Raw genomic sequence first — 72,089 nt, forward strand, 5'->3', positions numbered from 1 at the left:
ATGAGAAGTTAAAAGATTGAGCAGTTGTCCATATGGTCAGCTTAGGGGCTTGTAAATGTAGGTCGTTGGTTAGGATTTTTGGGTTATCAATGATTGATTTTGGTTGTGGTTAAAACTGGATGATGAAAAGTTAAAGAAAAAGATGATTTAGATGGTCTTGGATGAGAAGGGAAGAAGAGAGATGAAGTTTTTAGAAAAAATACCTCTTTTGAATAGAAATAAAGAGAGAATGAAGATAATATATGGAAGCCTCGCACCTCCGTTGAATGGGATGAGGAATGGAATCACACCACACCCAAGCTCTAAATCACATGTAGTATTCTTCAAATCACATAAAGAAGAGAAAACATAAAGCCATTAGGGCTTCATGTACCCATTTTCTCATTTATAGTTTCAAAAAAGACCTTTTACAAAAAGGCGCTCCTAGATAAGATTCTCAACATAAAAACGCTTAATAAATTAAAAGTTGTTCCTAACTCTCTAATTTCAATACAAATATAAGGTATAACAAAAATAACGAAGCATGTAAATAATTTAAACAACTAAACTATTTCGTAGCTCATGAGGGTCTACAATCAAGGTGTCCGATGATGATCCAACGGTCCGATCATCGTGTTCACTCAATTCAACGGTCTGATGTGTCCATCAAGCTCTTATATGCAGCCCATGTGCATCATTCCAGGGTGGAGTCTTTAACAATGTACGAATATGTACGTGAGGTCTTCAACATGGTTAGGAATGTGAATTAAGCCAAGTGAGCTTCATGTAATGGTCGTCCAGTCATAATTAGACTGGCTCGGCCCTCTTCCTCTAGTATGGTATTCAGATGTCTTCATTAGTATAACCATGTGTATAAGAGATATACTCTCGCATGCGTGAGTTAAAGTCTTCATGTCTCTAAACCCCCATAATGGAAATTTATTGTGATCTTGATGTTATTTAACTTTAGCATCTGTAAAAAGTTAATTTTGATAAGGTTGTATCATTTAATGCTAGATAGAGATATCTCTTAATAGGATTCTGACATTTAAAGGTGAGAGAGGGAATTGCTTTTCGTAAAGAATACCTTTTTTTTAATTTTAATTTTTTTCCAGAATTTTAACATTTAATGTTCTTTCATGTGCATATTTTTGCTTCATTCTCTTAAAGTTATCTACATTATATATGACATGGTTGTCACATAACATCTTCTGCATCATTGGCTTTCGATACATTAGATCAGGTGTAAACAATGACGCAGGGCATGGGTAAAATTTCACCCATCATTTAGTGCATAATGCCAACACATGGTTGCGTATCATTAGCTCATATAAGTATGCCAAAAATAAGTGTGTGTGCATATATATATATATATATATATATATATATATATATATATATAGAGAGTTATTTTGGATGCAAACGAAAATGAGAAAAAAAAAAAAAAAAGGAGACGAAAAAGCAGTGCCATGAGTTTATCATGACTCGGAGATGTGCTATGTGACCCGAATTGACCGCGATTTGGTCTGAACACGTGGCTCAACACCACGACCACGACTTACCTTGGCTCAGCTCCTTCAGGTTGATTCATCCCTGACTTGAGCTGGTCACGACTTAATTCCAAAACGGCCGAGTTAGTCCGAGTCCCGGAGTCTTTTCAACCATGCATTATGCCTCTTTTCACATGACCCATGTATTACAATCCGAAAATAGACCCATGGTTCAGAATTCTAGAACATTGGTCTGGTTGACTGGCCATGTCCCAAAATTCTCCTCCATGCAACGATATTAACCTTTGAATTCCTGGCATACAAATATACGGTTAAAATGAGAAACACGTCAGCATTCAAATCAAATGGATGGTGCAAAGGATCTTCCAATTTAGAATATCTTTTCTAGAAAATTCCATCGACATTGGGACCAATGCTCCGGATTATTCGAATCATGGCTGCACTTGTCAAAATTGAACGCCCACGTACGAAAACGGATTGCGTGGTGTGACACACGTGTTGACGTCACCAAGTTCTATGGGCTCCACCGTAATATATGTATTATATCCACATCATCCATCCATTTTGAGAGATCATATTAGGGCATGAACCAAAAATTGAGTAAGATTTAAAGTTCAAGTGGACTACACCACAGGAAGCAGTGGGACAATGATGCTCACCGTTGAAACCTTTCTAGGCCCCACCATGATATTTATTTTCCATCCAACCTGTTGATAAGGTCACACGGACCTGGATGAAGGGAAACCACATATATCAGCTTCATCCAGAACTTCCGTAGACCCTAAGAAGTTTTCAATGGTTGGCATTCAATTTCTACTGCTTTACGTGGTGTGGCCCACTTGAGTTTGGATCTTTCATATTTTTGGGAGCTTGCCTTAAAATGATCTATCCAAATGGATGGACGGTTTGGATATAACAATACATTATTGTGGGCTCCACAGAACTTGCTGACGTGTGTGGCGCACCATGCAATCGGCTTCCCCTACGTACACCGTTGAAAGATGACGGCAACGTTTACCATCCAAATCAATTCTTGCTCGTCGGCCATAGAATTTACCCAAAATTGCACTTAGTCAAGAATGGAGGAATTATGTGATCCTCGACCGTTGATTTGCATCTTGCATAGTATCCTCTGGTATTTATTATAAGTGGGGTCCATGGATCATTGATCCAGACCATTTATCTGATGGACCAACCGTTATAGGATTATTATACCTAGAGGTGTACACGAAGAGAACTAGCACGTTTTGACTTGACTTGAAAAAGCTCGGTTCGACATGGCTTGAACCTTGAACTGATTTTTTTAGCTCAAAAATGAGTTGGAGCCAAATACGAGTTGGCCCCTCTCAACTTGACTCTAATCGAACTCAACTTGAATTGAACTCGGTTTGAACCAATTCGGTTACTTGGTTACTTTGATATTAATGCTACTCACTAAGTGTTACGATGAAATGACTCAACGGAGTGTCGTCGGTGGCGAGGAAGGTATGTATGTGAAATCAGTGTCCTTTTTTTCTTGATATTTATGATACTTAGCAGGTGTTTGATAAAATACATGTAAAATCATTGCTTATATTGGGATTTTGAAGGTGCATTTTAGGTATTAGTGAAAATGTTGCACAGGCAAACTTGGCTTAAATGGACCTAAGCTGATGACTGAACTGAGCCGCGCTGGCTAATCAAGCTCAAGGACTAAGCTGAGCCGGGTTCAAGTTGTGGTCAGCTAGTGGCTGCGGTTCGACGCGATGTATACCCCTAAACTTATAACGTAAATTTCTTCCATGGAAGATGTGATGCATAGAAACTTTCGTCCCTTTCGAGTTTAATTTATTGGTAGGGTAGGTTGTCCGTGTATGATGTGGGTCCCACCCAACCAACGGCATGAATCACAAAACGGCATGAATCACAAAAGCATGTGTATCATCGTACGAACTAGGGATCCAGAGGTACATGCTGCCACGGTTCTGTGATCCTGTGCATTGATGGGCCCGATCAGATGGACCTTCCAGATTGGAAGATCATATCCATCCGACTACTTTCAGGCCACCAGATGAAGGGCTGGGATTGTTCCACTATAGAACGTTTCGGGGCATGTGGGTCCACTACGAGGACCATCAAATCAACGGTAAACCATGAATCCAGTAGCACAATCCAAGATGATATATCACTCAATTGGATTGCGTGGTACACGCACGAGATCCAAGCCGTTCATCAGGTGGACCGTGAGTGTCAGCTGAAATCCGGCCAGCCCCACTCATCAGGTGAAACACGTTTGTTCAAAATGGACGCGTAAGAAAAGAATAACCAACGGAGAATTTTATTTATTGGCTAGGATGCCTGCTGAACATCCAGGATCTTTTACACGTGTGCCACTTCAGCACCTTTGGGCGCGTGAGATTGGCGCCTGCAGACTCTGGCTGCGCACGGAGATGATGCTGTAGAGCGGAAAGAACCGGAATGTCGTAGAGCCATCTCCCCATAGTGCCACGTGGCTGAGAGATGTGTCAATCAGGTCCGTCTATCTAGTGAAGCTATCATGGATGACTAGTATTTCAAAAATTAAAACTATTAGGAAATTCTATCCATCAGTTTTCTTCAATTAAATCTGATGAATGGTCGACCGCTAAATGATTTTTATTTCCACCGTTTATTTAAAGTACATATATATAATGTTTATGATTATCCTATCTATGTTTTATTTAATTAAATTTTTCATTAAAATCACTAAAAATTAGATGGACGGATCCGATTTATAAATAAACTTTCCATACTTTATGTGGATGGTTGGCCCCACCACATTCTGGTCCACCGCATCTAACATATTGTCTGCCTGCTGCGAACGCGGATTGCGTGCTGAACCGAACACCAGGGGAGCGGATTTGGTGAGACTCCGGACCACGGAGGTGGGTGGAACCCCTGATGGTAGGGCTCACTGTGATGTATGTGACTACATCCACGCCGTCCATCCGTACTGAAAGATCATATGCTAAAATCATCTTTCAAAATGGTTGGACGTTGTGGATTTAAGACACATACATCACCGTTAGCCCCAGAGCCAAGGATCCTACCCACCTCGGTGGATCAGTGGTCTCACTTAATCGGCTCCCCAACACCATATTGATGGTGTAAGGATTCTGCGGGGCCTAATTATTTTATTTGTTTTATCCACTCCGTCCATCTGTTTTTTCAGATAATTTTATATATTGAGACAAAAAATTAAACATATATAAGCCTCAAGTGGACCACACACAAGAGTAAAAAGTGGGGATTGAATGCGTACAGTTGAAAACTTCTCGGGGGCTACAGGAGTTTCAGATCAAGCTGATATTTGTTTCTTGCCGTCCATGTCTGTATTATCTTATTAACAGGTTGGATGAAAAATAAACATCATTTCAACGGTGGATGTCATTATCCTCACTCTTCCTTATAGTGTGGTCCACTTGAGCTTAGTATCCTTAAATTTTGGGCTCGTGCCATATCATGAACTTTGAAAACATATGGACGGATTGGATAAAACAAATACTTCATGTTGGGTCCCACTCCCTACAATACGTACCCACCTGATGTTGTGTTCACCACGCAGTCCGCGTCTTAATTCCTCGGACACGGATTTCCTGCAAAAGGCTTTTGCAGGAAGTTACGATGCTAGGTGAGGCCCACAGCGATATTTTTGAGAAATCCACACCGTTCATCAGTTTTGGGAGATCATTTTAAGATATTCGGTAAAATATGAGTGGATCTAAAGCTCAGGTGAGCCGGAAGAGAGGGAAAACCGGGGAAAAGTTTCTTACCGTTGAAACCTTCCTTGGATCTACGTTGATATTTACATGCCATCCAAACCGTTTATAAGGTCATTCTCACTCGGATGAAGTGAAAAAAGCACAAACTTCTCCTGATATAAAACTTTGTGGCCATATGAATGTTTCAAACGGTAGTCAATAAATATACTGTTTCCTATTGTACGGACCACTTGAGTTTTAGATACACCTCATTTTTAATAAAATGTCCTAAAATGACCTCCCAAAATGGCTGGACGGTGTGGATTTCTAACAAACAGCATGTTGGGACCCACCTTAGAATCCTAGTGCAGGAACTTCCTTCGAGGGGCTTTTGCAGGAAACCCGTGTCCAAATTCCTCTTCGCACCAAACAGTCAAACACGCACCATTAGGTGCCTGCCTGCCGCGTGTCGAGGCATATACTATAATCCCACACGTACCCTCTCCACACGTACACGTGCGAATCTGGTAGGACATCCGAGTGCTGAATCCCAACATGCAGAAATCTGGCACAAAACTCACACCGTTTTGCTCATCAGGTGGGCCATCTTGTACTGTGCGGCATTAAAAAATTAACCAACGGTGGATAATCAAATCCAACGTGTGGATCTTTGAAAGATTTGATGGAACTAAAATTTCACCATATAATCTTCACGAAGATGCCACACATTATAAACGGTTGAGATTTTACACACAGTAGACAATTTGGCACGTGTGCTGTGTATTTGATAAAGAAGCGTATGGGGCCAGCACAACTCTCCTATATAAACGCTCCCACTGGAGGAAAAATAAAAATAGAAAAAAAAAAAAAGACGATTGGTTTTGTCTTTGGAGGGGTTGTTGTTTTAAGATCTCTTTCTTTCCTTCTCCCCCAAAACAACCCCTCTTTTCATCAAAATAAATAAACAATTCGATTTTTTTAGAATTTTCTTTTGAAAGTATTGGATATGGCAACTACAGGAAACAAGAATATCAATGCGAAATTGGTGAGTTTTTTTTTTTTTTTTTTGGTTTTTTCTATAGAAAATTTTTAAGAGCAATGATCCAACACGAATTTATATGAGGGACCCAAGTGGGGCCCATCTTTGATTTTTTTGAACCGTTGGATAGGCGGGTTTCGCCGTGGACTGCGCATGGCCCCAAAATCACCCTGATTGGATGGTTGCAGCGGCTAGGGTAAAGGGAATACAAAAGGGATGGTAGGACCGTTGATTTGGCGTGCTCTGAATTGTATGGATGTGATAATCTTTTCAGGGTTGGTGTTGGGTCATGTGTAATTTATGGTGTGAATTCCTCATATCGTTGGTGGGCCACTTGGGCATGTATATGAATTTAGGATGTTATAAAGCAAGGGGAATTCTGGATGGATTGTAGGTTGAAATTTTATTGTGGGTTTCTGTTTAATTGTTGATATTGTCGGGTATGAATGTCTTAGTTATTATAGGATTTTGATATGGGCATTTTTTAAGTATTGTTGTGGAAATTTTGATGTGTCTTGCATTTTAGGATTGGAATTTTTCTTTCTTTCTTTTTCTTTTCTTTTTAAAAATTTTTTTTTTTTAAAATTTTTTTAATTGAAATTTCAATGTGTGTTTCTATTTAATTGTTTGAATGCTTAGTTATGACCGTTTTGGCTTTCAATATGATGATGGTTGGATTTATTGTTATTATTATTATTTTTTTGTTTTTTTGTGTACAGAAAAAAAATGATGTGAGTTTTGCTTCAATTGTTGAGATTTTATGCATTTTTTTTGTCCTTTTGGTGATTTTCTTGGTAATTTTAGGAATTTCATATGATCATGTTAGGATTTTGATAGAACCTTAGATTTGATTTGCCTTAAAGGGTGGATATTTTAACGTGGGTTTTGTTTAATTGTTTAAATTCTTAGTTATAGTTTTTTGTATTCTGGTCTGATGATATTTGCATATTCTATATATATATATATATATATATATATATAGGTATGTTTTCATTCAATTGCAAGTGTTTTTTTCTTCTGTCTTCTTCTTCTTCTTTTTTCCCCTTTCCCCCCCTTTTCTGGGCCTTTTCCTTGTGTTATTATTGGTAATTTAAGGAATTTGATATGAGTATGTTGGAATTTAGATGTGCACATCATAGAAGTTCTATGCATTTCCTCCATTATTGTGCTTGTGGCAAATATGTATGGTGATTGGGGCTGTTGATATGGTGGCCGCCTCATCATGGGATCTATTCCAAATCTTAGTCAGTGGACAACTTTGACCTTCCATCCATTTTGTGTTTTTCTTGTTGAATGTGAGTGGACAACTTTGACCTCATCATGGGCTCTATTCCAAATCTTAGTGAGTGGACAACTTTGACCTTCCATCCATTTTGTGTTTTTCTTGTTGAATGTGAGCTTTCACTCTGTATTGAGTGTACCATCCTTCTTCAGCCCATTGGTTTCTGGGATATGCCCCATTTACGCTGCGCATCACTAGGTCAATGATCCTGATCGTTGTACACTAGTGCCATGTGTATAATAGGGTTCTATTGGCACTTGTCATATTAAACGATCGTATCCCGAAAATCCCCCTAAACAAATACTCAGGTGGGCCATGGAACAAGGAACAAGTTCAGAGGGGCGTTGTCATGGCATCACTTCCTTTGAATACGGGCATTGCTTCTCCATATCAGATTCTGAGGCTTAGTTTGGCATCGTGATATCACTTCCTTTATAGATATCATTTCCTTACATAAATAGTTCCCTTTTTGTTAGTTTTTTTAATCCTCTTTACCATGTGTTTCAATTCTTTGGTTTTGTGTATGTATAAAAAGAGTTCTATCATATATTCATATTCATGCGGGTGCAGGTTTTGCTATTGTAAATGAGATTGTGTGGTTTTGTTCTGCTGTTATCTCATTCATTCTCTAGTCTGCACTGTACTCAATTGTGCTACTCTCCAGGTTCTTCTCGGAGATGTGGGAGCTGGAAAGTCTAGCCTAGTTTTGCGTTTTGTAAAAGGCCAGTTTGTAGATTTTCAGGTTGGTTATATATTTTGAATTTTGGGTTTTAGTAGCTCTCTAAGCTTTGATAGATTTGGGATATGTGGGCTGATTTTGTTTGGTGCTGTAGGAATCTACCATAGGTGCTGCCTTTTTCTCACAAACATTGGCTGTCAATGATGTGACCGTGAAGTTTGAGATTTGGGATACGGCAGGGCAGGAGAGGTATCATAGTTTGGCTCCCATGTATTATAGAGGAGCAGCAGCTGCCGTAATTGTTTATGATATAACAAATATGGTATGTAAAAAACATACAGTAATTGTTTGTGTTTTATGCTGTTCGAATTGATGCTTTTGAGTTGGTTTCTGAAAATTGAGTGAGTGCATTCCTGTTCTTGTACAGGATTCAGTTGTAAGATATTTTGAAATATTGAACATATTTGGTAGTAGATCTCTAATAGGTCAACAATAGATTGAATATTGACTGCTATTCTGTGTCTTCATGATATTGATAGGCTACTTGTGCTTTAAATAGGGATTCAGGTGCAAGTTCTGGTTTCGTTTGGAGACTCACTCATTTGGAAAACATGCCAGTGCCATGGATGAAAACCGTGTTAGGTCACTGACTAAGGGCCCATTTGGATGCACTTGCACAATTCGGGGTTTCCACAAAACGGGATATCAAGCTTGCTTTTTCGGTTGACTTAATTGGTTTTTGCCGAATTGGCATTTTATTGCCTATTATGTCGAGTGAGATGGTGAAACAAGGTTTGTAAAGTGCATCCGAATGCACGTCACACACACCCAGTTTGGCCACACATACCTCTTTGGAGGGGGTGTGTCCATGTTGGGAGAAGGATCCCTTCTCGACCACACATACAACAATATCGATCAAAGAAAAAAAGAAAGAGAAAATATCAAAACCACAACACAAATTTATGTAGTTCCCTTATGGTAGAGCTGGGCACAGGATCACTCGACTCGCCTGACTCAACTGGCATGACTAGACTTGCCTAACTTGTTCATACCCGAACCGAATGGGTGAGTCGGTCTGAATCGAGTAGGCTTCGTCCAATCCGAACTCAAACCGAGTCGAGTTCAAGTTACCTAGTAACTTGATCCGAAACTTGATCTAGACTCGACTCAATCCGAAACCCAACTCGACTCGAATTCAGGTATGTATAAAATAAAAAAACCCTAATTTCTAAGTATCTCTAATCCTACCTGCTGCACCCGACCTCAACCTCGACCCCAACTCGATCCCAAACTCTCTCCCTCCCTCCCTCATCCTCCTCTTCCAAGCCCGACAACCACCCACCACCATCACCACCTTCCTCTTTCTCTCTCTCTCCTCTCTACTCTCTCCTCTTCCAAGCTCGACAACCACCCACCACCATCACCAACCTCCTCCTATCTCACTCTCCCCTCGACTTCCTCCCTCCCTCCCTCATCTCTTGATTCGACTCGGTGCCAACTCAACCCGACCCGGTACTTTTGACCGGGTCGGACTCGGTCCGGATTAGTCCAGGCCAGACCCGGACTTGGACCGGGTTAGGCATGCTGGACACGGTACCGAGTCGGGTTGAGTTTGGGTCAGGCCTATTTCAAAAGCAAATTGAATTGGGTTAACCCTAACTCGGTCCGACTTGACTCGACGCCCAGCTCTACCTTACGGTACGTTCACGGATTCACACTGATCCATTATATGCTCGACTTTCATCTCTCTCTCTCTCTCTCTCTCTCTCTCTCTCTTTCTCATGATATAATATATATTATCCCAAAATGAACTAGGGTTTACATAAAACACTCTGTGAAATTACGAAATTGCTCTCTTGGCCAGGGGCTATGCCCCAAACCCCTAAGCAAGGGAGCGTTGCTCCCTCATGACTCCCAGCGAGCTTAGCACGGAGCTCGACCTGCAACAATGCTGGCTGGATGAACAATACATCTTTGATGATCGGGCTCCACAAATCCTAATAGTCCAAAATCCAAAAATTGTCCACCCCATCCCAGTTCTAAAATGTGGGCTTATTTTTATTTTTATTTTATTTATTTTTTGCTTCTCCTGAAAAAATTCCTGCTTATAGGAACTAGGAGGAGCCCCTTGCTAGACGACAACCAATCGTCGAGTTGTCATCTACAAGGTGTGCATGTTTTTGGAGCAAATGTTTTGGAATGGAAATGGAACTTTTTATATTGGAAGATAAAATAGAACTTGTCTCAAAGAAGCCCAACAAATTACTTAAAACTATTCTAATTCCATCTTCCATGGCGTACCATTAAAAGGCAATGGTTGCCATTTCTAGCTACTATCAATTTGTAAGTAAATTGGTTAACTAAATTATTTGGAGACGGTGAGTTATGTCTAAATTTTGCATGCATAGCTTTTACACTTGGATGCCGAGATTATCTTATGGGATGTGATTTTGATGCAATCGTATTTCTAGGACATGATAACATTTCAAGTTGTCAAATTCTGGCACCTTTCATGTAGTGTTTTTGTATTTGTTGTTCCCATTTTGGTTTTGTTGTCAAATTCTGGCACCTTTCGTGTAGTGTTTTTGTATTTGCTGTTCCCATTTTGGTTTTCTTAGGTTTTTCTTGAACTACATGACGTTTAATGTAGGTAATAAAAAAGTGTGGCATTTAAAGGTCACATTCTTTATCAGTATCTGCTATACTGTGTAGAGTTTTTAGTTGGTAGGACGTCGATATATAAATGGCATGTGCATCTCTCTCTCTCTCTCTCTCTCTCTCTCTCTCTCTCTCTATATATATATATATATATATATATATATATATACACATATAAATATAAGTGGAGGCATTTTCTTACATTCAGATGCATGCTTACCTTAAAAGACTTCACCCCATCTTCACATACGCACTCTTTTGAGACCTGATTTCTTAGGATTGCCTGATTTCTTTTAGTTTCTAGGATTGACCATTGTCCCCAATGCTTCAATGGTTGCCTTTCGTTTGCTTATTTGTCTGTGGTGTTTGGGTTTTGGCGAACCATAGGTTTGGAATATGCTGCACTGAAGTCCCCCTTCCCAATTCAATGGGTGGTTATGCTTATTGCTCACCCCTATTCGTCTGTTTCCGTCCCATATCATTCATTTTTGGTCCCGTTTCAGTCTATCTTGGTCTTGTTTTGGGCATCTGACTTGTTTTGTTGTGAACTAAAGATGGTATGCCTCGGATGAAACATACTGCCGGATGAAATTTTAAATAACGATCTTATCCCCTATTCTTGTGTACCGAGGGCATTTATTCCGTCTCTTCTCAGTCGTTTTGAGCATTATATTCTTTACTTTACCAACTAGCATTTTGGTCATTTGGTCCTGTGGTCATTCTTTCACTCTTTGGCTTTAGGTATATGGGTTCAACATATTAGTGCATGCTATCGATGAGGAACACATAATTAAATACTGACTTTCCCAGTTCCAATTTGCTTCAACTTACGCTGGATAATAATACACAAAAGCAAAGTAATAAAATCAGGGTTTTTTAATGTTTCGTTGGGTGCATGTCTGGTGTAAGATTTGTGGTGGTTGGTTTTTCGGGCTTTTGGAGTAAATTTTAGGCATGGATGACCTTTTATAGTTTTCAAGGAAAATTAGATGCTGCATTTCATACCCATTATAATAATGGATCTTCAAGGAAAATATATTGCGCACACATTATAATAACGGATCTTCAAGGAAAATATAGTGCAACCTACTCTCTCTCTCTCTCTCTCTCTCTCTCTCCAAAATTGGAGATTATATTAGTGATGTGCGGGAGTCAAATTAGTGGTCCATGATCTACGAAAGGTTTCCATATAGGTCTTATGGTTAGAAACTAACAATGAATGCGTGAATTGTTTGGTTACTTGCAGTTTGTTGAAGTTAGTTTCTATGTTAGCTTGGTCAGCAGGTTACTGTAGTTTAGAGTCCTTAGTTTCTTTTGGCAAAAGTTGTTTTAGTTTTTCTTCAATTTGGATTGGGTTGGTTTTAATAAAGTTTGAATATATAAAATTGCCTTTTAGAGTTGTTAGGTGGTTATAAATCTGGGAATAAGGGGACTTGTCTTTTGAAAAAAAAAAACAGAATTAAGGGTTTGGATTTTTGGAACATTTTTCTTTTTCTTTTTTTTTTTGGGGGGGGAACAACCAACAAAACACTAATTTAAATTAAAACAGGGACCTAGTGTCCAAAGACTGAATTTCGGAATATGATATTTGATTATTGGTGTTTTCTTGTTTTCTCTGTTTCTTTTTTTGAGTTCTTTCTCCTTCAACTATTGTCCTCTCCTTTGATTAGTGTGGTTGTTTGTGGGGATTGTGGAATCCTTTTAGAGGATTAGTCGCCTCTTTCCCCACACCATTCTTACTTGTGTCCTTTGAGGGGCTACTAATGAGATTATGAATTCTTTGACAAAGGAAAGGGTAGACTGTCAAAAAATTTATCATGGGAAAGATCAGAGATGAAGCAAAAGCAAACCACAACACGTGGCACCACTCTCTTTCTTGAGCACATCTGCCACAATGTTAGCCTCTTCAGAAACATGTTAATGAAAGATATAACCAACAAGAGAGGCCACACATTTCATAAAAAAATTACATGACTTGCCGAGGTTCCAATTTCACTTTTTTTGGCCCACCAGAACTGTTCCTCGCACTGCCTTCACCAATGATTTGGGTCAAGAGGTTTTAAATCTCATCATCGGCATCCCCAATTACCATTACTATACGGGCTGATACAGCTGATACAGCAGCCATTTATCAGCTTATATCCCACATTGTCGATATGGACCCATATCGACCATGTCTTAGCCCCCCTGTATTGTGTATTGGGGTGGGTCGATATTGGTATCATACGGTAAAAAGAAAAGAAAAGACAATTGTTTAGTTGGACTATCACATAATTATATACTTCATTCAGTAGTTGCTTGGTTGGATGAATTCTTGAAATTGAGTACCGTCCGTCGTGTATCCATTTTCAGGGGAATGCTAATATCACAATGCAATTTGCCACATGCACCAACACAGGACACATTGCCCATCACACAATCTCGACCTTGAATCTGGTAGTCTCCATCACAAATGGGGGTCATTGCACAGAAATCATGCCAGTGAAGTGATCCCTGCCACTCAATGCAACCGTCAGTACACATTAAATGGACTGTAGTCCCATGGAGGCAAGCACTTATGACTCCCATCATGAGTTTTGGGCTACAACCAATCCATGATCGGCACCACCTGATGAGCTGTTCCCTGCATTCTCACGGAGATGTGTGTGACAATTCCATGTGACATTCTGAATGCAATATTAGGACACCTCTTATTTTTATGGTTGATCTGCAAGTCACTACAAAATCTTTAAAATTTCCTTTCCTACCTCTTTGCATTGAGGATAGCGTTGTTTGTTTTCTAGGCCTCATTCACTCGGGCAAAGAAATGGATTCAAGAACTTCATGCGCAAGGTAGTTTCTTAACTTCACTTCTATCAACATCTTCCTTGTCTGTGTTGTTATACTATTAAGCTCTTTCAGATGGTGCTCCCAGATCCTACTTTCTTCTATTTATCTAAGGACAGCAAAGGCGGGCCTGAAAAGGCATAAGGCCTGAATTTTGAACTGGGCTTGTCATGTTGCATGGGTCTATTCAAAATTTGGGTAGCACTCACTTGCTCAGCCATTGCCTGGCCCATTGCCTGCCCTATATACATCTCTATCATGTACGGAATCTGCAGATTAAACCATCTGGAGGTTTTAATTTTAGGATTTGTTTTCTTGGGACTAATCCCCTACAACCAACTGTAGGTTATAGCCTACAAACATTTCTTTCTTCTTTTTCTTTTTTCTTTTCTTTATTTTAAAAAAAATTGCTCTTGTGGGTATGTTTTACATATTGGTTTCGATATTATATATTTACGTGTGGCCATATACAGCACAATTGCCTTCATTTTCCTTGAATATTTGGTTTTTCTTTAAGGTAATTCAAACATGGTTATGGCACTTGCTGGGAACAAAGCTGATTTGTTGGATGAGAGGAAGGTGACAACAGAGGCAAGTTTTAACTGTTTATTTCTTTCCATGCTGTTTGCTGGATGAATCCTACCTGCAGTTGCTGAACCTAGACACAATGGCAGCCATTTGCCCCACCATCAATGTGCCTTTTTACCTGAAAGGTGGGAAAGTCCTATCATCATGTGGGTGAAATCCATACATGTCCAAATTCATTGAACAATGGTTGCCCACGGCCTGATTTTTATTTTATTTTATTTTTTGGGCTGAGGCACTTCAACACTAGGCCCACATTGATGAATGTCTGGGATCTCACTTGGGAGTGGCCACACTATCACTTGTGGCGTGTTTGGGCTTGGCAACTGCAGATGTGCGACAGCGAGTAGTATTCCTTGGCTAGCTTTGTAGTATGCTTGACATAATTTTATTTGGTGGAAAATCCCTCTTGTAGAAAACAATAAATCCCAATAGAAGGCACTATGAGACTCTTGACATTGAACTCTTTAGTTGAAATGAATGCATGCCACTGGCTGCATGGTAATTGGTAACTTGCATACAACCTTATCTGTTCTGCCAACATGTCAAACTTGCCTAGGACATCCTACCCATTCAAACAGTTGGCCTACTTTTTCAACAGGTCTGATGCACAGGTGTGCATTCTTATGTTAGAATGCAACCAGCTGTAGGTGACTGATTCTCATTAAAATTCTAAGCATCTTCTGACATTTGGTGCTGATGTTGCTTCTGTTGCTGTTGTTGTAGGAAGCACAAATGTATGCTCATGATAATGGCCTTCTCTTCAAGGAAACGTCTGCAAAGACTGCAATCAATGTCAATGACATGTTCTACGAAATTGGTAATGTTCCTATTAGGATGATGCAAAAAGATATATTAGTTGATTGCATGTATATATTTGGGATCTTGCATACAAGGATTAAAAATTGTCCACCATTGATACAGGTTTGTATCACCTTGTATTGGGCTGTTCTGGGCTGATACAGCCGTAATTGTTCATGGACAGATTGCGATACATACTGGTTTGAACCATTTGCTTGCACATGTGCACTTGCATTCACACATGGGCTGTGGTGTATAGACCCTGTCTTGATGAATAAACAATATCTACCCCCAACTGGTGATCATCCTCATTGAACTCAGCCATTAAATCGATGAGTTTACCTCCTGGATGGGCCATGTAAATGATGTTGGATCCCAGCCATCCGATCAATGAACATTTGGTTGACCAACTGCCATAGCTTTCCATGACATCCCAAAAGTACAGGTTACTGATTAGATGTGTAATTTTTGGCAATGGCATGTGAACTGCACGTCAGTGGAGATTGTCTACACACCTAATTTCAGTTTATAGTTTATACAAGGCCATTACACTAGGGCTGTTTAGGTGCAAGCAAAGTTGGGTTCTGGACAGACCCTTAGGGTCATCACGTCTTGGATAGGATATCTAGGTTATGCCGTCTTGGACTAGCTATTCTGTTTGCTCTTTGTCAAACACCCTTGAACAGGGAGTTGGAGTGGATGTGGTGAGCTTAAGATGGATAGTGGAGCCCTTGTGGCACGCTTGTGCACATGGACACAAGTGACACATGTAGGGCACTTGAAGATTGATGGTGGCACATGTGGCATGTGTGGGGTGCTTAGACATGGACAGCTACAAATGGGGCACGTTTTCACACATTGGATGCATGTTCATGGAAAATCTTGTCCTTGTACACCTCGAATTAGGAATAAGCCTTCCTCATATTTATTTCACCTTCATGATATCCTTGCTTCATTCCGACATATGGGATAGACTACATTTCTTTGTTAAGGGTGGCAATGGGCTGTGTAGCCCACCGACCTTGCTTTGGGCCAGATTTGGGCCTAAAGTGTCGAGTCAGGCATTGGCCTACCGTAGCCCAAACCCAGCCCATTGCCACTCCTATGGGTTAGACCAACCATGGGGGCATCTTATCTTGTCTGTGGCCGATAGTCTATGCAGGACAACTTATCTTGCAGGCAAGGGGTCCCTATGCATGCATGGTCATCATCATTGTTCTGAGCCTTATCTCAACCAAATGGGGTTGGCTGCATGAATCCTGTGCCATCAGTCCACTCTACCAAGGACCATATTCCATGGTTTTTAGATCTGGACAACTCTGACGTGACTTGTCCAAGTCCACTGCGACTCGATCGGACCCATTCTGGTTTGAGTCACCCCTACTTGGATGAGTCTTGACTCAACTCAGTGCTGAATGGGTCGGGTTGAGTCCCGAATCTTTTATCCATGTGGTATCCTCAGGTAAACCATAGTCGTCCATATCTTTTCTCATCTCTATTGACATTCACGCATGCATGGTATGCATTCTTATGGGAAAATCTAAAACTTGGGTCTTCTTTCTGATACAGCGAAGAGGCTGCCTCAAGTTCAACCTGCGCAAAACCCTCAAGGAATGGTTCTGACGGGTAGACCAGCGGAGAGGACAATGAATGCATCTTGTTGCTCTTAAAAGCTTTCATGGGATTCTTCTACTCAGCCGACTTGTATTTATCACATTCACCTCAGTCTCTTCATCCTAGCTACAGGGGTGGGTCCATCTCCTAGCTTCAAGGTGGGCCAGCCCTGTTCGTCTGATATTCAACTGATTTTCAACTGTTTATTCTTTCGTCAGAAGCTGTAAATGAATTTTACACAGGTGTTTTGGTGTAAATCTCCCACGAGTTGGAATGCTTTCCTGTTGCTGCTTTGCTTATTTCTATTGTATTCTTTAGGGTCCATTTGAATGATTTTGACCTTAACAAGGGATAAATTTCATTCTTCAAACCGTTTATATGATGGGCCTCTCAGTGTTGATGGGCGATATCGAGGAAAAACTCTTGTTAGATTAGAATATTAGAATATTTTGAACAGGGGCTGTCTGCTTAATTCTGTTACTTTGAACGGGGGCTGTCTGCTTAACTTCGATGGGCCATCTATTTGAAAGTTTTTTTACACAGCTAGAGTCAGATGTGACACCCATCATATAAACGGTTCGGATCATAGATCATGCCTTCCGGTCTTATGATCAGGGTAACACCAAGTTCTCTAATGTGGTACCATTTTATTGGCCCACCAGACTCTTGTCAAAAAGGGATGCATTAACTTTCAAAAGATTGTCGGTTTGAATACATACTCACCGTGTCTAGCTGTCTAACAAAAAATGGTATCACGCCATGGCCTGACTGAATCAGTTCTCCTATGCTTTGCAATCAAAACCATTCATCCGACTGTGGTAGTTGGTAGTTGGTGCCTCATGATGCGGGAATTGCTATTCAAGTTTAAGTTCTAAGGCTCTATTTGGTTGCTGCTTAAAAGTTAACTATTAACTTAAATGAGATGATTTTTTTAAATTATTATTTTAATTATTTTTTTAAATATTATTATTATTTTTAAAAGTACAGCCAAACAGGCCTAAGCTTACATTCAAATGCAAGGTTCATGAGCACACACTCTTGAGTAAGCTCGATACGGGTTTTCGAAAACTTTGAACTAGCCCCAGTCCATTCTTTTGATTGATATGGTGTTTCAGGTGTGGCCCATATTAGTCATGAGTGGGCCCGTGTTTGATCTTCTATAGAGGTTCTTTTTTGCGTAAGGAACCACCTGATGAACGGATGAAATATGGAAAGGCCAGCCCATGCCTTATTATAATAAGATTAACCTTATTTTGGATGGTTTATTTTGACTTAGTTATATGGTTATTATTTTATGCTCTGGTATATAATGATGCTTGATTCGCAGACATTCGGATATTATTTTCTTTAACTGAAATTAAGGGAGCAGATTAAGTGTCGCCCTGGCTTCACTCATGGTGGTGTGGCCCTTACTGTGGGGCCCACCTTGATGCATGTATTTAATGTCCATGCTGTTCATCTGTTTTACTAAATTATTTTAGAGCATGAGCCAAAAAATAAAATAGATCTAATTTTCGGGTGGACCATACCAATGGAAATAGTGGTGATTGGCCATTAATGGGCCACAGGTTCTGAATCAAGCTGATATTTGTTTTTTCCCTTCATCTGGGTTTATGTATATGTTTTTCATGGCACGGCATTCTATCACCACTGTTTCCTATAGTATGGTCCACTGAGAATTGGATCCTCATCATTTTTGGGCTCCTGCCTAAAATGATTTGGCAAAATGGATGGATGGTGTGTATATAGAATACATGCATAAAGGTGGGCCCCACAGTAAGGCCCACACCTAATCCGCTCACTGAAGTTAAAGTAACCACTGTTTCATTGATACTTGTTAAAATATGATCATTAGATATTTTTCAATTTTAATGGTCCAATAAATGTCCATCCAGGTGGGCCAAACGCGAGGTGGGCCAAACGCCAAAGAAGGAAAAAATAAATCTCACGTATTGGGCAATCTTAGTGGCTTGCGTTTGACCTAAAAGCAATGGTCTATAAATAGAAAAAAGTTAAATAATGCGGGTTTGAAGTATTGGGTTTCATTAGGATAGTGAGGCCTATCTTGTAAACGGTTTGGATCACTGAACATGACCCAGATCCAATGGCCACAGTTCCATCGTATCCCATTACAATACCTCAGCATGTATTTTTGAAGTCTCAAAAATACATTTTGAGATGCATGTTGGGATTCCCACTCACCATGTTAGGATGATGGGAGTGGATTAGGTGCAATGGGGCCCACCTTGATGTATTTATATCCACACCGTCCATCCGTTTTGCGAAGTGGATTGGTGCTGAGTAACTCCATACGCAGAGAACTGAGTAACTCTGTGGGGCCCACTATGGATGTTTGTGTCTTATCGACGCTGTCCATCCGTTTTTTCAGATCATTTTAGGCCGTGAGGCCAAAATTGAAGCATATCCAAAGCTCAAGTGGACCAAACCACAGGAAACAGTAGGAAAATGATCTCCACCGTTGAAACCTCTTCCTAAGGCCCACAGTGATATTTATTTGTCATCCAACTTGTTTATAAGATCACCAGACATGGATGCTTGATCCAGAACTTAAGTTTTCAATGGTGGGCGTTAAATTCACACTGTTTAGTTTGGCGTGGTCCATTTGAGCTTTGGATATGCTTAGATTTTGAGCTAACTTCCTAAAATTATCTGGTAAAATGGATGGATGGCATGGATAAAAGACATAAATCATGGTGGGGCCCACAAAGTTCACTCAGTTCACTTCCCCATCTTGCTAGATCAATCTAGGGCATCAACCCAAAAATGAAGAATGTACAAATCTCAGGTGGGCCGTACCATAGGAAACAGCGAGTAATTGACCATTAATGGGCTGATATTTGATTATTTATTATTTATTTATTTTTATTTTTAATAACCTTCATTTAGGTCCCTGTGACTTTATGAACATCTTAGATGGCAAATGAACATTACAGTGGGCCCTTGGAAAATTTTAATGATTGGGTGTTAGTCAGCACTGTTTCCTAAAGTTTGGTCCACCTGAGATTTGACCTTCTTCATTTTTTGGCTCATGCCCTAAAAAGTTAAGGGGAAAATGAATATACGTACATCAAGGTGGGCCCCACCATCTTGGGTGAGGCCGGGGGCACACTTAATCCACTCCCCATGATGATGGGTGAGGTGCGTAACCTGACCCCGTTTAAAGATGGTTGGCGGGAATCTAGTAGCATTTCAAAATCCGAATATTGGAACTCCATTTTGAAATGCTTGTTGAACGCTACTCGCCCAGCCTTTTTAATTTTCAATTTTTATGGTGGGAGATATGTGCGAACCATAGTTCAAAAACCCAAAAGCTCGATGTCTAGCCAGGTTGGGTTGATTCGAAGGAAGTTCTGTGAGTTACAAAGGAAGCTTCGGGTTCATATTGGTCATGGGTTGAGAACTGGAGTTGAACTCGATGAGATCTAATCTCCTGTTGTTCCTCAGTAGCTTAGTGGTAGAGCGGTTGACTGCTAACTGACTGATCGTAGGTTTGAATTCTACTTGAGGAGATTTGATGAATACTTGATTAAAGAATTCAAAATTAAAGGGCTTGCTTTGACCGTTACGAGTAGGTAACATGTTCCTTGTCTCTGTTTCTATTGCATTCTATCTTGTCATATCACATTCTGTTCCACAATATTTGAGAATCACCGTCAATACCTCGGTATAGATGAGGGATAATTCTTTGTTCCACAGCCATGGGGTTATTCACAACTAGCCAATTAATAATTCTCAGATGATGGACTGGCAGTGCATCAAATATGCAGTGCTGTCATTGATTCTCCCGAGAGGCTTGATTTCTAACCAGGTTGGATTGACTCAAAAGACTCAATAGACAAGTCTTCACTTAACTCGAATCGATATGTAATAATTAAATCATTAACATCTTCAATAGTAATTGATATTTAAAATGGTTTTAAAAAGTAAAATATATAAATTAACGGATCTTGTATTGTATTGGTTATAGGCATTATCCAACTACACATCTTCAGAATCAAGCCTAGTTTTGAGTCAAGTCACTGAGTTTAAGAACTATGGTGTGAACTAACTCTTGGAGACTACCATGCCCTAGAAACTTTTCACTTTAATGATAGACTAAGCGTATAGCGCATGCTATACACATGAAGAAAGGAAAAAAGAGAAACAAGGGAGAGAATTTCAGAGGAAAATATGGGGAGAGACGGGAAAAAGTGTGGGCTATCAGCAAAGAGAAAGAAGTGTGAAAATGATTTCCATAGTGGGCAAGCCATGTTGACGCCCACTCGAGTCTCCAATTTGCCTCATTTTTAGGCTAATGTCCTAACACAAATTGATACCAGTGTTTTAAATAGCTATGCTATATAGCGCATAGCTTATGCTACATATCATATCTTAATTTTATTATTGCGTAGCTCATGAAAAATAGCTCAAGTTGTGTAGCCTACGGTACATGATAATTTGCATATATATTTATTACAATATTAAAATTAATTAATATTTTCAATGAGTTTTTACATTTTTCTATTTTCAATAGAAATTAATTAATCTTTTCCATGCTTCTAGTAAAATAATATAAAAATATTAAACTAGGTCGGTTGCTTTTTCTTTATCTTTATACTTAAATCATTGTCATTTACTATTACTTCAGGTAGTGTTTAGTTGCACCAAATATTATAAAATTTTGTTCACTTTCATTATTAATCAGTTTAACTTAGCGCAACCTTTAGTAAAAATCTAGAAGTAGCATGTAGCTCAAACTATACGCAATGAGATTGGGCATATGTAAATAATATTTTCATGTACAACAGTTGAATTGACATCATAACCATGCGTCAGCTTCTTTTTGTGTTTTTCCCTCTCCATCTTTCATTCGCATTTCCGCTCCATTACAAGGTGTGATATGATTTTTTTATACAGAGGAAGATGTGAGAAGAATGCAAGTGGAAAAACCCAAAGAGGGGGGGAGGGGGGAGAGAGGGAGGGAGGGAGAAGAAGAAGAGATTGCATATGAATACATACTTCATTGCCTCTTTGCTAATGCTTTCTTCAGACCCTTGATGATCTTCCCAAACCACATCAGATTCATGATCGACAGCAGGGCAGGGACCACGAATACCAACAGAAAACCAAAGGCATGCATCTGCTCCACCTGCCACATAAAAAAAGGAGACAAGCATAAGCTAGCCAAGTTAATTGGACCTTTCCTTTTCTTTTCTTTTTTAAATAAGGGAAACAATCACCTGGAGTCGACTCCATGTAGATGTTGAATCAACTGATCCTGACTGTCCATTAGGTCGGGTATTCATTTCATAGGCTACCACAAAAAGTTAACACCAGTCGGGATGACCAAAATCCATGTGTGTAAGACAACATTCTCTTTTCATAGCCATTCATTTCCCAACCATTGAATGGATGGTCACAATGACACGATCAAAGTGGTTTTTAGAACCATTAGTGAGTAATGATGGGCCCCAACAAATAAATGTATCAATTAGCTGATTGGGCCTATTTTTCCAATAAATGATCTTGACCATCCATTTTATAGTCTATTGATTGGATGGTTAGAATGGTCCATCTGGTGTATTTCTTTTCATAGCTGCCATGAAATGTGGGACAGTCCATAATAGTTGATTGGATTGTCCAAGTCTGCCGATTGGAGTCTTACACCACAATCCAACTCCATGGGATCATGTCCCCTTCAATATTCTAGAGAAAGGAAGGCTGTAGAGTTTAAAGCTTGAGGTCCCCACCTGATTGTAATGCAAATAGATATGATAAAACAGGTAAACGAACAAGAGAACTCTCGCTACCTGCATACAGTTTATTTCTATGTCAGTAGCAATCATGGATTTAGAAACACGGTCGAGTCAAGTTCGAGTATCTGAGTTTAATCAACATGGCAAGTGGAATTGGATCTTTGACAAGAATCAGTTCAACCTCCATTTGAGCTAAACTCAGTTTCTTTGAGCATCCCCTCCCACTTTGTTCCCTTTGTTGTGGCCTGCCAAAATTTTGGATTGGGCTGATTTCTGGGCACTAGGGGTTTCATGAGGTGATGCATCTGATGGACGGGTTCGATGTCGTGCACACATCACGTGGGATGAGTTCTCACAGAAGTTATTTATGAACAGGTTCCTTGGAGATCATTACCCCTTCAAGTCATACAGTATAAATCATATTACTCTTTAAGAGTTTTTGAGTTTATAGCATAGTTTAAAAATCCAAAAACTCAACTCCACTCAAAGTTCATTTGGGTTGGGTAATCGATTTGACTCAGACTCGATATTTTATGATTGTAAATATTTTTAATTACACAGAATAGTTAAAAGGGAAAAGGTACTATGCGCTCGACTTCACGAGTCCGTCCCATGAGGTCGAGCTGTGTGGGCCCCACCGTGATGCGTTTCGAACATCTACCCCATCAGTCAGATGCACCATTCCATCGTGGGCCTAGGTCTCAAAAATCAAGTCAATCCGTGACTTCTGTCGGCCACACCACATACAGAAGTGGAGAGGGGCCGTGCACCATTAAAACATTCATAATCATTTTTTGGGCCCACCGAGATGTGGTTTGCAAATCCAGCCCATCCATTATGTGTGTCCCACTTGGATGAGGGTTCAGACCAAGTTTCAGACGCATGCAAATTTCAGGTGGGCCCCACCAAGTGCTTTTATATGTTTTAACGGTGACTTCACATGATTTTAGATGGTATGGCCCACCTGAGTTCCGTATACGGCTGATTTTTGGGATATCCCATAATTTAAAGGGGACCCATCAAATGCACGGTGTTGATGGTCGATACGCATCACGGAGGGGCCCACACAGCTCGACCTCATGGGAGCTTATCGTGAGGTCGAGCGCATAGTACCTTTTCCCTAGTTAAAATAGCTAAGTTTACATAAGTATTATAAAATAGCATGAGCATGGTGTTTGGTTTATGCCATCTATTAAAATCTACAATGCGCAATGCAATGGGATCATTTTTCTTCAAAACTTTGTACACACAAACAAGGTTGTTGACAGGCTGGGCCTGGCATTGTCTATGGAACAGATTTTGAACTGGTCACCTGGACCTCTCAGGCTGGCTTATTTGAAATATTTAGTATGCTTGGTCCTAGCTTGGCCCATTGACAGCCCTAATGACAAGTGTCTACATATGTTGAGAGAAAGGAATGTAGGAAAGGAGACGGATATCAAAGAACCACTTCTATTGTGTCAATGCTATCAAAGTGCATCATAACTATAAGATTTTGACTCGCAATGACTCAAGACAGGTAGTGCCAGTACAGTCACACATATTGAGTACAACAATGATCACATCCAGACAGGCAAATCTGCAAATTTGAAAACTCTCAAGATAGAGGTATCGTGGGTGCCATTCTTTCCATATTAAGCTGATATGGCGATTAAATCACTACATAACATCAGTGCTATATAAAATATCACAAATGTATAATACCCCAGTTACTGGATGAAATTGGAGCATGGTTAAAGGACTCAGCAACTCGGACAGACTCCTCCAGCTGAAAGTTGGTCGTGACTTGCCCAAGTCGGGGGTGATTTGGCCCTGCTCAACTGAGTGAGAGTGATTCATGGTGTTGAACCAGATCGGGTTCGACCAAAACCGAGTTGACTTGGATGAGTTGCATGGAATTTGTTGGAATCTTAAAACCAAGGGTTGGAGGATTGGTATCATATTAACCAATGTGCCAGGTGTAACAATCAGTTGAACTAAGACCTTCAACATGGTTGAGTCCCGATTGAGGCTCATTTGATGAGTGATATGCCTTGTTTCCATGGTATTAAAAAACAATTACGTAATGGCCGTTACATAACGGTAATGGTGGGGACCGTTATGTGATATGGGGTTGTAACAGCCATTCTGAAAAAATTGGCTCATAACAGACTGATACATTTTCTTCCCTTGATCCTTTTTTTTTGGTCATTACAAGGCCATAACGGTCTGTATCATAACAGCCATAAAGCTAGCTGTTATGGCCCCTATTACCATTATAGAATACCTTGCATGTTTCTTTGTCCTAGTAAGCAACTAACAAGTATAAATGTCCAACATATGTAGCACAATAAAGCAATCTAAAGCAACCTGATGCAACCGATTGAATGGGGAAAGATCTACCCAATGTAGGTGCCTCCAAGCTAAAGCTTGAAAATCTGGTGCAGCCAATTGAATGGTGAAGGATCCACCTCTACGCTAATGAATGACAAACTTCTGGCAGCCACCTTGGCACGTGGAGACGATTCAGTCGTTAAAAACATCGATGATCGTGTTTGTAGGTGGCAAAATGGTTGGGAATGTGATAGCTTACTCCTCGATACCATCATCAGTATGGTGCCCATGATAGATAGATCTTCCAAATTAAAAGTAGGACTGACAGGTAAATTTGGTGGGAGATTTGACACTAATCTTCTCCATGTTTTGAATGGTCCTGTATTATGGGGATGGAGCTTCTTTTATTTTATTTCCCGGGGGGGGGGGGGGGGGTTGTTATGGACCACCATAACCATGTTAGCTTTCGCAAATTTGATAAAACAATGCCTAATGTTTATATGCTGCTTATAACTATCATTACTTGCGGCGATATTATGTCAAGCTTCGCTGCATATGGTGGATGAACTCATCAACTTCTGCTCTTGGTCTCAACTATGTGGGTAAGGGAGCCAAATCGATTGGAAGACATAGATTAATAATAGTCACTGCTTCAAAAGTTGGCATCCTCGTGGACCCGTTGCTTGAGTTATTATAGGCAACACAGCCACGGGTATTATAAGGTCCCACGTAACTATATGATTGCGAATAAGATACTGTAACAACTTGCCCAAGCTGTGGTTGACCACTTCCATTTGCTTATCAGTCTAAGAGTGGTAGGTGCCAAAGAATCAAAGCTTGATCTTTGTTGTCAAGGAGTCTTCCAAAAATAGCTTATAGACTTCATATCACAATTTGACACAATTGTCTTTGGAAGCTCATGAAGATGAACCTCTAAAGAAAATAATTAAGTAATCTCGAGGGCCTCTGCTGTAGTTGAACATGGTATGAAATAAGCCATTATTGAAAATAGGTCAACCACCATAATGAAGTCCCTGTTGATATTTTCCTGCGGAACATGTGGAATTGATAATAGTTGATACAATCCACCCTTAGTGAGTTGGCAAACCCTATATAAACAGCAGATCTTCGCGATATCTGATTTTAGATGAGGCCAAAAGTATTTATTTCTAACGAGGGCTAGGGTCTTACCACACCTAAGTGACCACTACACCCATCAGCATGTAATTCTCTCATAATATGCTCACGGATGGATATGGCTGGTAGGTAAAGTTGCGTCCCTGGAATAAGTAGCCATCATGAATGTTGAAATGTGATGTCTCACATGCCCTCCACTAAGAATGTATGCACTCATATGTTTGGAATCCTTGTCTTTCGCATACTCATGTCCTATCTCTTTGAATTCCAGAACAGTGACAGACTCGATGACAATAAATTTGCATGATGGCTCAAGGCATTATCAACTTGATTGTCCTTGCTAGCCTTGTGACGGAAGACAAAAGAGAACTATAGATAAGTGCTCCACTTAACAAGACGAGCACACATCTTTGACCGAGAGTTCATATACATAGATGCTTCATGATCAGAGTATAAGACAAACTCTTTGCCAATCAAATAATGACGCCAACGCCATAGAGTTTGAACAATGGCATAGAACTCCAAGTCATAAATGGAGTATTGTTGCTTCACACCAGAGAGCTTCTCACTGAACAATGCTATTGGATGATTCTCTTGATTGAGGACAAAACCAGTGCTGATGTTAGAAGCGTCATACCTCGCCTCAAACACATTCTTAAAATCCGAAAGGTGCAAAACTAAAGCTTCCGTCATCTTACGTTTGCTCTTATCAAATGCTCTTGTCGTTGCACTTGACCATCGAAACTCTTTGTTTCATGCAATAAGTGATCAGAGTCATGATGCTACTGAAGTTTGAACAAAGCGTCAATAAAATGCGGTTGGATGCCACAGAAACTATGAACATTGGAGATAGTGGCAGGTGTTGGCCAATTAATAATGACTTTAACCTTGGTGGGGTCCATTTTTACACATTGGGATGAGACACCGTGCCTTGAGAATATCACAAATGTACTCATGAAGGTCCATTTTTTAAGGTTGATATAAAAGCGCTCACGGCGAGGGACTTTGAAGACAAGACCTAGGTAATTGAGGTGCTCTTCCCTCAACTTACTGTTGATAAGCAAAAGTGGCTAATAACAAATTTGCTCTTGCTTCAATGCTGCCTTCCATTAATCACTAGGTCAGATGCAGATCTATTGATATCCACTGTGAAGATCAATCTTCGAGAAAACCACTAGCACTCAGCACACTGAGGAATGGGGAAGTGGTACTTCACCATGATTTTATTAATAGCCCAGCTGTCCATACACATACATCAACTACCATCCTTCTTGGGGGTAAGGAGGGCTACCGCAACACATGGGCTTAGGCTCTCTCGGATGTAGCCCCTTTCTTAACAACTTATCAACTTGACACTTCAACTCAACATGCTTAGTTGGACTCTTTTGGTATGCTGGTATAAATTGGGTAAAAATGCTTCAATGTCCGAATCTATGGCATGCTAAATATCCTACGACAGAGGCAATTCCCCAGGCAAATCACCAATGACTACATTTTGAAAGTCATGAAGCATAGATTTGATTTCATTAGGAACATATGCATCCTGATTAGTAACAGACGCTTGCCTATTTTGCAACCAGAGCTACCCTACTCTCTCTCGAACTTCCGCAAGGTGAGAACACGGGAGTTAGGATGAGTAGCTGATGTCAACAATGGGGTGGCAGATGAAGGAGGCAACATAGGCTGCAACACACGAAGGTAGATCCAATAACCTCGCTGAAGGAAAGTATGTGTGTTAGCCATACTGTCACTTTGTACCTTTTGGTCAAAGAACCAAGATCGATTGAGAAGGATGCGTGTGAAATTCATCGAAATTATGTCACATTAAATGCCTTTCTCATAGATGCTGATTTTAAAAAGACGCCAAACAACTTTTGAGTCATGGGGATGGCGGTGTCATTGACCCACGCAACCTTGTATGGTCTTTAGATGCTTTTTAGTTGCAAATTTGAGCTTTTCAATTATCTTGATGTTCATCGCATTGTCGCCATCAAAGATCATGCTACATAACCTACCCTGGCACTTTACCCATGTATGGAAAATAGTGGCCCGTTGTCAATCTTCAACTTCCTCAATGGTGGTAAGGAGGCGGTGTATAATAAGAGTGAGACCTTCAACTTTGGTTTTGACCACAGCTTCAGCAAGAGGGTCCTGTGTTGTGATGCAGGTTTTACAAAGGGTTGTTCCATCTCAATGTTCTTGTTATACTACCTAGGCCATCCTGGCAATAGGGGTCCTCATTGTTGCAATAATGGAGGTTCTTAATACGTGGACACTCATTTAGAAAAGTGTCCTTCCTCTCTATCCAAAGCGGTAACAATCAACATCACGCCGATCTCAACTTGAAAAAAAAAAAAAAGCATCAGGGGATTAGGATTCATGCCCCTACAGTGTTGGCTGCCTCTAGTATGAATTTTGTAGTGGAGGGCATTGCAAAGGTTATGGTTGCCTAATAGGCAGAGTCTGCATCCGTGGGCGTGGCTAAAAAGGATAGGGAGGTAGTTAGTAGCACTATGGAGTCCGATTAAAATGTAAATCCAAACCTTTTCTCATAGAAAGCACCTCAGCTAGAGAGCTAAAATGTGAGAGTCCATTGTCACTACTATTAATCAACTCGTCGAGCCTTCTAATGAACACCGTCGACCGACTCGAAATCATACATGACCACCTCTCGCTGGATCTTCGAACGCAACTCTGCCTGATGGCAGTTAGTCATTATCTAGTCAGTCTTTGCAAGCTTACAATGAACAATAAGTTCGATGTAGTCATCCACCAATAAAGTTTCCTATTTAAATGCGATGAGCTCCTAGAGAAAGGTATTAATGTAGTTTGAAGGCAAATACTTACTTTCCATCTTCTCTCTTATGTCAGCGCATGATGAGATTGTTGTCGTCAATACTTCGCCACTAGATTCTTGTTGAGCCCTTCAACCTGACTTCGACAAAGGCCACTCATTGAACATCATCCATGTTGTACCATGCAAACTATCTTCAAGCATTGTAATCCAGTCACCAAAAGCCTTTACATCAAAGCAACCCGTAAAATTGGGAACTTCAACTCATATTTTCTTAGTGATATTGTCTTTCTTGGGCGTTTCTATTTGAGTGGTTGTGGGCTCTCTGTAAAGAGTTGTTGCATGAATTCACAATCAAACTCCCAAGGACCTATACCATGAGAATCTTTGGTGGGGTCAGGATATTGTCCATGTTGTCCTTGTAGCTAATCAACAACGGTTTCCAAGCTGGCTCCTTTACAAATGGCTCATTGATGCAATTGTCTCGTTGTTGATTAGTAAGCCTCCCTCAACAGATATGACCATTACCGGTATCGTATCAGGAGAGCAACATTGGCAGAGTAATAAACAGAATATCCAGGCTGATTATCGGCTGTTAATTGGCTGGAGTAATGGACAGGATGGAGGGCAGTTTTTGGGCTAGAACAGAGGACTATTAATGGGTTGGAATGCTGGGCTTTAATGAGTTGTAACCAGGGCTGGATTTGGACTATTAATGAGCTGAAATAGGGGCTGGATTTCTATGCTTTTAATGGGCTGGGGGCTGGATTTCTATGCTTTTAATGGGCTGGAATAGGGGCTGGATTTGGACTGTTAATGGGCTGGAATAGGGGATGAATTTGAACTGTTAATGGACTGGATTTTTTGGCCTTTAATGGGCTGGAATAGGAACTGGATTTGAACTGTTAACGGACTAGATTTTTGGGCCTTTAATCAGCTGGAATAGGGACTGGGTTCGGACAGTCAATAGGCTGGATTTCTGGGCTTTCAATGGGCTGGAATAGAGGCTGGATTTGGACTGTTTATGTGCTACATCATTGGGCCTTTAATTGGCTGGGATAGGGGTTGGTTTTGGACTATTAATGGGCTGCACTTCAGGGCTTTTAGTGGGCTGAATGGGAAGAGGCTTACGATTGGTTTGGGAGGGTAGATGTATGCTGGCTCCCCTTGTCAATTGGACATTTGGGCTTTGTAAAAGAAAAGAAAAAGTTAAGGCAGTAGAAGAAATAGATGTAATGAAAAAAGGTAAGGAAAAAAACGCAGATTTTACTGTTTAAGATTCTGAAAGCATAATAATGTGATTTGAATGCAAATTCGGGAAGAAGTAATTGAAACTAGGGATTGGATCAAGAAAAGGGGATGATCAACTCAGTGTTGGTGATCCAGAACTTCAGCTTAACCATCGGAACATTCTTTGATACCAATATTGCGTAACTTGACACAACTGATTGAATGGGGAAGGATCCGCCCAACATAGGCACCTCCTAGCTATGCTTAGCACAAAAATCACAACTAAAGTAGAGAATAATTCTAGAATTCTGTTGAATTCAGAAGTGCCTTAAGAATACTCACGTGAGACCTTTTAATAGACTTCTTGGGCATACAAGAAAAGTTTCAGTATTATCAACAACTAAGGATTATTACATAAATAGAAGACTAATCAAAGAACGATGCTAAATAGATAAGAAAGATCTAATGGGATTTCATTGCATGACTGGTTAATTGGTTTTGCATAGCTGGTTGATTGGATTATGTTGCCTAATTAGGAGTCTAGAACCTCCTTGTTGATTGGCCAACTGTAACATCTGGGCTTAGGTCCAATGGATCTGGACTTGGCCCATGGGTCTTGGGCCTAGTTGATGTGGCTTGTCCTACGTCAATATGTAACAAGGACACTCCTTTTTCTAAAAGATCACTATGTTAACAGCATCCAATGTCAGGCATACGTTTTGGCCATTTCTTGACACAACATTACAAAAAAAGACCTTAATTTGTCTGTTATTCACATGTTCTTTCATTATTTATATGGTTCTAATGAAGTCCTACTTACACAAGATATATTTTTCAATACCATGTGTAAATATGAACCAAGGTTCTAAAACTCATTGACTTGGACTGAAAATGTGGCCAAGTCACTAGGAAACTCACTGGCGAGTAGGGCAGCAACTTGGGTTCAGGTCAACCTGAACATGATTGACCTAATCCAAGTGTAGGTCAGGTTGTTAAGGTCCTTGGGTTAGGTTTGGTTCGAGCAAATTCGGGATGGGTTAGGTCAGGTTGGGAATAATCAAGTGTATTTGGATTGGGTTTCGGGTTTGGTTCAAGTTGGAATTTGGGTTGGGTCAAATTGCAAGTTGGGTCTTCTTGAGGTAGGGTTGGGCTCGGTTGACCTTGAACACGACCCAACCCATCAACCTGAGCCCGACCTGGCCAAGTTGCACCCTTACTCATCAGTGTGACATGCTATCAAATCGACAAGACTTGTTGACAACTCGTGGACACTTGGACCGACCCATTTACTCGTCAAATGTTTCTTTTAATGAAAGTAAAAGGACCAAATCAAGTCAGGCAACAACCCAGTCAGGTCTTTGAGTCAACCCAACCAGGCTAGTCATCGAGTCGAGTTCTTGGGTTTTTGAACTACAACATGAACTGAAATTTGTATACTAAATCAATATTTCAAAGTTGTTATAAATCCAGAAAGACTTGAGGGGATGTCAGGTTTTCTAAGAAAACCCATGTTTGACTTCAAAGATCCAAGTCCAATGAACATTACGTCCAAGTTATGTCGCATCCCCAAGGTTGTAGGGTACTGAACACCTTCATGGTCAAAGGGGCCATCTTAATCTTGTTTAACACTATGTGATAGCATAAATTGCATTAGTTACCAACCAAACAAATGAAAACAAAACAACTGTTTTACTTACCAACCAGGCAAAGAACATCATGACTCCATTTACAAAATATGCGTTGGATCTTTTCATTCCAGCTGTGTCAAGATACCTTCACAAATTGAAAGATTCATCAAATCAACATGCCATATTAAATTTCTTTTGGAACGGCCACCAGTAGAATTATCCAACTCACCATCTCAAATTGACTCCTGGAGTAGTTGACTCAGAGATGAGAACCATGTATGTATAAAGCTGCCCTTCCTCAGACAACATGGAATATGCTATCGCAACTAAAGAAAGCAAATGATGGAGCACCTGAAACACAGAAGCTGCCTTTTATGTCCCATGCAATTTTGTTAAATCAAATAACTTATTGAATCAAAATTGGAAACTTGATGAGTGGTTCAATTCACTCGGGACTCGATCGAGTTTTAGAACCTGAGAAACAGGAACTGCGCTAGACGAGGTCCTGTTTGCATGATTTCCTGCTCCAAAACGCAACTGGGAGAGGAGTGCATCCAGCCCACAGTAAATCAAGGAACTGAAAAGTTCCAAAGCGAATCCACTGTAGAGCTGCAACTTGGATTGACCCAACCCAAGTTTGGGTTGGGTTGTCAAGGTCCTCAGGTCAGGTTTGGGTTGGAAAACACCAAACCCGATTTGAAATTGGGTTCTACTCAGGTTGACTAACTCGGATCAGGTTGGGAATAATCACGTGTTCAGGTCAGGTCAGGTTGGGAAAAGTATAGAGTAATTTGGCTTGGGTTTGGGTTGGCACCTCGGGGTTGGGATTCAGGTGGGATTGTGGGTTGGGTCCTCTTGAGGTCGGGTTGGGCTCAGGTTGACCCTCAACCTGACCCAACCTGCTCAAGTTGCACCCTTAATCCAGTGCACTGTAACTGCAGAACTTCTAAACAGGCCCTTGACTTCGACTTGATATTTTAAGAGCCCAACTGGACTTGGTTGAGCCTTCAAATCAGACATAACACCATGCACATATGGATTATGGAACTTTAAACAGAATGCACTTACATACTCCATTCCGCCTAGAGAAGGATAGAGCCAAAATATCATTCCAATGTCTGCAATGAAGTACCCCACGGAAACCTGTCAAAGGTCACAAGACACCCAAGCACAATAGTAGGAATCATGCATTTTCTCCTTCCATTTTAATGGAGACAGATAAAAGGGCTTGCATGTTTCTCGAAGCCGGGCACACACACCTCTACACACGAAGCATCAACGACATGCATCAGGTGGGCCCCACTGTGCAGATGACCAGGCCCTAGAAATCAGGTTGGGACACTAACCATCCGCTTCGCCGACCAGACATGCACATTGAATGTGGACTGTTGTCAATTCTTCTAACCATTCTTTGTGTTTCATATATGCTGCTCACCTGATGAGCTTAACACTTTTGCGGGAGGTCGCGGGCGCGCACGCGCGCGTGTATATATAGTAGGGCCACCAATGTAGAGCTCAGATGTCACACACAATTGCCACATTGGCATGTGCGGTTGCATGTATAGGTGCATGTGCACTTACAAAAGCTCTTGTACATGCTTAATCCTCATCTAAGAGCTTTCAAATGGAGAAGAAAATTCCTCACCCCCAATGCAAAGGAAGAGAGTTGCGAACTTCGGAACACAATGAGGCCAGCAAGTCGATCATCGGAGTAGAGATTGGAGAAGAAAACTAAGTACATAGACATAACTGTGATAAAAATGGCATGAACAGTAGAAATACCCCTGCAGAAAGGGTTAAAAATATCAGATAGAATGCGAGAGGTACTCACCTGCGAGCAAGACCGCATGAATCCATTTGCACAGTCTGAATGGGGTAGGCCCCATGGTGATGTATTTCTCATATTTGAACCACCCATCAGAAGCGTCACCCCATGCTAGGCCTAGGTTCCAAAAGCCAGCCCAATCCTTGATTCAAGCAGGCCACATCACGGGGGAACGGTGAACACCCACCCTTCCAGTTGGTTCCCTCGTTGTGGCCCACCTGAATCACTGATTGGGCTGGTTTTTGGACCCTATGCCTAGCACAGGTGACACTTCTGATGATCGGAGTAGATGTAGATGTCACATACACAACATGATGGGCCACGTAAAAAATCAAGGGTGGGTGTCCCCTGTCAAACTTTTCTATCGTGTGGTCCACCTGAACCATGGATTGGGCTGATTTTTGGGCCCTAGGCCTAATATGGGGTGGTGTATATGATGGGTGTCTTGGATGTGAGAAACACATGATGGTGGGGCCCACTCCAAGAAGATAACATGACTGTTCACATGAGCTATGCTTGCAGGTGAGCAGTGCTCATGAGAAAATAAATCACACAAGGAAGAAAAATGATGGTAAAACCGCATTAAAATACACACCGATTGTTCCACTCAATGCGTTGGATTTTGGTGAGCCCATGATAGCCCTTGAAGTAAAAAGAACTGATCAATTGAGTGAGATCATATACCTAAAGTCAAAAAAAAAAAGAAAAAGTGGGCCAATATTAGGGGGGGAATTGAGATCCCGATGGGATATCATAAAAGCAAAAAATGACCAGTCCAAAAGATCATTATATTTAAACAATGGCTCTACAAAATTCCTTTTTACGCTCACAGAGGCTTCATTTAACAAGAAGAGGACTGTGTACACAAATAATTACAATCCATTTGCACCAACCCATTTGCATGCTTCTTTTGGCAGGTAAGGTGGGACCAAAGCCAAAACATCAAGGGTCTGTTTGGACACACTTATGAAAAGGGGTTTCGGCAAAAAGGATTTTGGGCTTGTTTTTTGGACAACTGGGTGGTTTTCGTCGAGTCAGCATTTTGGCACCTATTTTGTCAAGTGGGATGGCGAAATGGGGGCTTGCAAAGTGCATCCAAACGCCCATCAAAAACACCTGTTTGGCTACACCTCAAACACTCCTTTGGAGGGTGCGTCCAAATTGGTGCCGAGGCCGCAAGTTGCAACACCAGATTGGCTAATATATCTGCATGATCCTATGTATGCAATGCTTGCATGCATGCATGAATGCAATAGCAAATTCTTGGAAGGAACGTCTAGTCCGGTTCTTTAGATCTTAGTTGCATGATCCTTCCATGCGTCCCTCCTGCTTTGAATCATGCTTCAGACTCTCACTCCTGCTCCCACTTACTAGCAGTTTATACTTGCTAATATTTCAATACAGACACTTCCCTAGTCCTAAACCCAAATCTGTTGCACTTTGCTTCATGGTTCGTGCAACTATAGGTTAAATACAGATAGTGCTCAAACGGACTGTATATTAGTGGCTTTATGTTATATTACATTAGAGGAATTATAGGACAGTTGACCTGAAGCTTTGCATAATATGCCCAAGTTTTCTGTTCCAACAAGTGGGGCTCATGTTCCCTAGTCCAGACCATTGGCCTGTGATGTCCCTCTGTGGATTGATCGTGTCCCAAAATCTCCCAGATTGGAAGACCCCAGCCACCAATCTTGGGTCCTTTTCATTTCCCCAGCGACCCTTTATGTATCTATCTTATTAACCATTCATTTCTAGCCAACAAATCGAAGGGTTAGGGTTGTCCTATTAAGTTTTCTAGAGCATGGTCCATCTAAGATAGGGCCAACATAATAATAGTCTTAGATTACTGAAACATGGCCAGTTGTCAGAATTGGAAACAGTACACTATGCAAAAGTGGAGGATCCTATATGAATTGTGTCTAAGATTTTATATTCTTAGTACATAAGAACAGAGTGCCTAAGATTTTAAATTATTAGTACATAAGAACAGAGGATTTAAGTCCACAAACCTGTTACAACTGTCTGTTGCTTATGAGCCACAAATCACACAGTTAGAATCATCAAACGAAAGCGCTACTCTGGAATCATAAGCAATACAAAGTGAGATCTGTAGAATAGATAACCGTTGTTTCAGGAATCTCTCCTCTTCAGCAGCTGCCGTGTTCTCTAGGGTTCTGGTGCTGTTTAGGGATTGGGCCCCATCAGGCCGGGGTGGATTTGTTCTATTGCTTTGTTGGATTCTCTTTTCTTTTTCTTTCCTTTTTTTTTTCTTTTGCTTGGGCTTAGCCCGGTTCTTTCTTGTTGCTTTTTTTCTTTTGTCCCTGTAGCCTTGCTGTGTTGGCTCTTTTAATAAAATTTCTTACCTCTCAAAAAAGGAAAAAAAAAAAAGAAGAAAGAAAGAAAAAAGAAAGAGATAATGATTGGATCTATTTTGTTTTTCTACTCAATCTTGGCTGTCCATTTTTCACGCTATTGACTGGATGTTTAGGATTGTCCGATTGGTATGATTTTTGCACCATGGCTTTCCCATGCAGTGTGAATGTCTGATTGTCCAAATGAATGGTTAGAATCGACGATAGGTCATACCACTTGCCAGCTCTGTGTGTATGTGTTGCCAACATCCTCACCTTCATGGGGATATTAGCAGCATCCCCAAAGCTTTTAAACGATGCATGGGATACCTAGTCATCAATCAAGATGTTTCATTCAATAGTACCATTGGAGCAAGTGACGGTGCAAGAACCACACCAATCGGATGATCCTAACCTTCTGAATGAGGCCAATTTGTTACAACTCTCGCATTGCTTATGAGCCATAAATCACACATAATCATCAAACCAAAGTGCTAATTTGGAATCATAAACAATACAAAGTGAGATCTATCGTATAGATGTTTCAAGATGATGATTGGACTTATTTTGTTTCTCTACTCAATCTGGGCTGTCCATTTTTTGATATTAGCAAAATCCTGTATGCATGTGTACTCGGGCATATCTATCAATTTGAACTATTATATAATCAGTTAACAAAATTGGAAACCTAAGTATATTGTGCAAAGCTTCAAATGTTCAAATGGAGGATCCTATGATTCCTTTTGTACATTGTGCCTAAGATTTTAAATGTTTATTAGATAACAACAGAAGATTTAAGTCCACGAATTCATTCCACTCCTTGTTAAGGTGTTGGGTTTAGTTCGTTCACCATTCCCTTCTCCAAATGCATTGGTTATCCTATACTTCTACTCTTCCACCACACAACACCCAAACCCCCCCCCCCCGTCTTTATATCTGCTGTGAGTGTGTGTGGATTCCAACTTCTATATTACTAGTTTTTTTTTTGTTTTTTTATTTTTTATTTAATTTTAATGAAAGGTAACAGATCTTTCATTGAAAACAGCACTGAGATAGGGCTGGAAGAAAAACAGAAGCAGAGAAACAGAGGCTAACACAGCCACCCCTTCCCCCAGCCCACTCAACTTTTATCTTACTACTAGTTTCCAAATTTTGATCATTAATTACTCTTCCTTTTTTACTCTTTTTATTAGGCATTAAAGGAACACATTCTTAGGATAAATGTAACTGAAAAGAGGATGTTGACATGGATGGGTGGCAGGACGAGGAAGGATGGAATTAGATATGAATGCATTTGAAGGATCTTAGGAATAGCACTAATAGGTTTCCACGAAGACCAAGAACTACATTGATTAGGAGTGAGTTGGTTCAACTTGAAGATTCTCCAAGGGCAAAGGGAACACCCAAAAGGACAAGGATGAGGATAGTAAGAAAAGACTTGATGATTACTATAGTTTAACCATGGATTGTTGATTCATCTGAGTCAGATGTGACTTATCCTAGTCGACTTCGATTGGTCGAGTCCCATCTAAGCATAGTTAAATATTTGAATACATTAAGCTTGTGATGGATTAGCATTATTTTATGCTTTAAATTGTTCTAGTTAATCCGTTGATGATCTCATTGCATTATTCTAGGCTAGGCCGCCCATCCTACATCAAGTAAGGGTTGAAACGAGTCAGTCCCGGTCACTGAATAATTAAAATAATAAAAAAAAAATTTAAAAAACAAAAACCAAAAAAAAAAAAAACTGAGGATAAGTTCCCCAATAGGCTGGAATAGCAATATAGGATTTGTGTAGTTGATCAATTGGGATATGGATGATGATGATGTTTCTTTATTGCTTTTTTTTAGTTGATCAATTTTTCAGCTTGTACACTCACCTTTTCAGCAAGTTAACTAGAGGCGGTCTAATCCTGACGGTCTGTGCCATATTTTTAGGGGAGATTAGCATCCTTTCTGTTGGGCTCAGGGTATTCAAAATTGGTTACATATCGGCCGTAAGGGGGCGTATCCGTATCGGTAACGGTGGGCACCATTACACCTATCGATACCGCAACGGAACACCTTGGTTGGGCTAAACATTTTGTTTGCCTAGGGGGACTGGGATGCTAATTCCCCTGTTGTCTCTTCAGCAGTATATTGGGCCTCTTACCCTTTATGTATTTCAAAAACTCCATTTCGTCTTTTTAATTTAATGCAATTTGTTATCCCTTCAAAAAAAAACTAATAATAATAATAATGACAATAAATCAATAGTTATACATTTTTCTTTGTTTTATTGGTTGGCTTTTTTTTGTTTTTTTTTTTTTAAAATACTTTCTACCCTTTTTTGGTTAATTTCATCCATCCCCAATTACCCAAGCCCAAATAGTTGGGGCATGGCCATGATGAAATTGTGACCTTGCTATGGTGGTCCATCTGCTTTCTAAAACACAAGTTATAGGGTCATGTAAGAGCAAGTTTAAAGCTGATTGGAGGAAGGAACCACAAAATCAGGGGTAGATAAGAAGGTTGGCTGTTGTAGAATTTGAGAAGAGAACGAAGGAAGAAGGTAACCATAAGACCCATGTCAAGAGGCAATGTTGATGGGCAATGAGTTTAGGCTTGGGTATGCAGAAATTGCCAGATGCCGACAGCTTGTTGGGCTTCCAAGCAGTTTGGCCCAGTTTTTAAGCAGGGTGTTCCATGGGAGGACAGATCAAGTGCCGAGCCCAACCATTTGCCAGGGCCAAGTATACATGATAACGAAGAATTGAGATTCATATGAGAAAATACTAAATACAGATCCACGTATTCATGTGTAATCTGAAATGACTTTCTTTTGAACATAGGAATCTGTTGAGCAGCTTTTGATATTTACATGCACAAGGTCAAGGGCTCTATAAAAAATAAAAATATATTTGAAAAAAAAAAAAAAAGCATTTGATCCACTTAATGAAAAAGAAAATAAAAAATAAAGATGAGGTGATACCATTTTGCACATGAAAATGCCGCTAATGATGGAAGTGTATGGGATGAAAGGATCTGCTAGTAAGTAGTTCCTGACCAGAACCTCGGCCTGGTTGCGATAAGACTCAATCATCATAGCTGTGTCCTCAGAAACCTGCATCATAACATATTCTTTGACCCATGTCTAATCAGTGAACAAAAGATAAACTCTTGCAATGGAGGAAAAAACAAAATTTATCACATTTACATGTTCAATCAAACGGTTATACATTGAATCAATGTTACACTGAATTTCCCAACGTAGATTAAAAAAAATTTTAAAATTTTTTTTAAAAAAACTGCCTATGAATCTGTTTGAACCATTTCTTACCTTCCAAATCTTATATCTCAGATTGGTCTTGCTATTTGAAAAATAAAAAATCTTCTTCTATTCCAGAAATTGCAAGGCCAAGTTGGCTACTATTGGCAACAGGTTTTGGTTTTGCTTTGAATGAAACCAATTACATTTACAGACTTCAAGGCGCCAGAAACTGCACGAAGACAAAAAAGAGATACAAAAGCTTCAGCGAATGTTCAATCTCTTCAACAGCCTACCCACACCCTTCAAGGTACAAGCAAGAGCTGAACTTGGGCAAGAAAAACCCAAGCAAGAACCGTTCATCAGTTTTGATTGCTTACATAGAAATATGCACATGATTAGATAGATAGACATACTAATAAATACATTACATGTATAATATGCTAATACAAATACACATGCAGGAACACTGTACGACATGGCAGTTTCCAGAAACTTGGACATGGATATGAGTATGTGCACCCTTCCAACATAAGGGAACTATAGCTTTGTTCACACTACTGTAAAGAGAGTCATGGTCACAAGCACCTCAATGGACGGTTACTGCCAACCCCAGAACGCACACCAATGTGTCAAGTGCATGCGACATCCAGCCATGCAAAAGTTGAGCCCCACCATGCATCAATCATCAGGCAGGCCATACATGTGCATTAAGCCAGACTGTCAGCATGGCTGACTTGATCCATCCATTGATTTCATATGGGGTTAACCAGCCTGGTGATTGGACCAGCCATTCGTTCATGCCCAGAAATTTTCATGTTGAGGCCCACATTTTCTTCCAAAAGATCACTAGTTTTTTGTTATAAAAATAAAATAGATTAAAAAACAATTATTCAAAATCAAGAAATGATGAGCTGATGCAGGGTGAGCCTTCTCACCTTATGCAAGCATATCGACAACTTTGTCCTCATCCCATAAAATATTAGAAAAGAAAAGGAAAATCTCTCAACTGAGAGGAAACAACTCTTATCTTTTTTCTTTTCTTTTCTTTTTTCTTTTTTTGAAAGATGAAACAACTCTTATCTTAGACATGGCAAAGGTAGTTTCTACAGCCCCATCTTCATAGAGGAGGTTCACTTGCCTTAAAAGGGTGGGGACACCCTGTCATCATCGAAAAAAAATAGAGGTTCACTTCATATTATTGCTATAATCTCCTTCAATAACTAAATTCACAAAAAGAAAGGAAAAAAATGAAAAGATGCAAAAGTCTCCAGAAGTGCAAAAAATCTCCACATCAAACAGTAACTTTTTGCTCTTTTTTTTTTAAGATATTTTTTTTTTTGTAGAATTGATGGACAGTAACTTATTTCCCACTCAGGTGCATATGATCATACCTCGAGAATGAAATTAATTAGGAAAATAAAAGATATTGGGAGCTAAAAGTTGTCCAAAATTCATAAGATTCATCACTTCATTATCTCATATTGTATTCAAACATCTTAATAAAATATACACACAATAACAAAGTAATATGTATAGTATGTAATATATGCTAAACACTTCTGAAAACAGTAGGATATGGCAGTATCCATGCTTTGTATCGTATTGTCCAAATCAAGGTTTATAAAAAATAAATAAAATAACTCTATATTGTGCTAAGTAATGAATAACACTTGTTAAATAACTGCCATAATTTTCAGGGGGGGAAAAGGCCATTATATAATTGGAAAGTTGGCCGTTATATACAAAAGTTGTCCTGAAAACCATAAAATTTTAATTATGGATTATAAAGTGAAGTTTTTCAGTAAAAAAGTTGGTTATTTCCACTTTCTCCTTTTTCCATTTCATAACAGCCCGTAATATCATATGACAGTAATGCTACTTGGCTATTATGTTGTCATAACAGTGTTCTTTTATTTTATTTTCTTCTTTTATATCTTGGCCTGGATATCGATTCTCTAATGCCCAAATGCACGTCCGTTTTTTTGTGAACGGCCCAAATGCACAACCATGTCCAATAACAAAAAAAAAGAAAGACAACTTCCGTAATTATAGAAGTAGCAATCTTATTCAAAGCACTATTATACCAATCGAATGAGTGATTTATAGGCAATGGTTTAGAAATGAAAATAAATAAGGAATTAAGAAACTTTCATTCGCAAAACTAAAGACGCAGACATCTTGAACAATCAAAGAAACCCACAAATCCAATAGGAATTTCTAGGATTCAATTTTTAAAAAGTACAATCAAAATAACACCCCTTCATTTCCAAAAAACTAAAATCTGTGAAGAAACAAGATCTGTATCAGATCATAAACCAAACTACCCAGAAAACCGTCTAATAAAAAAAATCCACAGATACTCACAAACGGATTAAAGAGATGATGAAACCAAATTTCCAATTAAAAAAACCAATGAAATTAAACAAAAATGAGAAAACCCAACACAAAAATCCAAAGAAATTCACAATCAGATTAAAAAGAAACAAGAAAACAGCCACCCAATAAAAAATACAATCCCAGATAAAACCCAACTCAAAATAAATCCTCAAAATCATGATCCAATCGACCAAAAAGAGATGAAATTAAACAAACCCCATTAAAAAACAACACTAAAACAATGAAAGATCCAAGAAAAACACAGATTCGGATCCCAAAACAGAACCAAACCTCCAATCCGATGAAAAAAAAATAAAATCATACTAAAGAAAATCCAGAAACCCAACAAATAAAAACACATAAAAATCCATAAAAAAATACTCACAATCAGATCACAAAAACCAAACCAAATCTCCAACCCAATGAGGAACAATCAAACTAAAGAAAACCCAACTCATAAAAACACATAAAAAATCAAGAAAAACACCAATCAGATCATAAAATCAAATATCGAACCCAATGAAAAACAAGAAAACCCAACTCACCAAAACACATGGAAATCCAGAAAAACTCGCAATCTTTACTCAACCCTCAAAGAGAATGAATCAAAACAACCCGGAAAGAGAACCCAAAGTCATTGAAAAGGTTAAGAGAGAAAGATAAAAGAGTAATCCAACCACTCTTTTCATGTTTTCGTGATTACAATCGCTTTTTATAGACTCCACGACAGAAAATTATATAAAATTAGAATATCTGCATACGTACAGAGAGAGAGAGAAGAATGAGATTTGCGTCAGGATTCGTGGTAATACCATGCGGAAGAGCTATGCAATGGAGTTGCTTGTTGGATCGCATTCGTGGGGATTGCGTTCGACGCTATCCATATGTGAGCGAGAGAGATTTCTATCAATACAAAAATACAAAAGCGAGGATGCAGGATCGAAAGAGAACGATTGTATATGATCCTCGGCCCCAGGATGTCAATGTTACTCGGGTTTTAAGGTGGTGCTGTGGAGCCCCTGGTTTTTAATGATCTAGGGACGCAAATTGCCTGTGCGAGCCCACGTGGAAGTTCCTCTGGTCGTAAGCTATGTGGGGTCCACAGATATTCCTGTGAAAGATCCGTTCTGTCCATCAGTTTCTCAAGCTCACACTAGGATAGGAATGCACAAGATCAGGTAAATGCAAAACTCAGGTGGGCCACATGGTAGGAAACAATGAGAATGAAAATCTTCACCGTTGAAACTTCTCTGGAGTCGACCATGATTTTTACGTGCCATCCAAACCGTTATTACCACTGGGATTAAAAAATAGGTACAGATATGATCAGGAAAAAAAAAAACCTTCCATGGCCCTCACGAAGTTTCCAGTGGTCAGATTTTGATATCCTCAGTTTTGTGTGGCGTCGTTTACTTGAGTTTTGGATTTGCTAGATTTTAAAATTTAACTTGAGAGAGCTACTTACCGACGGATTGGATTTCTCACAAGCATCTCCACACGACTCACATAGCTTCCCACAAAAACTTCGTTTGATGCTCACAATGATGGATGTGGTTGAATTTGATTGGTACATGTGTTGTCAAATATGGGTACATGAAGTGATGTATGGTCTGAAGTATCAAATACAGCTCATATATGTTTTTCATGGTCGTCATTCGACTCTTCAAATATGCCAATATGTTGTCTATACACGATGATGAACCCATGCAGGAAGCTTATCCCTGGAAGCCATTTTTGATATATTTTCCTTGTTGACTCGCAATTGGTGGTACTCGGATTTTAGATTTATCTTTGAGAAGTATTTGGCACCTTTTAATTGATCAAATATGTCATCAATTTTGGGTAGTGGATATTGTTCGTCCTTGTGTTTGTGAATTCGTAAAAGAACCCATGAGAAAAGGTTGTGTGTAATCATCAAGGAGTTATGTGGTGTATTTGAAGATCTTTAAAGGTATGCGAAGATGATTTTGCGGCAATACAGTCGATGTTTATTGAGCAGTGCCACATTATCCACTAAGAGAACATGGTCGAGCGAAGGGTGGTCATGCTAAATCAATTATCAGGACAGATGGTAGTTTTAGAAGCAAGTAAAGCAAGTAGTGTTGAAATGGTTATAGTAACTGTCAGAACGTAAGAAATATCCAGTTAATCAAGTTAATATTATAAATAACAGATGAATTTAGTAGAAAAAATCGTTTCATACCAATCAAATCAAACAAAATTTATCTTTCAATTATCAGTCACTTACATTCTTTGGTGTAATCTTTATCTTTATCAGTAATTGACATCCCTTAGTGTAATCTTTACCTTTATGTACTATTTACATTCATTAGTGTAATCCGTATAAGTAATCAAAGTAGTCATTAACTTTACCTGTAATTCAAGTATACGCTCATACGCTTGATTTAGTTTATGTATTAAGCAAAGTTCTTCATCTAGATGGGCGTTTTATATTGTTCTCCACGATCGACTAAAATAATTTTCTTTTCTGTTTTATCTGTATCAAAGAGAAAAAGTCATTTCGTATTGCTTATGTACTTTATGGTTTTAATTATCCTTGCTTATCTTTGATATGCGTTACTTCGATTTATTTTGCATATGAGATTAATGTTAATTTGATTGAGTACACACGTTGGAGATTTTTTTTCCTTGTGTGGCATTCCTAAGCAACACTCATGTTTGCGTAGCTAAAGCATCGTACTCAAGCAGCGATAATCAGGGTGTTATCAGTGTTAGTGTCAGTTACAACACACTCGGCCGTCTTAATATTAACTCTCTAGGACTTGGGATTCGAGTCATCGTACTCAAGTGTTGAGTTTTTGGGGCGTTACATGATGATGCAGTTAAGGATGTTTTTTGTAATTAAGGGATTATGTGAGAGTGAAGGGGAAATGGGTATTTATAGGTGTGAGGGATAGCATTTTGGTAATTTTTAGGAAGTTGAGGGACCGAAGGATGATAAGGGGTTGTGATTGGCTGTGGGAATGTGTGTTCTACGTAGCATCTTGTCATTGGTTGTATAACGCCTGTGAAAATTTAACGATGAAAATAATAATAATTTTTAACCTTATTTTTATCTTATCTCTATTTTATTTCCTATCTTACCTCTATCATTAATCTGTTTACCTAATATATACCCATAACCCTCCCCGTATCTATCAAGTCTTAATCCCTTAAATGATCATTTCTTTTTAAAGAGTGTATCGTAAAAGGAGTTCTACTTAAACTTGGATATTAATAAAAATGGTACCCTGTGACAACTGAAAAAGGGAGAGAGAGAGAATTTTAGATAGCTTATATTCGGTATGTTTATCGTCATTCTTTTAGTATTTTTATGCATTTAATGTAATTTGACTCGATATATGCAATAAACAATGTGTATCGATCACACTTTCATTGCATTGAATTGTAAGTAGATACTATGTAAAGATGATGGAAGTATAAAATTATATGCCTAATTTCTAATTGTGATTGGTGTCCATCTGGTCGAATCAGATTATATCTGTACGGATCATACGATCCCTAAGGCTGAAATATATAAGAGCCTTAATTTCCATATCAATTTAACAATCGAATGGGTTACATTAGTCAGATCTAGAAGTGTTTAATATGGAAAGCTTAGATTTTTGCGCAAGTGTTGGTACCACTTGGCGTAGAAGGTCGAAATGGGCCATCGGTATAGTTTAGTTAGATCCACACCATTCATCCAATGTGTAGAGGCAAAATATGTCAATACCTTAAGAATCTGAATAATCCAATCATCCGGTAGGCCACCCCTATTAAGTTTTTTTCATTCAATTTCAGAATCTTAAAAAGAAAAAAAAAGTAAAAAATCTAAATTTTGATAATTGAATTTAATAAACATATATATATGGAAATTTTATTTATTTGATCATTTTGGGTTTGGCCACCTAGGATGTTAATCAAAGGTGAGCCCCACCATGTAATATAATTAGATAAATAATAACGTTGTGGATATAATTAATAGGATTTCTTAAATTCAAACCGGCCTGATTACCTTATTGATTCTACACTATTAGATTCAAGTGAGTAACTCAACGTGTCTTATGATTCATTAGAATTAAAATAAATCATTTATGATTGTTTGATTGATTAATGTACTAATTTAAGTGTTTTATTACAATGTTGTTGATTTTAACTATTGTGAATATATACAATGATAAATTACATGCTAATTTGTACCAAATTATATGAATTATAATAATTGTATATTAAATTCACTTATCAAAACAAGTGTTTATGGCAGTTATGAAAATGATACATTCATATATCATCCATCATTCATTGCATTTGCATAATATATTGTTGATCTTAGGGACCCTCCTTGAAAGAAATGTCGATCTTGGTAGAGCGTTACCAGATGCGGGCTATGCATAAGCCTACCGAAAGGTAGAAGCCTACCCAATGTGTAAGACCTGTGTCCTAATCCGTACCGTTCCGTTAGCTTCCGCGGTCCTTCCGGTCAAATTTCGGCAACCTTCGCATCGTATTCGACGTTTGCCCGCGATCCTAAGCCACGTCCCGCACACCGACGTCGGCTCGATCCGAAACTTGTATCATAGCGACCGCGTCGTTGCCGCGGTTCTAACGCCGTGGCTTGCGCACCGAATCGATACCCAAGCTAGAAGATGTCGATCTGCGTTTATTCCGAAGAAACACCGCGCATTGCGGATTTCGAGAGAATCTCTACAATTAGTCCCATCAATCAATCATAAATATAACCATACCTCAAGTACTACAACTCATTCCCTCCTTTTTTAAAAGTCCACCCTCTTTCCACTTCACCATTCCTCTTTTTTTCATTTTCAACAACAACCATACCCCTTTTACAAATTTTCAACCCAACCCATCACCCATCACACCTCACCCATCCATATCATCTCTCTCTCTCTCTCTCTCTCATTTCTCAAATTTCCCAAGCAACTCAAGCCTCACACGTCCAAGCTTCCCTCTCCCTCCCCAAGTGTGGTCCACCTTCTCATCTTCCATCTACACCCTCCCATCTCTCATCCACACCATTAATCTCCCATCATCCACCGTCCAAGGCAAAGGCAAGAAGCATTTGAGGCCAAGGGAGCAAGGAGGAGGCTTAAAGGTGGGTGATCCACCGTTGAAATCTTGATCTTTAGGGCCCACTTGTTGTGGGACCCATTTTGATGTATGTGTTGTATCAATGGAGGGCCCATAGTGGCCGGGTCCCTCCTCTCTATCTCGCCGTATATTTCTCTCTTTCGTTGTGATGGTGTGGATCCCACCAATATGTGTTACATCTACCCCGTCCATTTACATCAGACGGTGTAGCCCACTCTATTACAGGTGATGATCCACACCATCCACTGTTTGGATGGGCCTAATGCATCTTTTTATATATATGTGTATATATATATATGTTATATTTTATATATAATATATATAATATAATATGTATTTATATATATATATATATATATATATATATATATATAATATAAGATATATATTATGTGTATATGTACATATATTGGTGGGCCACGTCCACGTGGGACCCACCACAATGATGTGATTATGAAAGTCGTCCAGCGTCCCTGGACGCTGGACGTTGGCAAATAGTGAAGTGTTAACTTGCAAGGGTGTGTACTTTAAAAAAAAGAGAGAGAGGAGTGGTGGGCCTCTCATGCAAGCCCCACTTGATGTATAAGTCAAATCCAAGCCGTCCATCTTCTTCCTCTGATCATTTTAGGCGTTGAGCCGAAAGTTGAGATCAATCTGACAATCATACGGGCCATACCATAGGGAATAGTAGTATATACCATTAAAACTCACCTTGAAGCTTCTATTCGCCCAAAACGGGGCGCATATTGGACTCTTTTGGTCGGTCTTGGACCAAGGAATCCAATGGCTGGTGTGGATCTTACTGATACGGGCCCTGTCTGTGAAAAACCGCAGAGAAACAATGTTTTTCAAAAAAAAAAAACTCACAGCAGCACTGCTGCTGCTGCTACTGACAGCAGGCGCTGGCCGCTGACGAACGGACGGGCTGGGGCTCACGGCCCCAGCTGTGGGTCCCACCTTGATGCGTTTAGACGATCAACACCGTGCATATGATGGGTCCCCACAAACCGGACGTCCATCAAAAATCAGCCTTATATGGAACTTAGGTGGGCCACACCATCTAAAATCATGTGAAGACATGTCTAAACATATAAAAACACTTGGTGGGGCCTACCTGAAATTTGGATGCGACTGAAACTTGGTCTGTACCCTCAGCCAAGTGGGACACACATAATGAGTGGGCTGGATTTGTGGACCACATCACGGTGGGCTCCCTATCCACGTGTATAAACATATAAAAAAAATATATAAAAAAAAATCATCACGGTGGGCTCCCTGACCGTGTGCGAGATTGGATGTAAATAAATGGTGGGCCCTACCCACGGTCTGTGTGACCTTATGAATAGTTTGGGTGGAAAATAAACATTCCAGTGGGCCCTACCTTAGTTCAGGTAGCTTTATGAACAGTTGGGTGGAAAATAAACATTATGTTGGGCCTTAAGTTGGGTGGAAAATAAACATTATATTGGGCCCTAGGTTGGGTGGAAAATAAGCATTATGGTGGGCCCCACTTATGTAAGTATTGTAAACCACACCCTCCATTAGTGTGGGCTCCATCAGGATGCATGTGTTTCATTCAACTGTCCAACCGTTTTGGAGATAATTTAAGGCCCATTGTGGAGGCCTATCTTCATGTATTGGTGGTTCTTGTTGAGGCCCACCTTGATTTGTATTAGGCCCATATTATGAGGCCCATTTGTGGTACTGGAGGCCCATGGGTCAAGGCTCATTAGGACGTACATAAGGCCCCATGTAGTGTAATTCCACCATGGTATATGTATTGATTTTGTAGCGGGCCATGCCTTGGGAGCAATGCTGGTTTGACGTCCACATTGAATGGATAATGTTGGTTAAATGTCCGCATTATAACTCTCCCTAAGGCCCACTGATAGGCCCATATTTATGGTAAGTAGGCCGTCTAGGGCCATCTCCATTCTACCCAGAGCCCATCTCTTTATACATGTTTAGTATAGATCCATGATTCATGATCATTCGCACCATATGTATGCCTGATGTGAGGAGTGACCGATCATAGCATATGCTTTTGGGCAGACTGTTTATGGGCTCCCTGATAGGCGGAGTTGCCCCATATAAGTGCATGGTATATACAGGACTGTTGCATGACTGATAGTGTGACTCATGCACTTGCATTTGTGTACTGTATGCCCTAGCGACATCAGGGCCATAGCCTCCATAGACACATCGTGGATGGCTGGGTTGGATACCGGAAATGTTTGGTTCTAGCATACGGGCGCCATAGACGTCCCTGGGTGAAAATCCCTAAACCTGATGGTACCAGAAGATGACTCCAATGTCGAGACCGAGTGGATATATGAGCGCACGAGGGCCGAATACTAGGAGGCAGCGTCTCCCACTGTGTCATGGTCGGTTGGAAAGGAGTGTGGCCTTATTCGCCCAAGGGTAAGGGGCAATAATAGGCTGAGTTTGACCAGCTCGCAAATGGATTTGCTATCGACGTGCCGGATAGGTATTGATAGACTATTGGCCAGGCAGATAGTGAGGTTTCTTACGCTCACTTGGACTATGCGGCTAGGAGAGCGACAGTGTCATTTGGAGTGTATTGAACCCTGGTGATTATCCAGAATGAGAACTGTACTGATATATGATGAGGTTTGGCATGCTTGAGTTGCATCTCACATCGCATGGTCGTGTTATGGCCGATAGCATTCATATCTTGCACCGCATAGCCTTGGTACGGCTGATTGCATTCATGTACTCATCACCATGATTCTGCATTACTCTGACCTTGCATTTTGGGCACGCTTATATTGCGCACATACTTACACCACCCTCTAAGCTTTCTATAAGCTTATGCACGATTGATGCGTGCAGGTGACGCCAGGACGCAGTCGCAGCCATAGTCTCACCGTAGTTGGAGTGTGCAGCCGAGCTTCTGGAGTTTTGTTTCTTTGGTACATTGTATTTTTCCCTTCTGACGCATTGTACTTAAAAGTTTTTGATAATAGTGGATTTTGTGGTAGTGTTCTTGTGGTTATTGTTCGTGGGTTATGCTTTTGGTTATGCTCGTTATGAATCAGACTGATGATTATAAATCCTCCTTGTAGTATCCCAGGATCGGAACCTGGTGAATGGGTGCCGGGATCCGAGAATGGGGTTCTACGGAGGCTGTCGGCGCCGGATTCGGCGATCGGGAATTTTGTGAGCCCGGTTTCCGAGTTCGGGGCGTGACACAATGGGTGGATGTGGGTTGACGATCTCCAACCCAAGCAGATGGACGATCATCTCATTTGATGTATTCATACATCATTTGCATCCATATCATTGTGTATACATTTTTACATTTTGTACTTTATATAATTTTAATTGCTATGATTATGAACCATGCTAGGTTATTTCACTAAGCCTGACCAACTTACTTTTTTATTGATGAAAAAACCATATAGATAAGTCATTAGCAGACGATGTGGCACATGAACCAGAATAATCCATATCCACCGCACCTGAACATGACTCATGTGAAACGTGGTCATACTTATCTGAAGACAAAGTGACAGTATTAGACCATTTCTGATTATTTGATTTATTTGCTAGAATAGTTTGATTAACATATAATGTATTTTGGTATTAATTATGAGATTTTAAAAAATTGTTTAGATTTATCTCATAGAAACAATATGAGTTTAAAATAAACATATTTATAGTAGGATAATATAATAAATAAATGATTTTTAAGATTTATGTTATTTTAATGGTCGTTAAGATTTATATATGCCTGGTTGATTGTGTTAAGTGTTATGTATGTGTGATTGGAATTTGGTAGAAATTAGACTGAATATAATTATCATCTCTGATTAAACTAATCAGGGAATTAAGTTAGTACACTTTGTGTACGAGTTAAGAACTAAAGCTCACGTCTGAGGGTGCACACTCTGTACCCAGATTTCGAGGCATGACAGGTTGGATGGGTGGTAAAGGCTGTAATTTAAAAAAAAAAGAAAAAGAAAAAGAAAAAAAGAAACTAGAGTTAAAGTAGTTATTTTAGCCCAAGCGGGACTCTTGAGCTGAGAGGTAAAATTCTCCCTCCTTCTCCTGCCCTGTTGCTAAATTTCATGATATTCTATGTAGTGAGCGGTACACGCCATATGGTCGGAGCTCAGTTTTCATTGGAAGCTTCGGTGAGACCTGGGTACTCCTTTCGGCTTTTCACTCTTGGTTTATTAGGGTCCAAAGGCTAAGTGGGTCTGGGTTTGGGTTGGACTAAGCTTTAAACTTTGGGTTGGATTTCATGGTTCGAAGGTATACATACTATTTGTACCATCTTAATTACGTGAGGTGTCTATATTTCCCAAAGAAATCATCATTTGCCACATTATTTATGATGTAAGGTCTAGAGTCACGTTTTACGTAGTGCTGACTATTATTACCAAAGCCAATGAGTTAATCTTAACTACTCAGGATCTTCTCATAGCTTACAATAGAATCATCCATGTTGCTCTCCATGCCTTGAATTATCCGAAGCTTGAGCTAGGTTGGACTTTAACTTATGCTGAAATTAACGACTATAGAATTAGGCTTCTTTACCTTCCTCCCTGATCTAGACCCATCTACAAAATCATCTTCGATCATAACAATCAAGGGTTAAAATGAAAAAAAAAAGCTTTTAAATCCTTTTCATGGGGTTCTATAGGCTTACAAATGCTTTATTGTAAGTTTTTAAGTTCATAGCGAAGAGGTTTTAAAGATTGTTTACTCTTTAAAATCTTCGTTACGCCTCGATCATCTATCTCTCCACACCCAATGTTTATTAATATGATTTTAGAAAGCTTAAAATCCATTAAATATAAATGCAATTCTCTTTTCATACAACTCATTGAAATTATGTTTATGAAATTTAAAATCTCAAAAGGATAAGTTGTGAAGCCTATTGAGTAAATCTAGCCACAAGTTTTAAATTAAAAACTATCTTATCTAATAAAAGCATGTATCTCAAAACATTGCAAGTTTCTATATAAAACTTAAAAATAAAAAGACTTGAAATAATGAAAATTCAATGCATTCTCATATGAGATAAATTATGGATGAATAGATGCAAGCTATGCATAAAGTTGATCCACAATATTTAGTATAGTTATCCTCTTAAAACCAAGGTCGTTTCACACCAGTAAATCAACACTCTCACATAACTCACGTGGCCTAACTATGAGAAACTTTTGCAATCCTGATATGTTGATGTAACGTCCTGGATTTTCACTATTTTAGATTTTTAAAATTCCTGAATTTTTTTTAATGTAATTAACTTATATTATCACTTACTAACCATTAACACTCAATGTTAGTTTATACACGGGTGAAACTAATAAAGAACCACACAAGTCCGATTAATCAACCGTAGAATGCCAAGGAATCCGCCCGATCACTTAAACATCAAATTTAGCCCTATGATTTACTCACATAGGGCCCAAATCTAACCGACCCATCGCTAACTAATCAAGACAATCATAACTAAATTAAAAATCTAACTGAAACCGAGTCAGATAAGGCCCGGATCTTGACTAATAGACTAAATCAACCCGTTACTCTTTTAGCCTAAAACCGACGGTTTAGAGTAATCATGACCAAATCTCCACTTTCACTGGCCATAAATAAGCCACACTATGAACATAGTTAATCCGAACCCTAATCATTGCCCACGAGAAATCTCAATACCTAATTCATTTCAAAAATATCCCAATTTTCTGAACAAGCTCTAGACCACTCGTTGGTGGGCCACTAGTTCCAAAACTATAAAATAATGTCCGTCTTACTGGGCTTAACGTCCATCGTGGGAGTCGAATCTGGGTACTATCCAAAACCGCTCAACTTGAGCCAAAAGACGAGTGCATGAGAAGTGCAAATGCCCTAAAAGAAGAAGCTGAAACTTAAGTGAATTGGGTCGTCCAGTCTTATGGAAAGTTGGGAATTTTGAACCGTCAGTTTATGACCAAACTTCACACTTGGAGTAAGGATATTTCTCTGCTCATATCTGTATAGCCGCGGCCCCGATCGACTATCTGTGACCGTTGAACAGACTTCTAATCATATCTATCGATCGGCACATCCAAATGGAGGGTCGAATATGTTTATACATAGATCATCATTAGGACTAACTATCATACGGTGTATATCAATATGTATACCCCGTAGTGGGCCCTAGAGGCTAGAAAAACTCTCCCATAGGGCTAGTATAGTAAAAAAATCCAACCCTTGGGCCCATTTACACTAAATATGGCATTATAAAAGGGCCTCATTTGACACCCCCTCTCCCCATACGAATTTGCCCTAGAAGAAAGGAAGGAAGAAAGAGAGAAAGAGGAGAAAAGAGGAGAAAGAGAGAGGAAGAGCTTGGAAGCATGAGGGTTTGTGCACCTTCACCATCTCATCTCCTCTATAGCAACATCGTCCTTCATTAGTGTCGATTTGGCGACGATTGAAGATAAGTATGGAGTTATGTTTGTAAGTTTAGGTTTTGGGTTAAATTCTTTTCAATTCTTACAAGCTTGTATGCTTATTTAGGCATTTCAACAATGATTTCCTAACACCATAATCCTACGGGCGCCGTGGATCGAGCGGTTCATCACAATGCATGGATTATTATCCTTAGGTGGCCTAGCACTAATTTTACTATGAGTTTAATGATTATGAGTGTTAGGATGATGTGCTTGAGTAATCTATAGAGAGAACCTAGCCAAGACCCTCTATGATAGGTCCCCCTAAATTCCATGAAATGATTGATGTTGTTTATTCGTTCTTCAACATGATTAGATTTAATTTTTGTGTGGCATGTTCATCCCATATATGATTTTAGTATAACCTTCATTGTGGCATGTATGATTGCATAAACTCCTTGTTGTATGTTAGTATTTTGCATAAATTTTTGTTGTATATTTTGTGCTAGTAGTAATCCTGGTTGTATGTTTGTGCTATGAATGATGTGTAACTCTTGATCTTTTCAGTAACCTATCACAATACACAAGCACATTAATGTCGTATTATGTTAATAGTCGCATTGTAAAAAAATCTGGATTTTATGTTTAATATATGAGAGCATGACTTCACTCGTGTAGAAGATGAATCCTGAATTGTTGGAATATTATTGAATGTCACCAAACCCCTAAGTTGGTTAGGGAGCTGAGGTGGGAGGAGGTAGTCCTGTTGATAGGACCATCCTGCGGCTAAACTAGTGGATTTGAGTGGATGTGAATGAGCATCAGTAGTTGGACTACATAGGTCGCGTGTACTCGATGTCGTCCGTCACGTACTCACCTGAACTCGCACGGTTTAGTTCACTTACTGACCAACCATGTCTGCTTACGCCTGTATGGAACCTGGAACACTCTTCAACCACTGAAGACTATTGATAACCATTTAAAACCGATCAACAGACTCGAGAGCCGGGCATGGTGGAATGGGACACTGTGTCCGAACTGTCGGCCTACGCTGGGGTGACGAGCCTCCCCATAGTGACCGCGAGCGATCCCTCTTCTCAACACTCCCCATGTGATTGAAATTAGGGATGGGGAACCCGATGGGATCAAGGATCGCGGGGTCTTGGCCTCACACGATGAGGGGCCTTGGCCTTACAACCAGTTAAGGGCAATGATACGTAGGGTGTACCAGTTTTTTCAATCTGTTGAATGAACGAAATTAATTAAATACTCAGCTAATATTATTCATGCATCGTATTAGCTAGGATTTGGCGACTTGGCAGTTGAGGTCGCAATGAGCGAATGTTGGTCATGCGCGACCGTGAGATGAAGTCGCTCGAGAGAGTGTTGTTGCGAGGTCATGCATCATATCATAATACATGCATATACATTAACAAGACTATTTAGGGATCTGTGAATGTATGCCTTTGTTTAAATTCATCATATAATTGATGTTTGTTGTAACTTAAGGCTAATAGTAACCATTGAGTTAGTTACTCACTCCTACTCTTGGACGGTGTTTTAAAACACCAACTAGACTCTTTACTAGATGCAGGTGAGGCGGAGCTCGACGAGTCGAGCGGTGTAAGCACATATAAGGAATATGAGCTTCCCTGTTTCCAGACTTTCGGCGGATCCTTTTAGTTTGAGTTCGGACTACCACGGGGTATGGGCCAGGGTTCTAGTCGCTTTGGGTCATGTATGGGTGGGACTAGTTCCCTATTTAGATGATTTGGGATTTGTGGTTTAGATATTTTTATATTTAGTGGTACTTAATACTGCTTTATAACTTACTTATGTTTCATGCATTGCTAAACTCTCCATTGTTTATGAGATTTTTATATTTAGTGGTACTTAATACTGCTTTATAACTTACTTATGTTTCATGCATTGTTAAACTCTCCATTGTTTATGAGATTATTCAAATGTAATTAAAAATTTGAAGCCCATTAGGGCACCTATGACACCTGAGAATTTGGGAGCTGAGTCCTACCCGACCCCTGAAAACCTGGAGTGTTATAGCTGACCCACACGAGCTAATGGTGAGTGATTGATTCGTTCGTTAGCTGGTCAAACTACAACCTACCTAGCTTGGCAGTAATCTCCCACTTACCCATGCAGTAGAGATTGCAAGTGGTACTAATTGGGCTTTTGGGATTTCTAACCCAAGAGTCACGATCACCCCACCTATTTATACTTTAGGAAATTTCAACCCAATGGTCACAATCACCTTACCTATTTTTTAGTGTTCCAAACACAATTCCAATGATGCATGATTCCAATAATATATGAATCAAGGATTTTCAAAATATTCAATTCTTACTCTTCTTCAATCGAATTCATAATACATGTGATGTACATAAATCATTAGATAAAAAGCTTAAAAGTTTCTAATAATTATAATTGATTTGCACAGTATCAAAGTTCTATGTAGTTAGTAAGTATGCAATGTGATGAATCAAATATGAAATTTTAGAAAATTATAACTGAAATTTATATAAATTATGAAACAATGATGAAAGTGAAAAAAAAATAAAATAAAATCCTATAATGTAGAATCTAACAGAAAACCCCTAGTATTTCGGAACAAAAAATGAATAGAGAAGTGGTAGAATTCTGAAAAAAATACATAAATGTGTTATAATTCTAGAAAATTACGCAATAATCCCTCAAAATTGCATAAAATTGATCATTAATGTTAAAATTTTAAATTTTACACAATAAACCCTATAATTCCATCACTTAATCCATATTTGCATTTAAATAATAAAGAAAGAATAAGGAAAATAAGATAATTATAATTTAATTAAATAAAAAAATAAATTTTAAAGGAAATATTATGTGAGAGAAAACTCACCTCTTTCTCTGCTTTCCTCTTCTCTTTCTCTTGTACATCTCTCTATACCCTCCCTTGTATAGACTTTAAAATGTAACGACCAAATTTTCTTCGAATTTAAGTTGATTTTTAAATTTGAATTTGAGAGAGAGAGAGAGGTTTCGTAATTTTCTTTTATCTCTCCCTCATCCCTCAAATCTCTCTCATGTTCCTTTCTTTTCTAAAGATTTCTCTTTTTTTTAAGGGAGGAATCGAGTGAGTTCTACCTCAACCAAAAGAAGCAAAAGCTACCGAAAGAAAAGAGAGCGAGAGAGAAAGAGAGAGGAGTAAACCCTAAGCTCGAAGTATACAGGTTGGTGATCTGATTCTTTCACCTTGTTTATTTTATTATAATATAAGTAAATTTAGTATGATCTATACGATCGATGGTTTATATTAGCCAACATCCACTGTGTGTATCTACATAATCTGTATAAAAAGATCTAAATTCCTACGCACATGGCATTTTGGCTTTTGCCCAGAGAATTGGTTCTTGTCATATAGACAATGGTCTATTTGGTTCGTACAGTCCGTAAGCTTCTCAGTGTTGAAACATGTAAAGGCCTCAAGAATTGGGTCTATTCAATCATCTGATGGATCGTACTGATTGACGACGAGTCAATTTGTTCTTCTTTTATTTTTGGTATTGTAAATTATTTTTTTGATATCTATATAATGAATGGTATGGATTAACCGTACATTCATTGTATTGATGTGTTTGACATATCCAGAGAAAAGATATAATTCTATGTGCGAGTGCTCTCGCGACTTGGCATAGAGAATCATTCGACTATCTTAATGTGTATGATTAGATCTACATCGATTATCTACTTTCTAAGGTCTAAATATGTTATGACCCCAAATTCAGATTGATCTAACCATCTGATGGGCTATACCGATTAGACGTATCCTATATAATAAATTACACATTGTATACCTTGTGGATCATCAGATGTGTGAGATCTGATCTATGTGGACCATTCGATTTTTGGGATCGAACTATGTAGACATTCAAAATATTTGATTGATTTGACCATCCGGTGGGCCGTAATGGTAAGACATCAATTATTATCGAATTATGTAGTGGATTATGGATGGTTTAAATCACAATTAGTGGCCCCTCCTTTAATTAATCAAAAGAAGGTCGATGATTAGTTTGAATTTGTCCAACATGCATAATTAAACACTAAAAGATTAAATTAATAAAAATACCAATTTCTCAATTCGATTCGTTAGAATCGGATTGCATCTTGAGACCTTCAATTGAACTTTTAATTGGTATCGATTCAATCAACATGATCAAAATTTATCCAGAGACTTAAAGTTTGAATTTCCATTCATGTTGATTCGATCGACAAATCATCAATTCGAGTGATGGTATATCGATTCGATCCACCTTACGTTGATTCAATTGACAGTGTGATCGATTTGATAGATAGACATCTATATATATTTATTTAATTCTGAACTGATAAATCTAGATTAATAAATCGATCATAATTGCAAATTTATAAATATTATGCAAGTTCAGACATTTTAATGTCGTTGGATGGTTAACCACTTTGATTATGATCGGGTGAGTCCCACATTTGGGTTAAGATGATCATAAACCTTGTGTTAATGGTAGGATTTGAAGAGACCCAAATTGAACAACTCGCAAACATTGGTGTCGACCCCAATTAGAGAAATGATCAATTAAATGTGGGCCTTACCATATGAATTTATTTAATCAGTAAAATAATTTCATTTATGTGATCGAATTAGGGATTTCTAACTTGATCTAATTCGATATTATACGTAATCATTATCACCGAATACAAGTAAGTGATGTCAATATGTTCTCTCCATTAGAAATAAAGTAGCTTGATTGGCTTGATGTATTTGTTATGTTCAATTTGATATTTGTTGTAATGTTCACTTGTTTCAGTTAAATATAATTACTTAATTTCATGTTGTGGAACTCATGTGCTGGTTCGTTTTAATGAAGAATTATATAATGCTTATTTACAAATAATCGATGTTGTTTTAAGTTGTAATATCAGTTTGATATGTGATCTATTGTTCATAAATGTATAACCACAATTGTGCATTCGTCTCTTGCATGCACATTACGTGCTTAAATTCCTAAGGAGGATATCCTTGGAGGGTGTACCTAGTAGAATCGTTACTGAATGCCTACCATACTAGTTGAAGCTACCCAGCAGTTAGATGTAATCTTGTCCATGCCTAACAAATTGGTAAAAGTCCGTCAAGCGCAAATGTGGGTTGATAATTATCCAACTCAAGTAAGTGGATGATTATCTCACTTGATGCATTCGCATATTTACATATTTGCACGACATTTATGCATATATTCATTCCCTGCATTTATATTGTTGGATGATTGTTTCTAAATAATTGTATTTCATTTTATTTTAATTTTGATGTGATGAACTTGTAAACACCCCACCTCGAGCTAATAATCTGATTAAGTTTGAACCTATGGGTGTCAACGAAACCCTAATTATAAACTCTAAATCCTATAACCCTAGAACCCTAAACCTTAGGAACCCCAATCCTAAACCCCAGAACCCTAAACCCTAGGAACCCCAATCATAAACCCTAAATCAACCTAGTAAGCCCATTCAACCCAGTAAACTCAATCAACTTAACCCTAAACATTATGAACCTAAAACCTTAGAGTTTTGAGTCAACTCACCCGATCAACCTACCAAATCAAACAACCCAGTCAACTCACCTAGTTAAGCCCAAAACCGAGTCTGAACCCAAGCCTAAATATACAAAGCTTCAAAATAACAACCTCTACACAGTTAGAGGAGGCTACCTGCCAAAGCAAGGAATCCAAGTGGAGACCGGTAGTAACCTAGTTCCTATTGACCATGTGGTATTTTCTCTCTTTGGGGTGGCATCCCTCAAGCATGTGAAAACTCCTCTTTTCAGGCTATAAGTGTGCGGTTGAGGTATATTACTCCGATGCCCATCTCCTTATCCAAAATTACCATTCTACCACTTCATCCAACCCATGAGATAATGCCACGTGACAATTTCCAATCCCAACCCTTCAACCACTTTTTGTGCCCAGGATTACTAAGAATTATAAGAAAACAGGGCATGGAGGCTATAAATAGCCCCCTCATTCTCATTTCAAGCACACATCCACTCCCATTTCAAAGCCTTTTTATCCCTTAGGGTTTTAGCCATTTAGCCATCCTTCCACCAAGGAGTGTGTGAGTGAGAGAGAGAGTCTAGCCCTGGCCTAGCCTAGCCGAGCAAGAGTCCGAGCCTCCTGAACCATCTAAGTTCAAATCCGAGCCACTCGATCTAGTTTTGTGATACTACCGTTTAAGCTTCAATTAGTTTCATCCAATCGGAGCATTATCATCGTGCAACAGTCATTCCCTTCTCAGCCCATTGCTCCTCATATACATCAACATTACATTGCATTTCATCATTTTCTCACATCTAATTAGCGGACGTATGCTCTGAGGCTTGCCAATATAATCGAAACTAGCTCACCAAAAACCTTAGCTAGTTTGTCGTTGTTTTATCATAAGCCTTAATACAATATCAAGCATCCCATACATTATATTTCTACATACTCTACACCCTGCACTAGATCATTTTAAATGTATGCTCTGTGGCTTGCCAATATAATCAGATCCTGCCCATCAAAAATTTGGATCGATTAATCATTATTGTCATTGCATCTTATTACATTTTTCGCATGCGAGAACAAATCCTATCCTTAGAAATTAGTCAGATCTTGTGAAGTAAAGACCGTTCATCTGTATGGACAGAGTGGATGCCTAACACCTTCTTCCTCTGTAACCATGGTCCTTTACTCGGAATTTTTGGAACGTAAACTCACTAATCATCTTAGGACTAATGATATTCGCATTCTCAATCATAAGCATTTCTAAAGGGTCTAACCAACTGAAAGATCATAATAATTGGTTAGTGGCGACTCTGGTCAAATATCACACCCTTTTACCCTCCAAATAAAAGCCTTCAAGCAAATTAATCAGTGTAAAAAGAGAGTCGATGTCCCGTACCCCAAGAAATCTGCCTTCTAGCATCGACAGAACCATGTCGGGAAGTCTTACTAGGCTTGGCCAGCTCACCCTCTATTGATGAAAAACCGTACAGATGTGACCAAGGCTGAACCTTTGGTATAAGAACAAGAGGATGTAGCCGAGCTAGAGAAGGATCCACACGACACGTGGTGAATTAATGCTCTTTTAAATGCATCCCTTACCCTGCGTGCACACACACTAATTAGAAAAGTATAACTCATCTCTCCTTTAGAAATAATGCTCACACCATTGGTGCATGTGTGTACATGTACACATGCAATGCGTGTGTGGGTTGTTTGTGTAACATGTGTGACACGTGTGGAGTGTGTGTGAGTATTGCATGTGCACGTGTGATGCGTGATATGCATGCATGTATGCAAGGATGGATGAGATGCATGAACTCGAATGGTTTCAATGGATGCATGGTTAGATTAGATAGATGACTAGTTTAGATGATTGAATTTTGATGGATGAATGGCTGAACAGATGGATAGATAGATGTGCTATAAGATGTATGTATAGATGGATGGGTGTATGGATAGTTGGATGGGTAGATGGATGGATTAGATGAATGGATGGATTGATGGATAGACACATGTATATTTAGGTAATTAAGATGGATGGACAGTGTAGATGATTGGATGGGTTGATTGTTAGATGCATGATTTGAACTACGGATGGATGCATGGATGATTGAAAAGTTGTATGGACCAATGGTTAGATGAATGCATGCATGATCGATGCATACATGATTGAATAGTTAGAATGTTGAGTGTGTATTTATAGATAAATAATTATATATACATGTAATTATTTATCAAAATCAACACAATTAATTATTAAAAAATGTGGGCCATTACACTCTTCTTCATGGGAGATGCGCTTATTTGTGAGTTTTGTGCACTCTTGTATTTCACGCCTTGGATGTTAGGCTGGGATCATTAATAGAGTACACAAATTAACCTCTTATTTTAGGTTTGGCTACCATCCCTTTAAGCATAGCCATTTGTATTGTTGTTAATAGCTAGTGAGTGTGCTTATTATATCTAATCCTCTTTGACTCGGGATGTAAGCTCCCACCCCTTTATAAGGGCTCAAGTTATTTTAGGTCTTTTTTTACTAGGATGTGAGTGCTTATTAGGTTTTTTTAAACTTTTAGTATTTTTTAAATTATTTTTCCTAGGGGCGTTGTCCCATGCTTTTCTTTTTGTATTACTTTTGGTCTTTGGCCTTTCTCACCAAGAAAAGAGTTTCTTTCTCGCTTTCTTAAAAATAACCATCATTCCCATCTCTCCTCATAAATTAAACCATGCTTACCACTCTTACATTGTGTGAGAAACAAAGAACATTATTTTATTGAACTTTATAAAGAGAAGGCCTACCTAAGTCCAATTAGCTAGACAGCTAGTTATAGTCCACCCAATGGATGACTTCCAACCTTATAAGTATGTGTAACATACAACCTTTCAAATAGGTTGTCCCCTATCATAATGATGATATTGTGCATAAGCCAGATTATATTTTACTATATATCAATGGTTGAACATTACTTTCTATAGTGTGGCCCATCTGATGAATATAAAGGGCCGATTTTGTATTGAGACATCCTCCCTGTGGGGCCAACCTATTACAAGAGTTACGTGTCCCATGCACTTAATAGGTTCGAAGTTATTTATTAGATGGACCATATCTTGTGGGCCAACCTACTGGACTGAGATATTCCCTCTCTTTTTAATATTAATTATTAACTAAGAAAACATCTTTCATACCAAAAGATGAAATGGTCTTAGACAACAAGCTATTTCCTAGCCAACTAATAATGTGATATTTAGACCCGTCATAAAGGTTGGCCCCACCTGGCAAAACTCAGCTGCCCCTGCCATCGGAAGGGGCAGCTGAATTATATGTTACTTATAATTTATAAAAGAAGGGATGGCAAAACTCAGCTGCCCTGTAGGGGCAGTTGAGTTATAAGTTACTTATAAAATAAGGGATGGAAGTGCTGCAGTGTTTACTAAGTAAACTATGTAGGCCCATTGTAAATACATGTCCTTATCCACATTATCCATCTGATTTTTCAGCTCATTTTAAGGCATGGACCGACTCAAGTGGATCGCACCACAGGAAACCGTGGGGATAATTACGTTCATTGTTGAAACCTTCTCATGGCCCCACACTGATATTTATTTGTCATCTAATTTGTACATGAGTTCACATAGACATGGATGAAGGGAAAAAGCAAATATCAGCTGGATGCAAAACTTATATGCTCCTCAAGAAATTTTCAATCGTAAGCATTCATTTTACACTATTTCCTGTGGTGTGGTCCACTTGAGCTTTGGATATGCTTGAATTTTGAGCTCATGGCAAAAATTAATCTGATAAACCATACGGACAGAATAGATAAGACATATAACATAACATTGTAGATACATGTCCTTAACAATGGATGCACAATGCACAGTGAATATTTTACTCTTTTCCTCTGAATCTGTATGGTCCCCTCAACTATTATTTTTTTCTTCGAATATGTGCCATTTCGTAAATTATTATTTTGTCGGCCATTGATTGTTAGTCCGTGATTTTTTCCTTTTTTTATGATTTTCGAGGCAGCCACCTTTACCCGTGTATCTTATCCCATAAATAATTTGGATTGTCAAACATGACCCCACATCCAACCGCTATAATACTGACTTATTGGATTGAGTTGGATGCCTTTGAGTGACCTTGATTCAGTTGGTTAGTTTTATATATATATATATATATATATATATATATATATATGCAGTCAAGCTCATGGGAACTTCCTATGAGGTCGAGTTGTGTGGGCCCACCATGATACGTGTTGAATATCTATCCCATCAGTCAGATGCACCATTCCATGGTGGGCCTAAGGCTTAAAAATCAAGTCAATGAGTGACTTGTGTGGGCCACACCACATACAAAAGGTGAGAGGGGTTACTCTCCATTAAAACATTCATAATCATTTGTTGGGCCCACTGAGATGTAGTTAACAAATCCAGACCATCCATTATGTGTGTCCCACTTGGATGAGGGGGTCAAAATAAGTTTCAGACGCATCCAAATTTCAGGTGGGGCCCACAAAGTGCTTTTATATGTTTTAGGCATGTATTCACATGATTTTAGATGGTATGGCCCACCTGAGCTCCGTATACGGCTGATTTTTGAGATATCCTATAATTTAAAGGGGAACCATCAAATGCACAGTGTTGATGTTCAACAAGCATCATGGTGGGGCCCACACAGTTCAACCTCATGGGAAGTTCCCATGAGCTCGACCACATAGAACCTTTGCCATATGTGTGTGTGTGTGTATATTTCAACCATCCAATCAATGCCCACTCATTTAATAGTTAAATAATCAAAAAAGTCTATTTTTATCTTTACAAATCGTCTAAACCAATACTTATTTTTTTTACCCTTTAATATAAATTACTTGTATGTAATTATGTAAAATTTAAGAAATTTCTAAGTGCCTGCATATCATCTATCACACTCTCCTAAGAGTATCAAAGCTTTTTCCATATAAATGCTGTGATGATAATTTTCAATGAAGCGGATTAGGTGCGGCCTAGCCTCATGCAAGACGGCGGCCACCTTAATATATATATATATATATATATATATATATTACATCCATCTATTTTGCCAAATATTTGTACCACATTGCCAAGAAACAACTCAGATTCAAATCTCATGTGAGCCATGCTATAGGAAATAGTGGGTATGTCCCATCATTAAAAACTTCCTAGTAGGGGTGTACACAAACCGAGTTAACTCGGTTAGCTCGTTCAACTCGACTCAAAAAAGCTCGATTCAACTCGGTTTGAAGCTGAGTTCGAGTTGACTTTTTGAGCTTGAAAAAATTTTGAACCGAGTTTTAGCTTGCCTAACCTAAACTCGACTCGGATCGAACCCCAACTCGAATCTAACCCCAACTTGAATTGAACTTAAATCGAACTAGTTCGGTGACCTGGTTACTTTGATATTGATGTTGCACACCAAGCGGTTCGATGAAATGACTCAATGAAGTGTCGGCTAGTAGCAAGGAAGGTATATATATGAAACAAAAATCATTTTTTCTTGATTTTGATATTGCCTACAAAGTGTTAGATGAAACACTTGCAAACAGTTGTTGTTGTTTTACATACAGTGGCAAATTGAAAGTACACAGTATGTGTCTGTGAAAATGCCGAACTGGCTAGTCAGGCTGGAAGACTGAGTCGAGTTGAGCTGGCTAGTCAGGCTCGAGGACCGAGCTAAGTCGAGCTCGAGCTGGGGTCAACTAGTGGCCAAGCCGAATTGATCTGAGGCCAACATGACTCGTTGTACACCCCTACTTCCTAGGACTCACCACAATGCTTCAACAATGTTTATTTGCCATCTAAAACTTTTGTAGTCTATTATAAGTTGTGAATGGTTAATTACTACTATTTTTTATAATATGGTCCACCGCAGACTTAAATCTTCTTCATTTTTAAACTCTTTCCCTACAATCTAGAAAAATGGATGGACATATATATGGATATAAATATACATGCATCAAAGTGGGCTTAGGTGAGGCCGGCCCCCCACCTAATCAGTTCCCAGGTTTCAGTCGCAGCCGCAACGCTATGGCTATGGTGTTGTGGGCCCACTTGTAACAGACGTTATCATTATATATTGGTTACATCACATGGGACTTAGTAATAATTGAGTGAGAATATTTTAAACGGACATGATCTGTCTATGGCCCACCTCCAACAGACAGAGATGCCTTTGTTTGTTTGTTTTTTTATTTTTTATTTTAAAGTTCTATCCGTCCTTGGTAGATATGCATACTTGTTTTCCGACCTACTACATGCTACCAAACACTAACATTCCTACCTGTGTCTTTGAAATTTAATCCCTTGTTTTAGCACGATAGGGAAGAACGTGATTTTAGTAAGGGATAGTTAACCGCCCCGGCAAAATAAAAGCTCTGTGGGGCCCAACATCTTGTCTATGTGATATCCAGTCCGTTCATCGGTTGATACATCTCATGCTACGACTTGAGTCCGAAAATCAAGCAGATCCAAATCTATTTGGGCCCACAATAGGAAATGAGAGGGATGAGGGATGAGCATCATTGAAACCTTCATGGGTCTACCATTATGTTTATATGTCATCCAATTTGTTCATAAGGTGATTTTCATGAGGATAAATGAGCAAGAGAAATATCATCCATCCAAAAATTTGGTGGGCCTGAAGAAGGTTTCAATGGTGGCCGTTTCCGTTTCCACTTTCGATTGGTGTGGTCCACTGGAGTTTTGGATCTGATATATTTTTTAAAAAAAGTCCTAATATTATATAATTATGCTTATGGACGGAGTGGATTTTATATGGAGGTTACAGTGGGGCATACAAAGCTATTTGTTGCACGGGCTACCTGCAACTCGTGGGAAATTCGCGTCCGGTTGAAAACAAGAGAGAGAGAGGCTGGACTTATATTTTATCTTTGCACCATTCAGAAGTTGGTGTTGACTCTTGCGCCGTACACATGGCATAGCTGCGCGACAATCCAGACCGTCCAACCGCTGACCCAAGTATATGTAGAGGGTTATAGAAAAATGGCACTGAGAATATAATAATAATCATTTGATTTTCTCTTTGAATTTGGGCAATTCGCCATATAATAATAGGCTTCCATATCATATCCATTAATTATATTTTAGGATATCTCTATCAGTGAAATTGTATATATATATATATATATATATATATATATATATATATTCTCCTTAAGAAATGGGACCACCATTTGGATGGTCTGGATGGATGTAAGCAGGTGCCACATGTGAAGAGCTTGAGTCGCCACCATTTAAAAAATAGTGTTGAACTAACATGGGAGTCCCCGCGAAGGCATAAAATGCAGGAGAGCTCGGTAGAACTGGAATACCGTAGAGCGATCTCTACAGTATACACGTGTAAAAGCTTTATTTATCATTTTGGACCGTCCATCTAATTGTGACGAATCTGTATGGAAAAATGACGAAAGTAAATGTTAATCGGAATATCCTAGCCGTCTGATCAGTGGCTGTTGAAGATTAACGGTAGAAATAAAAATAGTTATTTGGTAACAGTACTTGCTGATATGACGGATAGAATGATTTCTCAAACATAATCAATTCATGTGGGGTCCATCATATGGATGATTTCGGTTCATATATCAAGAGATGGCCCACCTACCTTATCAGAAACTTCTTAAATCATAAAGAGACTCAGATAAGTGAAAAGCATGGAATCATTTCAGAAAGAAATGCTCACGTGGCACATAATCATGCAACATGTAATCTGCAGCACACGTGCAAGGTGGCAAACTGCATGCGAGATCCGGACCATTTATCATGTGGGTCCCACTGAGAATATCCCCTGACCCGAAAATCAGGCTGGTTCGTTTTTCTGGTACTCACCTGACCCACTTGACAGGCAGAGAAGCCTAGTTTTCTTGCTAGGGCATGGTTGTGGTCACGCCATAAGTGGTCTGAATCATGCATACGTGTGCCTCGTTGGCATGTGTGTTGCAAATTATCCCTTCGATGCTCCTTGCGTGAGTCATTTTAAGGGCCTGTTTGGGAGTGTGGATTTGAAACCCTTGGATTCAAAATCCCTTGCAATCCAAAAGTTGCCATATGTGGTATATTTATAGGGGTTTGAATTTAATTATTAAATCAATTTTAATATCTCTAATTAATATAGGGATGTAATGTTTGGCACAATGGTTGTAATAAGCCCGTTGAAATATATACTTTTCTGGAAAATGATGAAATTCCAAGTGTTAGATGGGCCACAACCATACGATAACATCCAAGTGATTAACGGAATGATTTTTTACACACAAATCCATAGCTCAACTGGCAGACTGAGTGGAGATACCTGGTTTCAACACTTGAGGTCTTGGTATCGATGCCTAGTGGGGGTGGCTAACATGGAGTGTGTGTACTGACATGGGTGTGTACTAACCAGCTAACAAAAAAAAAGAAAGATAAAGAATGATTTTTAACCATTGATTTATATGGACAAAGTTTGAACTGTGCAAATCATTGTATTAAAGTGATTATAGTGATGTAAATGATAATTTGATTGTTTTGGAATATCATTAATGGGCCATATGCCCAGTAGATTAATAGCATAGTGATACACATGTTACACATTCAACTCTTGAAAAGATTTTATATGTAATCCAAACTCTCACTTTTGATTTCAAACCCTTCTTTGAGTGGATTTGAAACCCCTAGTTATTTTATGGTGCCAGACATGTATCCCATCCCACCGAATCCCTTCCAATCCCAACGCCCAAACACGCCCTAAAGCTTTTTTGGATCCATGAAAAGTACATGAATGGAAATACTAATTTCAAGAAACCATGGGATGAAAAATATTTTTGTTTGTTTGCTTTTTAATAACGTTTTAGTAAAATTTTAGAAACTATTTTTAAATTTGTTATTTGGCAAAATATTTTTTTTTAGAAAAATAAATTAAGTGGTCACTAACATGTGTTATAGATTAGCACATGTGACACACGCGTGGTGTTTAGAGATGAACAATGACACATATGGCATAGACGGCGTACGTGGGCACTTTAAGCTAAATTACAACAGTGTGGTACATGCAAGGTGCTTAAAGTTGTATAATGACACATGTAATATAAGACATGCATGGGCACATTTAACATGTGTTCACTAAAATTAAATGATGACACCTTGTGCATGTTATATAGCACCTTTGGCATGTGCTATATTTAGAGGATCAAAGATGGATAATCCACGAGCATGTGGAATGCTTTGCATATGTGAGGCACAAGTGAATGGTGGTCCATGTGACACCATAACACATGTGTGGCGCAAGAGAAGATAGATGGTGACACATATGACACATTGGCACATTGGGAGTTTTTACACATGTACAGCAAAAATAAGATGGATGGTGACACATGTGGCATAGTGGCATGTGTAAGACATGAAGTGAGATAAACAATGTCTCATTTGGCACTTGCAGAATAGGTAATGCGATTGAACATGAATAGAAGCACATTTTAGCTTTAACCCTTGAAAAATTCATTTTCCTTTCACTATTAAAAAAAAGTATATATTTTAGAAATTGATGTGAAAAAATAAATATATTTATTTTCCAATAAAGATGGAAAGTGAAAAAAGATACTTTCTGTAGTTTTTTAAAAATAGGAACAAAAAAATAAAAAATAACAACAACAACCACAACAACAACAACAACAACAACGAAACAACGAAAAGTGAGTTACATAAAATATACCGTTTTCTTTATGCTCTCCATCAACTCAAACAAACCCTTGGAAAAAAAGACACTGGAAAGTTAAAAAGAAAAAGAAAATGAGACAAAAAGCAAGAAAGAAAAAGAAAGAGGTGCTTTTCACTTAACTGTGTCCACAAAGAGTGAGAGCGGATTAAGCGTTACACTTACTGTGTGTGGCCCACCTTGATGAATTATCTTTATATCCATGCTTTTCATCTTTCTTTCTTCTTCTTCTTCTTCTTTTTTTTTTTTACATATTATTTTTGGACGTGATCTAAATAATTAATCGAATCCAAATCTCAGGCTGACCACAAAAGTGAAACATTTATGAGTGACTATTAAAAGCTTTTTGTGGGATGCAAAAGTTTTGGATCAATCTGATATTTATAAATTCCTTTCATCCAGGTCTTGTTGACCAGTTGGCATTATCAACGGGTTGGATGGAAGGGAAACATTAAGTGGGCATTATTGTGAGTTTTTAATGGTAGGCGTTCAATAACCACTGATTTTTGTGGTGTGGTCTACCTGAAATTTAGATCTACTTAATTTTTGGGAAAACATACTAATATGTTCTAGATAAACGTATAGACGGCGTGGATATTAAAAAACAAATCATTAAGTGGGCCCCACGGTAAGGGTAACACCCACTCGGGTGTTTCCCGGGTAACACCGAATCCGCTCCCGATAAGAGCGGCGCTAGCGTGCCTCGCCTATGTACCTCGCTCAGGTTACTTTCGCTCACAGAGCGCCACGTGTATTTAGCTTTCATGAGATCCAAACCGTCCATCAGTATCCTGCCTCATCTTCATGCTGGAACCCAAAGATCATGATGATTAATGAATAAAAATTAGCCACAAGGTAGGCAACGGTTGGGATGGGAAGGCTACCGTTATTTTTCTGTAGGGCCCACTGTTTTTATAGACCATCCAATCCATTCATTTGATTTCTCTCGTCAGTATAAAGGAATTATCCAAAAATCAAGCTGTTCTGAAACACATGTGGGCCATGCCATGTGAATTTGAATGCGTGTCTGAATGGCTGGATTCCACTAGGGGTGTCAGTAGGCCGGGCTCGGGCCTGATAAACAGATATTTGAATAAGGCTGACCCGAAATAGTTCAAAATCCAGGACTAGTCCTACCCTAGGCCCGACCATTGACAGCCCTAGATTCCACCGTAATATCATGTCAAACTTATATCATTATTTCTTGAAACAAATTGGATAAATCAAACTGTCAAATCATAGTAGTTGGGAAGGGTGTAAGTGGAAACGGATTGGCTACTCCCCCTGCCACAGCCAATGGCTGATGGTCCGTGCTCTGTGGGCCCCACCATGATGTCCATGTCCATCTATTTTTTTAAATCATTTTATGACATGAGACCAAAAATGAAGTATATTCCAATCTCAAGTGGATCACATTATAGGAAAGTGTTGAATGAACATCGACCATTAAAAACTTCTGGGGGGTTATAAAATTTTTGGATCAAGCTGATCTTTGTTTTTTACCTCATTTGGGCCTGTATGGCCTAATCAACAGATTGTATGTCAAATAAACAATACAGTGGACCTTAGGATAATTTAAATGGTGGATATCCCATCACTATTATTTTCATGTGGAGTGGTCCACCTGAGATTTATATCCCTCTCATTTTTTAGGATAAATCCTTAAAATGATCTTTAAAATTGGATGAACGAAATGGATGAAACACATAATCATGGTGGGGCCCACAGATCACCTACCGCCAACACCGGGGTGGTGGGGGTGGAGTAGCAAATTGGTTTCCTGTGTAAGTGCAGTGAGGTGGCATAGTTTCAGCAGGCCCCATCATAACTCTTGGAAGGATTTTAGATGTAATCAAGCTATCGCGGTCTGTTTAAAATCCTTGATAGGTGTGATTTGCAACTTCTCAAATCCCTTTGAATCCATGGTGCCAAACGTCCCCTCACAGAAGCGTTGAATAAAGCTAATATTTGAATTCATGCCATAAAATGATAACGGTGAGGATATAACACATACTGGACAAGTTATATCTATATTAATGTAATTACATGAGTACGGTACATGTATATTAAAAATTTGAAGCTCCAATAACAATATAATACTACATACAGCGTTACTTGGATTACCGTGGCAGTTATTATCCATTAATATAACATTATTCTAGCCATCCAAATATGCCTTGGAAATCTTTATTACCTCGGAGCTGATCAAATGGGACAAGGATTCGGTACCCTCCCAGCATCGAGAGTCTCGGTACAAGTCTATGCCATGGGACCCATCATGATGTATGTGTTTTATCCATGCCGGCTATTTATTTATTTATTGCTTATGTTAGAGTATGATTCAAAAAATGAGGCAGATCCAAATCTCAAATAAACCATACCACATCAAAAAAAAAAAAAAAATTGTTGATTGAACTCCTATCATTACAGAATTTCTAAGGCCTAGTGTAATGTTTAAACCTATTGATATATTAGTTACAAAGACCCGGATGAAGGAAAAACACAAATATCAGTTCGATCCAAGACTTTTGTGGCCTAAGAAGTTTTTAGTGGTGGACATTCAATCACGTAACATGGTCCACTTGATATTTAGATTTATCTCATTTTTGAGACAATAAACTATCATGAGCTGGAAAATGGATGGACGGCATTGATAAAACACATACATAATGTTATGGCCCACAGCACTGACTGATACCTCAGCAACATGCATGAGGTACAAAAGATGAAGGTACAGGAAAAAAGAATAAGAAGCAAACAAAAACAGCAAAAGAAAGAAATGCCAAAATCCTGGTCATGAGAAAAAATGTCCACATCCCTATCCAGGAGAAAAAGACAAAAGAATCTCTCATGGCACCTACCATACGCATAACGCTATTTTCTACTTTACACGCACTCACCCCCATACACACACATGAGGCATAAGCAAGGACCCCACACGCATATCCCCACGGTAGAAAATAGCCCAAGTTGTGGGGCCCACCATGATATATTATCATGTTTTTATCTACACTATCCATCCATTTTCACCAGCTCATTTCAGGCCATGTCTTAAAAATATTACAGATCAAAAGCTTAAGTGGACCCCACACGCATATTGTCACGCTCCGAAATTTGAGTATCTGAATAAGGTCTTCGGGATCTGAATCCCAAGGTGTGAGTTATAATATAATGACATTAATTACAATCCAGTTGATTTAATCAAATTCAATCAACACTCAACATCATCTAAAAGGAAATACAACTGAAATGTTTATTTAATTCAACCATTTTGATAGTTTTCCCTTTCTACATCGAAATTTGAACATAACCTAAACTTAAATAACAAAATGATTTGTATTAAAACTAAACATAATTTAAAAAAATAATAAAAAATAAAAATAAAGCTAATAGTAGAGGCCCGCCTGCTCGTAGTATTCTAGCTCTGCACCTGTGCATTTGTTTTAGTAGGATGAGCATAACAGCCCAGTAGGGTCATTTCTTATCCAAAATTTAATATGTTCAGATAATATCAATTTTATAAAAATGAAGGAATAGAAAACAGATAATGAAATTTAATAATAGAATTGTGAAAATACAATGCATGTGATATTTCCATGAATACTCATAACATTTATATTATTTCTTACAACACCGTATCCAAGTGGATAGTCACGTTACATTAACGCCCACGCACTAGTACCTCATGGTGAGAGACCCATTTATACGTTAGCTGGTCAGACTACTGCTCCAGTTGTACTCCTGACGTATGTCCACGCACACAATTGTACTCATACGCCGTACACAAAGGCGACTCTAAAGGATCAAGTGTGTTCTATGATCTTTCACCCAAGGGACACGATTGGCCTAGTTGCTGACTTTAGAGTCTCTCACCTAAGGGACACAATTGCCCTACTTGCTAATTTAGGGTC

General features: G+C 39.0%; 2 protein-coding genes across 8 annotated transcripts; one reads left to right on the forward strand and one right to left on the reverse strand.

Moving 5' to 3' along the window:
- The first annotated feature begins 6,062 nt into the window (after positions 1-6,062).
- Positions 6,063-16,979, forward strand: LOC131220974 (ras-related protein RABF2a-like). The gene is made up of 7 exons (XM_058216009.1): positions 6,063-6,254; positions 8,195-8,272; positions 8,364-8,531; positions 13,651-13,699; positions 14,211-14,288; positions 15,009-15,098; positions 16,649-16,979. Exons 1-7 carry the CDS (start codon positions 6,216-6,218, stop codon positions 16,747-16,749), a joined length of 603 nt encoding a protein of 200 aa, XP_058071992.1. The 5' UTR covers positions 6,063-6,215; the 3' UTR covers positions 16,750-16,979.
- A 4,527-nt stretch (positions 16,980-21,506) lies between these two features.
- Positions 21,507-42,332, reverse strand: LOC131220975 (uncharacterized). Of its 7 annotated transcripts, none has more exons than XM_058216014.1 (10): positions 42,172-42,332; positions 39,053-39,212; positions 38,705-38,836; positions 33,972-34,060; positions 33,197-33,335; positions 32,620-32,694; positions 31,781-31,902; positions 31,621-31,696; positions 22,444-22,503; positions 21,507-21,842 (listed from the first exon to the last, which is right to left on the reverse strand). In XM_058216014.1, the coding sequence occupies exons 3-10, from the start codon at positions 38,816-38,818 to the stop codon at positions 21,714-21,716; spliced, it is 804 nt and encodes a 267-aa protein (XP_058071997.1). In that variant the 5' UTR covers positions 38,819-38,836; positions 39,053-39,212; positions 42,172-42,332; the 3' UTR covers positions 21,507-21,713. The 7 variants fall into 7 exon arrangements, with proteins under 7 accessions (XP_058071997.1, XP_058071998.1, XP_058071993.1 ...); XM_058216015.1 differs by having other exon boundaries at positions 33,972-34,018; positions 38,705-38,853; XM_058216010.1 differs by having other exon boundaries at positions 38,705-38,853.
- Positions 42,333-72,089: the final 29,757 nt, after the last annotated feature.

Source organism: Magnolia sinica, chromosome 12, assembly GCF_029962835.1.
Source record: "Magnolia sinica isolate HGM2019 chromosome 12, MsV1, whole genome shotgun sequence".
In the NCBI taxonomy this organism is placed as follows: Eukaryota; Viridiplantae; Streptophyta; class Magnoliopsida; order Magnoliales; family Magnoliaceae; genus Magnolia; species Magnolia sinica.

What these genes read in the sequence shown, in the direction of transcription:
- LOC131220974 (XM_058216009.1), top strand. Translation starts at nt 6,216, where the DNA reads ATGGCAACTACAGGAAACAAGAATATCAATGCGAAATTG. An exon ending in TTTATGATATAACAAATATG is followed by an intron (nt 8,532 to 13,650) that starts GTATGTAAAAAA and finishes TTTGTTTTCTAG; the next exon opens with GCCTCATTCACTCGGGCAAA. An exon ending in TGACATGTTCTACGAAATTG is followed by an intron (nt 15,099 to 16,648) that starts GTAATGTTCCTA and finishes TTTCTGATACAG; the next exon opens with CGAAGAGGCTGCCTCAAGTT.
- LOC131220975 (XM_058216010.1), bottom strand. Translation starts at nt 38,845, where the DNA reads ATGATGCAGGTTTCTGAGGACACAGCTATGATGATTGAGTCTTATCGC. An exon ending in GCATTTTCATGTGCAAAATG is followed by an intron (nt 34,061 to 38,704) that starts GTATCACCTCAT and finishes TTTTGACTTTAG; the next exon opens with GTATATGATCTCACTCAATT. An exon ending in CTCTAGGCGGAATGGAGTAT is followed by an intron (nt 31,903 to 32,619) that starts GTAAGTGCATTC and finishes TCTGTGTTTCAG; the next exon opens with GTGCTCCATCATTTGCTTTC.